The sequence below is a fragment of the Excalfactoria chinensis genome, chromosome 1 (assembly GCF_039878825.1).
Source record: "Excalfactoria chinensis isolate bCotChi1 chromosome 1, bCotChi1.hap2, whole genome shotgun sequence".
NCBI classification, from domain to species: Eukaryota; Metazoa; Chordata; class Aves; order Galliformes; family Phasianidae; genus Excalfactoria; species Excalfactoria chinensis.
In genome coordinates this window covers 20,373,889-20,435,482 of record NC_092825.1, presented here as the reverse complement: position 1 = coordinate 20,435,482, position 61,594 = coordinate 20,373,889, and the positions used below count along the sequence as shown (strand labels likewise).

Sequence of the window (61,594 nt, the reverse complement as noted above, 5' to 3'; positions counted from 1 at the left end):
TTCTGGTAGGAGAAGGCAAATTTTCCTTCATTCTTGAGAAGTCCTGCTCACAACTGAGTCCTGCAAAGTAAACTTAAGGTGTTAACTGTCCCGGTGTCTCTGCTAGTGCAGAATGAGAAATGCAAGCCATATGGGCCAAACCCCTTTCCTTTTAGTAACTATGGGTGGGAAAGAGCTGAGGCAAAGCCAGTATTTCTCACCAGCATTTCTGGAGTCCTTGTGAGCTGAACCTTTAAGGTAGAATTTAAGACAGTTTCATAAGCCACATCCCCAAAGCAAAAGGAGGTCGGAATTTCATCTTAGTCTGTTATCCTTTGAAGAGGCACTGATGTTTTACAATAATTTGTTCTCATTATCCAGGAAAAATCTAGGCTCCAAAGCAGGGGGCTATTACACAAATAGATTCCAAAATCATCTTTTGTGTAACTCTGAAATTCAAGAAATGATGATTAGCCGTACTTTTAAAGTATTTACTCAGTTCTAATAGAAACTGGTAGATCTGACCCTTTATGTGAACAGTTTTCTTCTCCTGATGAAATGCAATGACAATTGAAGGTAAATGAAGGTAAATGAGCCTAGGCAGCTATCCCAGAAAGCGTCTGCTAGGAATAGAATGTCTCCGATCTGACTCTGACCTCCTGACTTGGAATCTCCAGTCTTTACCACGGTCTGATGCAGAGAAAACTTACATCCTTCATACCTGTCCCGCACCCTTTGCAACCCATATAAACAAGTGAACCAACATAGTAACTATTACAGGAAACTTTCCAATTAATGCCTTTTCAAAGCATAACGCAATCATAAATGCTGTGGACAAATTAAGCTAAAAATCTTTAAAAAAAAAAAATAAATCAGTAACAAAATAAAAAGTACATGTAAGATGACAGAAGTAGCAGTCAAAGACTATTAGGGTTGTTCCAAAAGTAATGCCTCCTATTTTATTATGTTGGCCAACATCAGAGACAGATGTTGGTGGTATGGCAGACTGAACCTTCCCACCAATATGCTGTTACATTTTGTTACCATACAACAGATGGCAGCAGAGGAGCATTCAGACAAATGGCATATAAAGCAAAGGTGTATCACTGAACTTCTCCATGTGGAAAAAAAATGGCATCCACTGACAATCTTCCACACTTGCTGAACACTGATGGAGACCAAGAGTGAGGTAGTGGGTGATGCGTTTCAGCAGCGATGACAGCAGATTTTTTATGAGCATGGCATGCAGGCTCTTGTTCATCACTGGTAAAAATGCATAGTCAACACAGTCATCTGTATTAACTATGTTGAAAAATAGTATTTTCTAGCTGAGAGTTTGTTCTATCAAGTAACATTACTGTGCCTTTTGTATCTGTTTTGCTTTCCATGGAAATAAAGAGAAGGCTTTACTTTCAAAGCAATACATGTAACATGAAATACTGCGTGATAATTTCAGTCATGTTAAGATTTAAAAAGTTACTCTACTTTACAACTGAGGTGGCAATATTTGGCTTTCATCTGACAAAAGGTTTCAACTTGATATCCAATAAATTGCTGATTTTAGTTTTTTCAGCAGTGTTCTTTTCATTATACCACATTCTTGAAAACACTCAACTTCTATGCTTTCAAAAGCCATTTTTGGACACCAGCTTGAAGGAAGACATGAGTTTTCATTGTATGTGCAGGTAGCTATTTATTTCATTCCACTGAAAGTTCAAAATCACAAAGGACGGCCACGTCCCAGATAACAGTCAAGTGGACTTCTGCATAGACAAGCCAAAAAACCTGTTTGTGAGCAATTCTCTAGCAGGCTAAAACAGGCTTGGTTGCTAACGTTCAACTGAATGCAGAATCTAGAGCTCTTTAAGCATGAGTTCATAACTCTACATCTAGTTTCATGCCCTTCAAATCAAGGGGACTACAATAAATGGAGCAAGCTGAGCAGCATTCCACAGAGAAGCAAAGGAGGCAGAGAAGCACTCGATGTAGGAGAAGAAAATGTACTTATTCAGCCTGGAGAACAGAAGGCTTAGGGATTTCAGAAGCTTTTTGAAATCTAGAACATGACTATCAAAATTAAGGCAGGTGTGCACAGCAAAAGAGACGGCAGGCTTCACTGAAAGAAAGCAGCTCTCAACTGGATAGGAGTGTAAATTTCTTTTTTTGAGTTGAGGATAGTCAAACACTGGACCAGACTGATACTAGAAGTTGTGCATTCTCCATCTATGAACACTCTGAAGATAGGAATGGATAAAACCCTAAGCAATTCATAGAATCAATAGAATGACTTGGGTTGGAAGGCACCTTAAAGACCATCTGGTACCATCTCTCCTGCCATGGGCAGAGTTACCATCCAACAGCTCAGGCTGCCCAGGTCCCCATCCAACCTGGTCTTGAGCGCATCCAGGGATGGGGTATCCACAGCTTCTCTGGGCAGCTGTGCCAGCATCTCACCACGCCCTGAGTAAAAAGTTTCTTCCTAATACATTATCTAAATCTCTCCTCTTGTAGTTTAGAAATGCTCCCTCTTGCCCTATCACTACCTGCTTATGTAAAAAGTTGATCTCCTTCCTGTCAGTAAGCTCATTTTAAGTACTGGAAGGCTGAAATGAGGTCTAACAGTTCCACATCTTTTTATAAGGGCATGTAGTGATAGCATGATGGGAAATGGCTTTAAACTGGAAGAGGGTAGATTTAGACAGGAAGGAAGAAAGTAATTCTTTACTGTGAGGTGGTGAGACACTGGAACAGGCTGTCCAGTGAGGTTGCGGATGCCCCCTCCCTGGACGCATTCAAGGCCAGGCCAGAGGGGTCCCAGAGGGAGGTGTCTCTGCCTACAGCAGGGGTTTGAAACTAGATGATCTTAAAGAGGCCCCTTCCAACCCAAACCATTCTATGGTTCTATGAATGTACACCATAAAATATTTTCCTCTCTAACTATAATCAAACATAAACGTAACTGTGTAAGTTTAGGGAGGCAATTAACTTTTACTTTAAATAACACAAGCCTCTCAAAAAATAAACAAGTTCTGAACAGTCTGCACTGTGTATTTCCAAATGTTAAGCCTGATTCACAATAACTTCAAGATCTTGGATCCCGTAACTGTATGCTGGCAGTTCCATTATGACCAATCAGATGAGCCACAAAAGGATTGGAAACTTTTTTTACACCAATGTTTCCAAGACATAGTTGCTTTTTTTGGAAGAGAATATCGATTTTGTTTTTCAGTAGGTTATGATATGATAGGTTTTTGATGGGTTTTCTGCCTAATGCTTAAGACCAGAGAAATAAATTTCATGTATTTAGTATTACTTTTATAAGTAAAAGACAACAAAGTTTTAGCTTAATTACTTAATCACTAATATTACCTTGCAAACAAAATATTCCAAGTAACACAGTCATATGTAGCAAAACAGTCATGGCTCATGAATGTAAATAGCTCACTTACAATGATCTACCTTTTAAATAATGAGGTTATAAAGCACGTAAAGCAGTTACATTATTTTATACTCAGAATTTTATTTTGACCTGTATAATACAAATAAGATGTAGGCGAAACAACGTATTTCTTTAAAAGCAGAGGAATTGTATTAATAAATAATTCAGTGAACTTCTTTGACTTCTGCTATCTTAGCTGAAGAGTTATGTTTTCATATCAGTAGGAATATGATAGCTATTAAAAATTAACTTGCATTAGCTTGCTTGTCACTCCTGTGGAAAAGTGATGCCATCACTGGGATCTGAGCAAAGTACTTTTTTGCCCGGATATGCTTATGCTTTATTCCGTGAATAAATGATGCCTCATAAGCCTGAAAGGAAAGAAAATCCAAATCCTATTAAATACAATTAAAATATTCATCAGCAATATACTTGCTGCTTTCTATTTCTGACAACATAAATAGCAACTCTTTACTGAAGTAAACAATATAATGTATTTGTATCTAATAGAGAATGAAATAAAGCATTTTATAGTTCTATACTGCTACCTTATGGTGAAAATCACAAACCACTCCTGGTGAAATATTAATCAGCTGTTAGAAACAGAAAAACTTCTGGCAGTTATTTTTCCATCCGAGGTAAGTTTCATTTATTTCTTCTCAAGGAAGAAAATTTCAAAATGAGAAATGGTTAAATATCAGCACTTGTAATTAATATGTGAAATCTCCTTGGTAAGAATCAGAACGATTATTTACAGGTAACCATGGCAGCAAGCATTTCATTGTGTTTGAGTCAGCATATTTTCCTGATTTCTCACGTTCAGTCTTAGCTCAGAACATGATGTATATAGCCAGAATATTTAGCATAAACATTTTTTTTCAACTATCTCTGTAGTCATAGCTATGAATGACTACTACATAAAGTGCTTAAGAGGCCATTTTCTTTGTTTCGGTGAATGACAAACAGGGATTCAACTTACGGCATTTTAACTTTGCCTCATTTTCTCTTATTTCACAAACATTTTTTTGAAACAAAGCTTTGGCCATTACCACTGAAGAAAAGCAACTCCTCGCTGGCCCATTTCCATTTCTGCATCAAGAGCTAACTGAAAATAACATGCAGCTTTAAGGTAGACTTGTATATCTAATCTGCTGCTCTTCTGGCCTATCTCCCCCCTCCACTGAAACAGGAGACGTGGAGGCCTTTTCCTGTTAACCTTCTACTGCCCACTGTCAGTCATAACTAAGACATCAGAGTAGCTCAAAAGTTTTCATTTCTAACTTAGAATGAAAGCATTCTGAAAAGAACCATTAATTTTCCTATTCCAGAATCTATAATTACAAAGTGCAGACCAGCTTAGTACACATTTAATAACACATGAAATGCAAGACTTGTACTTTTCATCATAGATGAAGCTTGTTTACTTTCATTGTATGTGAGAAATGTAAAAATGCATCAACATCTCATGTAGTTTCAGTTTCATTATTTGGAATAAATCCAGTTACAGAGAAAGTATAAGGACAAATTAGAAAATATTTCTATTTCTTTTGTGTTAAAGTAATGAAATCTTTTTTACTAGAATTTATCACTCATATTAAAATCTCAAATTGAAGCTTTGGACCTAATCAAGTTAATAGCATCTCTGACAGCGACATTCCAGCCTTAAGAAGTTAAAGCAGGAAAGTGCATAAACAGAACATTTGCCTGCCATCATACCAGGAAGACAGATTTATGGATGCAATGGGGTATTATTAGATTCAGACTGCCTCAACAGCCTTGTGGCCTGGAAGTGAGGCAGAGGAGTTAATATAGGAATTTCCATTATTAAACTGATATTGACTTTAAAGGTAATGCTCATGTAAGCATGTGACTGATTGAAAACCCAAGCTGGGCATGCACAGAAAAGATATGGACAGCTGAATTCCCTTTACATTTTGAATTCCCTAATGTATTTTGCTCCCAAAACGAAACATTCATTGGGCGAGTCATTCATTTGCTCTGCCAATTTACTTCTTGGATAATCTCAAAATTTCCAAAATGAATATCATCTGCAGCCCATGCTAGATCAAAGGTACTGTCACAACATTTACAGTTAATCCCTAGTAGGTTTTTCATCTAAGCAGAAATGAGGGAGCATCGCAGGTACAGCACTGTTCTCATTAAGCAGCATTGCTGAGGCTACTAAGCTTCTTGCATTTCAGGTGGGAGAACCAAAGCAAGACAGTTAGGTATGTACTCCGCCAGCTGCCCTCTGGACTATACTCCCTTATCTATTTAATAGCACAAACATAATCATTTAAATAGTCACAGTGAGCCAATTTAAACACAAATGAGCGTAAGGACTTTGGCCAAACATCATTACTCACAGGATTCTACTAAAACAGTAGAGCTAGTGAAAAAAATAAGCCATCAGATATTACCTCCTGAAGGTTATGCAGCTTAAGATGTGCATCTGCTTCATCTTTAGTGAGGAGAATAGTGTTCCACGGAGACCACTCTTGCTGCTTATCCCATCTGACCATAACCAAATCATAGAGGTCACTGCAAGCACTAAGAGCTGACTGACAACCCCATATGTTCTCAATCATGTACTGCAGATGCTGCTGCTGAAATGGAAAACAAGAGTAAGAAAGGTGAAGCGTATTTCACTCTGCAGCAAAAACAGTAACCATTTAAGAGTCCAAATTTTTGAGTAAAATACTTCTACGCATGTCATACAATCACTTGGCTAATGAATATTTAGACTTGCGACTTCCTTTAGCAGGGTGTGGCAATTATTTAACTACTTTCTTACATCATTGTTAAAATGCTACATTCTTGCTTGGATTATTTCTGCCAAAGGCAATTTGCTCTCTTCCTTTGACATCCTAATTGCTTAAACGCTCTTATAAAGCTTCTTAGAACTTGTTTTCTTTCTCACGTGGCATGCTTTAACCTGTTGAGACTTCTTTGGTTGATGATAATAATCCACCCCTGTTATCCCCCATTCAAGTTCAGAATTACTGTTATTGAATAAATAATTTATTATACTACTAAATAATGTAAAGTTTACCTGTAATAAGAATAATCTGTCCTGAAAAATGTGGAAAATCACGACAATGAAAAGTCCTACCTGTGACAGACCTTAAATCATGGTCCACTCTGCTTTCTTGCTCTCACTCATACTAAGAGTTTACTGTGTTCATGATGCTGTTACTCATTTTACCAAATGTGATAACCTAAGACCAGGTAGTTATACTACAACATTAACAAGAGGTAATGGAAGGGCTGTGTGTAAAGGTTATCTGGTACAAAAAGGTCTTTAGGTATACTTTTCATGTTAATTTATATTGATCTTAATTTTTACTAGTCATCTGAAATTACTATGAACTTACAATTTGTTATTTTTAATCACATATAACAAAAACATTAATTAGGAGAGCAGTTGCCATTGAGCTCGGTGAGTTTTTCAGTCACCCTATGTTGATTCTTCTCTGTCTCAGTCACGGAAACATTATTAGAAGATCATTATCTACAGGAGCCTGTATTCAGCAAAATGTAAACAGGTTTTCCTCCAGCAAGACATTTGAAAAAGGCTCATTCCTCTAAGGCTCATTCCTCTAGGGAGAGATCATGACTTACTTAAATTAGTGTTTCCATGTTACTTACTAGATCCCTGACAAAATATGGACCAACACAACGCTTTAGTAAAATGAGGTCTCATGTATTCTCAACCACCTTGCTTCCAAAATCCAGGAACCCACCTAAAGTGTTGCCAGGAAAGATGTATGATAAAACTGGGGCTCAGAACATCCATTATAATAACTATATGTTTACTGGTTCCAAGAACATAAGACTGCTGCTACATCTGGTCTTAAATCTGGTTCTCCTTTATAAGCTTTCATTAATTGGTGTATATTTTCAGTATTTCCTCCTTTTCACAATGTTTTGAATAACATTTTGAATAACTGTATCTTCTTCAAAGAAGTCAGACATTTGTAAGTGAACATATTGCCACATACTGTTTTTTTTTATTATTACTGTTTTTTTTTGCTAAGCTGTAAATTTCAAATAATTGGCTAAAATCTACGTTGAAGTATATAAAACACCATCTAAAACAGGGCCACAACCTGACTCATCATTTTTCCTGGATCACGTTTTGTTTTTTTTCTGCCTGAAAAATAGACAAAAGACTGTTCTGTGTGAAAACTTACCTGGTTATGGGGAAAAGTTTGATTTAAGAGATGACTTCTGCACTTTGTTAAGGTAGATATGCATTTTGCTGTGAAAATTCACAATTGATATCACACGACACTCTGTCCCTCCCCCCCCAAGTAACTTGTTCTGCTCTCACAAGTAACAGAAAAGTCTTTCAACCGCCACCAGCTGGTAAGTTGGGAGCAAGTATCATAGAATACTTAGCAATCGAGACTGAGAAATGAGTGAAGGCAAAGAATGGATAAAGGAGTTCATCGTATCCATTAGTTCAAAGGAGCACTCCCATCAGGATGTTGTTCTTCAAGAAAAATCAAAGCCACGCTTTGTACTATTGATTTTAAGGAGAACAACATTTTAACTACGATGTTAAAAATTCCTCTGAAAGAAGAAAAGGCAACCTCAGGATTTGACACAATTGATGAACTAATTCATTTTGATACTAAAAGGCAGGTCTTTAGCTGCAGTGAACTGAATTTAGTAGAGCTTCCATAACACACCAACTGCTTTTTTGCCTTAGTAGCACTCCTGGTGTTCAGCCCAAGTATGGTTAGAATCAGCATGCAAGATACCTGAAGAAAAATTGTTTGTCACAAAAATCTTACATCTATCCACAGACAACACAATCAGAGCCTATTTTGGTACTGAGCTAGGCAATGAATCAAGTCAGAGCTGCTGCGAGACTTCTGGTTCTGACAGTCACTTCTGGATGAACAGCTGTTTTCTGAGTAGAAGTAGAGGACAGACAGTTGTTGGGAGGTGAATAAAAAAGAAAATAGCTCAGAAAAAAAAAGAAACGATTCAAGTAAATGTCAGAGAAAAAAAAAAAAGGAAATTAGTAGCTGAATATACAAATCTCGGCTGTTTAGATATCTATAGCTTGAAACAGAAGAACTTCTAATTCATTTGGCTAAAAGTGACAGGGTCAAACAACAGTCATTGTTCTTTTAGAGACTAAGCCAGTATCTTTAAGCTGCAGGATGGCCAAGGTAGTACCAGAGAATTTGGATCATATGATTCTGGAACAGGCTGCCCAGGGAGGTTGTGGATGTGTAATCGGGTTATCTAGATTTATCCGTGATAGAGGCTGCTGCCCCTAGAAGGGGAGAAATGAACAAAAACAACGGCAGCAATCTAAGGAAAGAAATTATTTTACTAAATACGAGACACAATATGATACAATATAACTACAACTACTATATCAAACAAGGCAGAGAAAAAAGAAAGAGAGAAAAAGAGTCCCGGAGAACCGGGGGCCTACTGCAATCTCTAGGCGACAGGCTGGAACGTTGCTGATAGAGCGAGACGGCAGGGATGGAGCGCTCCAAAGCGAAAGACAGGGCGAAAAGAGGGACGTTCCAGCCTGGGAGCGAGATTATATGTGTGTCCTCCTCCTCTGGTGATTCATCTCTGGCCGCGTTGTCCCCTGGGATATGTAGTTTCCTCCAAGGGCTGAGTACTCGGGATGCTGCCATTCCACAGATCTGGAGCATGAACCTTCCACACTTCCGCATACCCTCTGTTACACTTCCACATACCCTCTGTACACTTCCACATACCCTTTGTTACACTTCCACATACCCTCTGTTACACTTCCACATACCCTCTGTTACACTTCCACATACCCTCTGTTACACTTCCACATACCCTCTGTTACACTTTCTTATACCACCAAAACAGTTCATACCGCACATGATGTCATGATGTAGAATATTGACAGCACAAAACCATGACATTCCACCCCTTATTCTACATTATTACATCATGGTTACACAGATACATGGAATTACTGACTGCACTCCCCCAGCATCAATTTGCCCTGTGGTACACACTGAACATCCCCATCCTTCTGCATCACCCACCAGGTGCACCCAGGTCCCTGGGCAAAAACAGTTCCACGGACAGGTTTGCCATTTCCAGAGGCTGGAAGGACCCAAACAGCTTTTCCCAACATACTCTTCACATGCACAACAGGGACTTTATCTCCTTCTATGGTGTGTAGGGGACTAGATCGGCTAGGACCATCGCGATTGACAGATCCTCTAGTATTGACCAACCAAGTGGCTTCTGCCAGGTGCTTCTCCCAGTGCTTAAATGTTCCACCACCCATTGCTTTCAACATCGTTTTTAATAACCCATTATATCGTTCAATTTTACCAGAGGCTGGTGCATGGTAGGGAATATGATAAATCCATTCAATGCCGTGCTCTTTAGCCCAAGTATTTATAAGTGAATTTTTGAAATGTGTCCCATTATCAGATTCAATTCTTTCTGGGGTGCCATGCCGCCACAGGACTTGTTTCTCAAGACCCAATATGGTGTTTCGAGCGGTGGCATGGGGTACTGGATATGTTTCAAGCCACCCAGTGGTTGCCTCTACCATGGTAAGCACATAGCATTTACCACTGCGAGATCGTGGCAAGGTGATATAATCAACCTGCCACGCCTCCCCATATTTATACTTCTGCCATCGCCCTTCCTCCCAGAGAGGTTTCATCCTCTTGGCTTGTTTGATTATAGCACACGTTTCACAATCATGAATAATTTGCGCAATAGTGTCCATAGTTAAGTCCACCCCTCGGTCTCTGGCCCACTTATATGTTGCGTCTCTTCCTTGATGGCCCGAGGTCTCATGGGCCCATCGAGCTAGAAATAGTTCGCCCTTATTCTGCCAGTCCAAGTCAATTTGAGCCACCTCAATTCTGGCTGCTTGATCTACTTGGTGGTTATTTTGTTGTTCCTCTGTTGCTCGACTCTTGGGCACGTGGGCATCTACATGACGCACCTTTAGGGCCATATTCTTTGTTCGGGCAGCGATGTCCTTCCATAGTTCAGCGGCCCAAACAGGTTTACCCTTCCGCTGCCAGTTGTTTCGTTCCCATTGCTGCAGCCATCCCCATAAGGCATTGGCCACCATCCATGAGTCAGTATAGAGGTAAAGCACTGGCCATCTCTCCCGCTCAGCAATGTCTAGGGCCAGCTGGACAGCCTTTACCTCTGCGAATTGGCTCGATTCTCCTCTTCCTTCTGTGGCCTCTGCAACTTGTCGTGTAGGGCTCCACACAGCAGCCTTCCATCTGCGATGTTTCCCAACAAGGCGGCACGATCCATCAGTGAACAGGGCAAAATTCTTTTCGTTTTCCGGAAGTTCATTGTATGGTGGGGCCTCTTTGGCGCGTGACACCTCTTCTGCTGGTGATGTTCCAAACCTTTTACCTTCAGGCCAGTCCATGATCACCTCTAAAATTCCTGGACGATTGAGGTTCCCCATTCTTGCTCGATGTGTAATCAAGGTAATCCACTTGCTCCAGGTGACATCGGTAGCATGATGGGTGGAAGGAACCTCCCCTTTGAACATCCAGTTCAGCACTGGCAGTCGAGGTGCCAGGAGGAGTTGTGTTTCAGTTCCAACTACTTCGGAAGCAGCCCGAACCCCCTCATATGCGGCTAAGATCTCCTTCTCAGTTGGAGTGTAGCACTCTTCAGACCCCTTATATGCTCGACTCCAAAATCCCAGGGGTCGGCCTCGGGTCTCTCCTGAGGCTCTTTGCCACAAACTCCAAGTGGGACCTTTCTCTCCAGCAGCAGTGTAGAGGATGTTCTTTACATCCTGTCCCGTCCGTACTGGCCCCAAGGCCACGGCACGGGCTATCTCTTGTTTTATCTGCTCAAAAGCCTGCTGCTGCTCAGGGCCCCATGTGAAATTGTTCTTTTTCCGCGTTACGTGATAAAGGGGGCTTACAATGAGGCTGTAGTTTGGAACGTGCATCCTCCAAAAGCCCACCACACCCAGGAAAGACTGTGTCTCTTTCTTGTTAGTTGGTGGAGACATGGCAGTGATTTTGTCGATCACATCTGCTGGGATGTGACGACGTCCATCCTGCCACTTGATACCTAGGAACTGAATTTCCTGGGCAGGCCCTTTTACTTTGCTTCGCTTAATAGCAAAGCCGGCTTGTAGAAGAATGTGAATTATTTGCTTTCCTTTTGTAAAAACTTCCTCTGCTGTATTGCCCCACACAATAATGTCATCAATATACTGCAGGTGTTCGGGAGCACCACCTTGTTCCAGCACAGTTTGGACCAGTCCATGGCAAATGGTTGGACTGTGTTTCCACCCCTGGGGCAAACGGTTCCAAGTATACTGAATACCCCTCCAGGTGAAGGCAAACTGTGGCCTACATTCTGCAGCCAAAGGAATGGAGAAGAAGGCATTAGCAATGTCAATGGTGGCATACCATTTGGCTGCTTTTGACTCCAGCTCGTATTGGAGTTCCAACATGTCTGGCACAGCAGCACTCAGTGGAGGTGTTACCTCATTCAGGCCACGGTAGTCTACAGTTAGCCTCCATTCTCCACTGGCTTTACGCACTGGCCATATGGGGCTGTTAAAAGGGGAATGAGTTCTACTGATCACTCCCTGATTCTCCAGCTGACGAATCAAATCGTGAATGGGGAGCAAGGAATCCCTGTTAGTGCGGTACTGCCGTCTATGTACTGTCTTTATAGCAATTGGTACTTGCTGTTCTTTCACTCGTAGCAGCCCCACAACAGACGGGTCCTCTGACAGGCCAGGCAAAACAGACAGCTGCTTAATATTGTCTGTATCTACAGCAGCTATTCCAAAGGCCCATCGATAGCCCTTAGGATCCTTGAAATGCCCCCTTTTGAGGTAATCAATACCCAGTATACATGGAGCCCCTGGACCAGTCACAATAGGATGTTTCTGCCAGTCTTTACCAGTGAGACTTATTTCGGCTTCTAACACAGTCAACTCTTGAGAGCCCCCAGTCACTCCAGAAATATGGATTGGTTCTGTCCCTTCATGACTGGAGGGCATTAGAGTGCACTGTGCGCCAGTATCCACCAGTGCCTTATATTCCTGTGGTTCCGATGTGTCAGGCCATCGAATCCACACAGTCCAATAAATTCTATTATCCCTGTCCCTCCCCTGACTGAGGGTAGGGCCCCTCTATTGGTTACCTGTGATAACCGGAGCAGCTCTACTGGTGGTTGGTCTATTCTGTAGTTCTCTCACCCGTGCTCGCAGTACAGAAGTAGGCTGGTTATGCCACTTCCTCATGTCCTCTCCACAGTCACGTAGGTAGCGCCACATGGAAACACGTGGTGGAATTGTACTGTTATTCCTTGCTCGAGCTGGGAAGCGTGTGCGTCTAATTGCCGAGACTTCTGATCTTACAGGTGAGGAGTAGTGTTCATCACCTTTAATTAGTTTGATCAGTTCCTTTAATAGACTTCCTTGATCGTTCTGATCTTCATTGGACACTGCTGATACCTGTATGGGTTTGTCACGATTGGTCAATGGAAATAGTTTCTCGTGCATCTCATCCAGCCGGTCTTTTACTTGTGAGATGGCAGAAATAGTGGCGGTGTACAGTGGGGACAACTGATGTTCGAAGTATTGAAGTGTCCTAATCAGTTCACTAACTTCGGGCCTTCTGTTGTGGTCCACATATTCTTTACACGTTGTTGCCAGTGATGACGCGTATTTCTCTGGTGCTGTACTTGTAAGTTTCTGCCATATGTCAGGATCGGTCTTCACATTCTCAGGATCACGTTCGTTTAAATTCGCAGGGTTGTACAACAGTTCCACCATGGCCATTTCCACATACCCTCTGTTACACTTTCTTATACCACCAAAACAGTTCATACCGCACATGATGTCATGATGTAGAATATTGACAGCACAAAACCATGACAGGATGCCCCATCCCTGGAGGTGTTCAAGGCCAGGTTGGATGGGGCCCTGGGCAACCTGATCTAGTAAATGTGGAAGTTTGGTGGCTCTGCTAGGCAGGGGGGTTGGAGCTTCATGATCCTTGTGGTCCCTTCCAACCCAGGTCAGTCTGTGATTCTGTTAGCTGGACATCCATTTCTTTTAATTTATTGCTTGTAACCACTTTCGAAAATACAGGTATACGTAAGGAGCTTAAGTGCTTTATCTTAATAGTATCACAGTATTGTGCGAGTTGGAAGGGACCTTAGAGATCATCGAGTCCAACTCCCGCGATTCGAGCCTTTTGTGTAGCGAAGTGGCACTTGTACCCCCTGCGCCACAGGGGGAATTCGAACCGCGGGCCTCCGGTGTTGCAAGCAGCAATTCTACCACTGCGCCACCAGGGCACATGTTCAGTACTGAACATCACATACCACAGGAAGATTTCATAGCTTTTAGCTCATTTCTCTTCCTGTCAGCTACATCCACAAAATAAAAATGATGATCAAAGCTGCCAGTTTCCATTATTAACAATTCTCGTTCAGACGTTACCTGAACTAAGAAAACAATTCTAGCATCATCCTGATAATCAGCTTCAGACTTTCTGAGATTTTCTAGAATAAGTCTGTACTTTAGAAATGATTCTCGTCGCCGAGCCTCATTATCAAGCTTGCAACACAAGTGACATCTGCCAATGGTGCGGGAATTAGCAGGAATAGGAAACTCAGTGGCTGGTAAGTAATTTTCACAACTGCGACAGAAGTGAACGTTTTTATAAAGCTTCAAGGGATCTGGTGGAACCTAAAAGATAAAATTAAAGAAAGAAGTTATTTTCTCACAACTTATCTTACTGTTACTTGTGTGTCACCCAGATTCTGGTAGGAACAGATTTTACAAATGTTTATGAAAATAATATTTAAAAGCCAGTAATTTATTTCAAAATACTCAATATGATTTTAAGCAGAAGACTTAAAAGAGGTGTCTACCACTATTTTTACTTTGTATCTGTTCCTGCTTTCCAGGAAGTAAATATTCTTCCTTTCTGGACTCATGGGGTACTGCCCTTCCTACAGTGGAAGAAAAAAAAACGCTTTCAAATCTTTCTATGGGTTCCCCACATGCTATTACCATTTACTGTTAACATTTTTAGGATGTGTACGGCCATTTCAAATGCTCACATTTCTCAGTTCATAGCTGGAGATCTTGGCTCGCTCTCCACTACCTGACAAACTGTTAAAAACATGTCTGTGCTTCCTAAATGACCGTATAAGTTTATTTGTGTGATATTTGTACACATTTTTACTTCTTGAGGAACACCCACAGCAATTCTACAGCAAAAGCTTATAGGAAGTAAAAGAGAATTCATGGATTTCAACTCCCCTTCTCTATCTTTAGTTTCAGAGCCATTAAGTCAGACTGCAGTCTAGAAATACTACCTTAAGTATCTTTGCAACTTCAGGGTTGAACTTCGGAATTTTAATAAACTGAAGAAATAGTGTACAAATTCTTTTCCTCAATCCTTCTAAGTTGCATTCTTTTACTTCTCTTGACATAAGATCAACTTCCCTGTCAATCAGTTGTACTATTTCCTCTGTTAATTTACATTCATGTTCCTGATGGAAAACACAAAATTAAAAAGGAAAAGAAAACACAACAATAAAGAAGCAAACAAAATAGCTCTTAATGAAGATATGAAAGCAAATTATGGCTTCTATGTAATTCATCAGTCACAGCTCTGTATGTTCACAATAAAAGAACCCTTAGTGTCTTAAGAAAATAACCTCCAAGCACACTAATGTCAAAAGTTCAGGAAAGAAACAAGAATACATACAGATTTTGCTTTAATGAGCCTGTATATATACTGAAGCTGGGAAGAACTATAAATCTGGAGGCACTAAAAAATTCTCAACATCTAAAATGAGGTTGAAAACTGTTCTGCTCCTCCAAAAGCCCCAAGAAGCGTCTCCGTAGGAAGCCTCCCTTGGCTCTGTGATAGGAAATGTACATACACTGGTAGAAAGGAAAGGGGAAAAGGAAGAAAAAATAGCCACACAAAATGCCTAAGAGACTTAGAACCATGCTTGAAATTAGTCCTTTCAGCGCTTCAGATACTTAGAGATACTCCAAAGATAGAAACGTAGGTGATTTAGGTCAGTGTTTCTTCCCCTGAAACATGAGTGCTAATCTGTAGAAATTCTAGGATTTGTTTACTACACAATACTGAATTGTATTGAGATGAACAGAAGTTCATAAATTAGCAATGCGCCCACTGTCATATTGACTTTAAATCAAATTCTGCCATGACCAAAAACCAAGAGCAGGACATTTGTTTCATTCAGTAAGAACCATGAAACAGCATTCTATTCTACCTCATTGTCAACGCTGTCATCTCAAAAGTACTTGAAAACTTAACTTGGTATTCTTTTTGTACATGAATATGAAAAAAAAGGAGAGAGAGATTAAAAGAAAGGCAGACAAGTTTTATTCCACTGGGAACACTGGCAGCAAGTAGCAGGGACACGGAGTGGAAGAGAAAAGAATATCAGTATTTGCCAGCCAGAGGAAGTGGCAACAAACCTACAGTGATGGCAAGATTCTAAACAGATATGTCAAGCAATTGAGAAAAACAGAAGTACAGTAATAGCCAGTAACATCTATGTCATGACTTTCACCAGGTTGTTAAGCTAAACTTTGTACTAAATTTGTATTATGTGTTAATACACACACACAAAAAAGACTAAAGCCATGGGGTTAAAATCTTAATGCATCTTGAAGAGAAATGTGTACATCACAAAGTGCAACATGAATTTTAAGTACACATGGAATACAAATCATTCTCGCATGCCAGTTGATAGACTAGACTTTCTCTTGCTGCCAGCTGATCTCCCTGGCACCTATTTGCTAGAAGAAGCATTGCTTATGTATCAACATAATTAAATCAGAGAATCATAAATGACTGCTGTCTTTTCAAAGTTCAGCTTAAATCCAAACGTAATTAGAAAAATAAAAACATACCTTCACTGTACCTCTGATCAGTAACAGCAGATCTCTTCTCTCATCGTTTGGGATGTCATTCATGCTCACACTGCGGTAGATTTCAAGTAGTTCTCTGGCACGGAGTGTGTATTGTGTGTCCATTTCAGTGATTTTTCCATCAAATGCTTTCCACCTCTTAGGCTGTGCACACTACAGAAACAATTTGTACGACTGAGCTATTATAAACTGATCACCAGCTGAACAAGTGTACAGTTGCATGAAGTTTCACCAGAACAAACTGGGACATGACTTTAATGATTGACAAGCATCAAACTCTAATTCTATTGCTGATACTTCTACAGTTCCTTTTCCACTAGAGCAAGCATTCAATTGCACACTTTGTTTAAAATCACAGTCATTAAATTTTGGAGTAAATTAATAGTAAATAATATTCTCCTACAAGGATATGCTCTACTTCTCTAAAACAAATTTACTGATGGTGGTGTTAGAATACATTTGCTCTGTATTTCATCTTGCAGTCATAAATCCCTCTACAGTATCAGTAAGATCAATGGGACTGTTGACTGTGTAAAGATCACAAATTTAAGCCCTCAAAGTCTGCTGCAGTACAGAACACCTCCAGGGAACTGCTCTATTTATGCTAGCTACACAGACATCTGTAGAAGGCATAGACTTTGGTAAACTAAACGACAAGAAGACTTTACAGATTATTGGATACTTGAGCTGGCTCCCTGCTTGCTAACTTAACCACATAACATATGCCTACTACTTCAGTTTCTCTTTGCATATATTTACCTTCTAAAGACAGTGAGAACTTATATGATATTGGTTGCACTACTTTGAAAAGTCCAAACACTGTTGTCTTTCTGCAGGTCTGGCTCTGAGGGCTAATTACCCATGGAGGTAGATATCTAAATCCAACAGAAATACAGCATCCTGAACCCTCTCCCATCCCTGCCCAACTCCACTCCCCGTCCTTAATCATACAGTGGGACAGTTATTTTGAACTTCATTCTCTGTGTTAATTAATCACTCTCACTGTATTTGAAACTTGAGTATTCACAAACATCCGTGAACTTCACTTAGTAATTTCAGTGGAAGTTAGCTTCAAAACACAACATGAAGCCTTCAGATACTTGAGCAGTTTAGTGGAGAACACCCCAGAAACTCTGTGATTGTTACTATGATCAAATATATAGGCCTTCTACGGTGATGTCATAAAAACAGCAAGAAAGACAGAGCATATGTGAACACAGTCTATATAGGGCTTTCCTCTGTTTAAAGTAAATTATCACATTATTAAAAATAGGTAAGCAGAAGAAAAACAAAGCAATTGAAAATGGAGTCCAATACTGAATAACATTTGACTATGTTATTGATGGGGATGGAACTATAATTAAACTGCTGTTTATCAACAGTAACAATCCAGAGCAGAAACTGATTACAAAACACAAGAGCAGAACAGGAACTACTGAAAATAAAACTCTTAGCTCCTTCATTAAATCTTTGAACTTATGCAGAATTAGAAAGAAGTCATTTTCTGTCTTAAAAAAGGAGTACTCCACCATATCTCCATTCCTTTCCTACGCTAACACTGCACATTACCAGAAATGCTTACAAAAAGAAAAAGAAAGGAAACAAGCAAACAACCAGCAGTGTAGGAGAAGTATCATGCTGCAGCTTTATCGCACAGCAGATAAGCAACAATCTGTTTTCCACGGGGTACTTGAATTCATTACCTTCATTTGGTCCTCCTAATGAAACCACTCTTTCTAAGACAGAAGGGCCATTTGCTTACACTATGAGCACAATGAGTCAATGAGCACAACTTTGCCTAGGAAAGGGTTATTAAAGCTGGGCTCCTCTCATCAGTCTACGCAGCCCACATATGAGCCAGCAGCCTCACTATTCCACGCTGAATACAACCTGCAATGCTGGCCAACTATCTTATGATCACATTTACATTATTCAGCTCAAGACATGATACCTGTAAATTCTGTCATTTCTTCCTCACTACTTCATCAGAACTGAGCATTACGTAAAATAAATTTAAACAAAGAAGAAAGTCAACAACTTTCTATTGAAAACAAACCAACAGAAGCCTCATCATTACAAACAGTATTTCCAGGGTTTCAGAAGAACTCCAAGTTAATAAATATATTTACTTTAAACTGTTCCAAGCTTCTTTTTCTGAGATGACAGAAGAACGTCAAATAGTAGAAGCAAATATTTAACAACGAAATGATTTATAGTTTTGGTATCATTTCCAAATATTTAGTTTCCTGGCATTTTTCACTCCTAAAGGCAGTAATAGAGAATTCAATCACATCACAGCAATAAACCTCGTAACAGTTCCACCAATATTTCAGATAAGCAATTTATATTCATGATGAAGAAAGATGATCTATTTTACCAAATCAGTTTTTCTGAACCTGTTCCCGTGCATCAATAATAAAAACAATGAACTTTCCTTTGTACAAAAGAGTCACTTTGAGAACTAAGCAGCCCCAGTTAAAAACAAAAAACAAACAACTTCAGTATTTTAAACCTCTTGCTGTTGCAGTGTATTTTTTCACAGTTATTTCACAACTCTGAATGCAGACAACAAAAATCTTTCTTAAGAGATGGACTGCTGAGACATTGCTTTAACTTGAAAGGACTTCTCATTGTATTTTACATCGAAGAGCCATTGAATCTAATGTCACTAAACTGTCTTTATGGGAATGAACTGAATGAATTCTTTGTCTTTGTTTTTAATAAGCTTTATTCTCAAGATAATACAAAATTAAACTCTCATGTAAAATTTGTTGTTCAACTAAGAGCAGTCAATTAATCACTGAGATCAATACAATTCAATTAAAGCTCTTCTGGGTTTCTATCCTGTACATGATCACTGAACAAATACTTCCTTTAAAGTCAGAAATTATGACCTAGGAACAAAGGCCTATGCTGAATGCAGAAATGAACAATAAATCTAGATTCCACAGGATAACTTTTTTGAGGGAAGATAAAAGAAAATAGAATTAATTCTCTGAGGTTTAAGATTAATTTCATAAATAATAAATACATGCTTAACATTTGTGTTTAACTGCAATAGCAAACATTTCACTCTAGAAAGCAATGAACAAAGACAGCCGAGGGAAGGTCACCTAGTCATTACTTTCATTTAGAGAAACAGAATGATTTTGGAAAGAGAAGCTTATAGGCAGATTTCTAAAGATCACAGTTTCATGCTTGAATTACTACAGCATTCTAATTCACAGAATACAAAATACAGAATCATTTGCAATGTTGTTATGTTTCATAACCTCAAATTAGCCTTTCTGAATTCTGTCAGAATGATCTTAACAGGGCCATCAGAATTCCATCCTCGATGTGGGATGGTTAAAGGATAAAAAATTCATCCACTCGGTGCTAACTGTTTATATTATAGACACAAGTAGTTGTGTCTGTGGTAAATCTCAGTCTTAATGTTGCACTGCTTGACTTCTGATAATCAGACACAGAGCTACAAAAGTTACTTCTGGCAAGCAGTTTGCAGATGCCTTTTCTGTTCCTGTACTTTGGAACTTTCTTTATGTTCAGTCTAAAATTATTTCACTGACCTTATCCAGAAAGTGCAGTACTGCTTTTTGTTGATTGTCCTTGTCTGCATTTAGCTTGTGTCTCCCAATGGAAGCAATCAGCTCTGTCTCTTCTTCTAGGAGTCCACAAAGTGCTGCCTTTCTTTCAGCTCCACTAAGAGTTCTGTTAATCCGTTCCGTCTCCTCCTGCCTCCAACCTACAGATACAAATATTCCGGGTAGTTTTTTAGAAGATGCTTTCCAGTGAGATTCCTACTTTTGTGTTCAAGAAATAACATAATTATTTTCCTATCATAATAACAAGTTTTTGTATTAGCAAATCAATTATTATGCACAATACACATAAAAAACAGCACAGGAAATAATGCCAAGTATAAAGATGTTCTGAGAGTGCAAGTGTACATCGACTCCACACTGCCAGGAATTACTGCAAACTCAGAAATGGTTTAAGAGAAAAATCAGTGAGAATTCAGCTTCTCTGGAAGTGTGTGGTACAGTGATTGCTTTATGATTTTGCACCTAAAAATAACATTAGGAATCTCAAACTACTCCAAGCAATCTGAACACTTAGGATCTTTTTAACCAAACATTGGTCAAAGCTGTGAGAAAAGACACCATAAAGATCTCAACAGATTAAGAACAGAATCTTACTGTGGTCCTACTACTACTGTTTCTCCCTGCAGAAATGAGTGAAGTCCAAACAAGCCTGACTGATAATCAAGTTTAGTGCTTCAGGACTTAACAGTGAATACTGAGTGGTATCATCTTCTGCTACCAAAGGCAGACGGATGCACATTTGTAATTAGACAGTCATCATTTTACTCACCCTTTCCTCTTTGGCAGCAGAATCCTTCCAGTGGAAGGAAGTGATATACAAACATGCTGATGATAGCAGCGAGTAAATCAGGAGATGCTATAAAAACATCTGGCCTTCTGACTCAGGGGCAAATCACCCAACCACAGGTGGTACCTGCTGCACTTTGAAGTATAAGCCAAAAGACCTAAGGAATAACATGCAGAATTGTCTCTTGTAGCTTATTTTGCAGTACCCATTTCTTGAATATAACTGACATCCAGCCTGTATGCCCTTACAGAAATCCCTCAGTAAAATCACCATTTACGTAATATTGCTTTCCTTTGCATCCATCATAATAATTCCAGCCTATTTTGAAGAGTATGCTCCATTTCAAGGACATCCAAAGATTTTTGCAGGGAGTTCTGTGAGATCCAAAACTTCCACATCCCTTAATAATATCTCAAAGTTATTGTTTCAGAATATTTATGCAAAAGAAAAACAGTGTAAAGAAAACAATCCAATATGTGATGAACACCTGCTGGAAAAAAATAAAAAAGCCCATAACATCCTGTATCAGGTAAGATTAAAGGCAGGAGGAAGGACGGGAGGAAAGTTTCTTTTCTGCCTGTGGCTTCCTTATCTACAATGCCTTATGTTTTATATTTTAAAATATTGGATTCATTCCCTTAAGGCTTTGCAAGCTTTGGTATTAATGTGACAGCTGTCTGACAAGTTCTGAGTATCCAAAGATATATTTTTAAATAAAGCCATTTCAGCAAATAAAAGCTCCACGCAGAATTAATTTACATGAGGCTTTATGTGCCTGAAGGGGGCAGCAACTTCAAAGGTAGAGTTAATAAATACAATAAGCAACTTTGTACTTGCAGAAATGAAGGGCCTGTCAAACAGTTACCAGTACTCATCTACTAATTTGCCACATACATTTTATCAAGTCAGACATTCCTCTTAGATGACCTATTTTACCTATTTTACTCATATTTTTTATTCCAGTGTTTATAAAGCAAATTAAGTAGTTCATACTTGTTAAATAAATAAGGAATGCATCTGTATACTGACACACAGAATATTTAGATACATCTCATTTGCACCATACAGCCAACAGGCAAGTTTTTGTACCAAAAGGAATTGCTTCTCCTGGCTGACTCTGTAATAGTATCCCCATGTTGTGATCAGCAGCAATAACCTTCACAGATCTGTAGAGGACAATAACCTCATTCTATTACTGTCACAATGATTTAGCTTGCGTAGACTGTTGACACTGTCAGAATGTAAAAGTAGTTTCAGATGCAGGTAGGAAAAAAAAAGACTTCCTAGAACCACTAAGCTCTATTATAATAAAGAGCGTGACTGCAAGTCTCCAGAGAAGCAACAAGTCAACAATGGTAAACAAAGACCAGACAATATGATTGATAGTAGACAGTTATCTCCAGCAAAATGTTAAAAAGACATTTCAAATATCAGTGTTTAGTTTACTCTTTTATAGCTCTTGAAGAGGCAAATGCTTCTCAGATTTCCTCAATATGCAAAGTTGGACTTTTTTTATTGTTTCTGAATCCAACTATACAAAATTAGGCAAAAGAGCTGTATGTAACCACACATCTTAAATCTAAGAATATCAGGAAAAAAACCAGCGTGCTTATTCAAAACAACAAACCCCAGGATGATATAATTCCCCAAGTTTAAAAGCTTAAGATCGGAAGCAACTTTTACATTTGTCACGAAGAACAGTAATGTTTATGTCGTTTGTACATTTAGACAGAGCAGTTTGTTCAATGCCACACAATGTATGACAGGACTGAAAGATAAGTGGATAACTTGGGATTTCTTGAATCATGAGCTTAGGCTCTATGAATAACACATGCTGCCAAATTTATGCTCAGTTTACCATAGGAAAAATAGCTAGGATGGTTTAAGGTGGGTCTGGTAGCTTTGCAGTGAATCAGGAAATCCATTCCGTCAGTTCTGCTATAGGGACAGTAATGCAAAAACTGCCAAGGAGCTAAACCATAAGCAAGTACTTAAGCTCAGATAAAATGAGCTGTCCAAAGTGACAATGCAAGTATTTTGCTTAAAAGTGGTCGTTTTAAAAGAACTGTAGCAATGTTGGGGGTTTTTATAGGCCATCGCGTTGTTTTCCACTGTTTCATTTTTCCAAAAGGGCATATGTTAATTTTTTGTTACAGTTAGAAGATCATTCTTGTGCAAGATTTTAAGCCAATTATTTGCAGCATTCACCTTATTTTGCCAGGGAAGTTTACAACTGCTTGTTTGCAGACACCATCCCCTCTGCTAGGAGAAACATTTCATGATGCCCTTTAGGAGCTTACAAAAAATGTTCTTAAGATTTAATTTTCTTTTATTTTTCATTTAAGATTTTAAAAATATTTTAAGATATTTGTCAATTTTCGATTGCAGTTACAGCAGTTCTATGAACAAAATACATTAGAGAGGAGAAACAGCAGCAGAAAAGGGCATGGATGAAATGAAGAACCTCATTTCCCTTTCATAAAATTCTGGGTAAAATTTAATCCATTATGAAAATTAAATGGCAGATGATGGATTTTAATTGCAATTTCTTCAAGACATTATTTTCAGTGACTTCAATGCATCAGAACTAACTCGGTCTTTTGATCCTTAAAAGAAAACAATAGATGAATCTTGTTCTTCTCGTTGAACTATATCAGGTCATCTTGTTCCTCTAGCTGATCTTACATCATTACAGATGAATGGGAAAACAAACAAAAATGCCTCCCAAATAACACAACTACTAGCATTGTTTTATGGGCTAATTTGTTGTTGGTGGTTTTTTTTTTTGTTTTTTTTTTTCCTAAAAAAAGCTTCTAGAAATGTATAAAAGGCAAGAAAATCTTTTAAAATGAAATAAATTCCACTGCATAGAAGAAGGAAAAGGAGATGGAAAAGGAGATGATCCGAAAGGAAAAGAAACCTGCCAAAACCAGAAAACTCCTCAACTATGCTTTTTTTTATTGCTGACTTAAGAGTGCCCCCTTAAGAAAAACTTACATTCTAAAGCGTGGTAAAGCAGGTCGAAATCTTCTTTGGTTTTAGGGTTCAGTTTTCTCTCCTGCTCCATTCTCAGTTTGTCTTCCTTCTCTTTTTTCTTCCTTAACTCTTCCTGTGCTTCCCATGCCAGCCTTAATCTCTTTTTTTCCTTCAGATTTTCTACTATTTTCCTAGCATACCAACGACGGAAATTTTTCTGTAAGACTATTACCTACATATGATAAAAATGTCACAGAACCATCAATTTAAAACCAAACAGCACAGCATTTTGTTCTTAACCGTTATTTTTTTAGCGTTTTAACTACATCTTCTAAGATCTGTCTTAGACTAATTTAAATGCTTTACAAACAGTTACACACTATTAGCCTAAACACTAGCCTGCTTACTCTTTTAGTAGGGATACTAGGGAGCTAGCCTAGATATAACACAGTAGGAAGGACAATACACAGGCCTGAAGTTCTTCTGCCAGCTGAGTTAGCACCTGCACCAAACGCACTTGAGCCAGGTTAATTTAATGCCATTTTGAGTTTATTAAGCATAATTCAGTGCAGAAGGCCGCCAAACACAAAACCATGCTCACAGAGCTTAACAGCCTCTAGAGATATCTTAACCTAACACTTCCCTTGGATATGTCTCCAGTTAGTATTTCAATATAGAGCTACACTATGCTGTGCAAATCCACCAAACTGAATCAACAGCAAGCTGATGTCTCCACTGTGCTCTATTCCTTGACACGGATACACTCTAAAATAAAATCATTTAAAAGTGTTATATATCAACAATACAAAAATATTTCTGTGTTTTTCACGTACTGTGAAAAAAATACATACAGAAAACTAACCAATATGCAGGGTATTAAAACCTAAAGGCCAGTTTTAATTATAAGAAGCTGCTGTGAAGAGAGAAAGTATTTTTGAATATGTTTTCAAAGTGTTTGCTTTTGAAGTGAAAACCAAAGAAAATCATTCTGCAGTAACATTTATAGCAGCATCGCAGGTTACCTACAGATACGTTAAAGATTTCAGTGAGTAGCACTAATGATCACAGTAAAACTCACTCATAGTCCTGAGGAAACAGCTTCAGTTTCCATTTCTACAAGATGCTTGTTGCTGTCAGCTGGTGCTGACCAAATAAGAATTCCTTACAGAGAGTTTTAACAAGATTTAAAAGGCATCTTGTCAGCCACATTAATACAATGATCCCACTTAAATACTTAGGAAAACCAACTTTTTATCCAGTTAGTAAGACTCAGACTGCTTATTTTAAGCAATTAAATTGGGAATTTGGGCATTTACAAAGCAGCATCCAAGCTAACATGACAACAGGGAGTAAATAAGATAGATGTGCAGTCACTGAATAGATGGTTTGCAAAGAGAAGTTCAGGATGCCTAAAGAGACATCCTCTGTACAATGACTATCCAGCAGCTGTTGTCAGAATCAGCTACAGTGAGCATCTCAGTGCACCAAGAGACTCTGAACCAAAAAACCCAGAAGGCCACAGCATCCATTTAGTCTGTTCTTAAATAAATAAGTAAATACACACAGAAAAAATAAAATAAAATAAAATAAAATAAAATAAAATAAAATAAAATAAAATAAAATAAAATAAAATAAAATAAAATAAAATAAAATAAAATAAAATAAAATAAAACATAAAATCCAGAAGTTGAATGTAAATCACGTAAATCCTAATCCAGTATTCTAGCTATTATGTCATACATGGCATTAAGCATGTATTTCGGGTCCTTCTAAAAGAGATGAAGAGAATGCCAATGGCACAAGTCTATTTTAATACCTAACAGTATATGTAAAAGTTTAACTTAAAAAAGAAGCCAGTAAATTCCCAATGATTAATATTTAAGAAACTGTAAGGCCTCAAATGTTGCTGAAAACACCAATAGTGTAAATGTGCACACTCACATTTATCCTATATCAGAAAAATATGGAAATGTGAACATTTTAAAGTTCACTGTTAAAAATCACACTTTGAACACTCACTAAATATTCAGATAACCTTTTTGCTACTTTTCTTTGCAGACACAGCTGCAAACCTATGAGAACTTACTGCTTCAAGTCTACGCTTGTGGTATTCCTCTGCTGTAAAGTACTTTCCAGGGGTTATTAGTTTGTCAGTCAAGTTTGACACATACACGCCCCTTTTAGTCATCTGGGTTGAAGTTGGATTTGTTGTTTGTTGATATCTATTTCTTTCTAAAGCTGTCTAGAAAAAAAACACACGTCAAATTGTCAGACAATAAGCAGATTGCTTTCTCATTACAAGAAGTAAAGAACAAAAAATTAGCTATTTATAAACCCAAATCACAACACTCATTATATAAATCCATTAAATATATTTAATTGCATACTTACTGTTGACTTATTTTCTTTCTCATTCCTACTTGAAATAATTGTGTCAACATTCTGTTGTTTGGCAAAATAAAATGTATCTTAAAAAGACACTATTGGACCATTACCTGTGTTTCTCTACAAAATAGTGTAGTTCCTTTTTCAGGTCTTTTTTTGGGTACCGTTTGTGACCCTGCATTATGAAATTCCACTCCCGTTACTCTGTTCTTAAATCCACCCAGAAACGGTTTACGAAATGTAGGTCTTTCAATTTTCACAGCTACGTCGTGGAATGAATCGGAACCTGTTAAAATGGAAGTTACAGGATAGAAATATTGTTTCTTTTGATAACAGAGTGATCTTTAAGAGAGATCTAACACAGAACTGTCATCACATAAAAAATTCATTCATATCCAGTTAGAAAAGATACAGTAAATAAATATCTTTATTTGCAAACAGAGTTTTAAACCAAAGTTACCCACATACACAGTGAACACGGAAAACCTTACCAAAGCCTGCTCCAACTTAGACCTAAGCATACAATGGCTGAATCTGTGTGGTTTTATTCCCACACAGCACTTGACTTTGTGGTGTTTATTCAAAGACTACATTCTGAACCAGATTTACTTAGCTTGATGCTCCAGAAATTAATCTGGTTTGATTTAGAGATACAACACGCCATCTGGCTTCAGTACAGTGCATTTCCCAGGAAGGGATGGCCAGCTACTTGAGAATAAGAGCATCTGAATGCAACTCAAGCAAGAGAAGGCAGCCAGCAACTCCATATCCTGAAGGGTCAGCCACTGTGCTTAGATATGGAACTGGATGTGCTCCTTCAGCTCTGAAGGCCTAAAGGAAGCGAGGCACTGAACTGAGAAGGGGAAGCAAGACAGGACACCCAAAAGAGAGAAAAACAAAGTGTAGGAAATGCTGGACTGTTTCAGGGACTGCAAGAGAAAGGCACAGAGGGTGACTGGTAAGTCACAGGAGACCTAGGAGGTAAAATAGTAAGGTGACTGCTGTGATCTAGTCTAAATTGATAGCAAATCCTGTTGTGTTTGAAATATGCATTGCCCATTTTAAAATACCTGTACTGTACAAAAGTCAGATGCATTTCTTGATACAAGGACCACTCGATATAACGTCATATTAATCCGTACATTGCTATCACAATATGATAAAAACAATACATCCATCATTTTGTCATTTAAGAATTTAAAAAGTCACCTCAGAACCTGCAAATGTAAACAGAACAAGAGTGCGGGGAGCACAGGAAGGCATAATGAGACTGAAGAAAAGAAACCCTTTAGAGCAGTAACATCCAACATGTCAACAACTTCTTTACCTGCCCCTGTTGAACTTGCCTCATTCTCTGACAGCGCTGCATTTTGAGATGTTTCTTCTTCCCTTTCTGAACTTCTTAATTCAGGTAAAGTATTTGTAACCGCAACAGGTGATGCATTCACAGGTGACACACAGAATGGGCCCTCTGGCTCCAGCTTACCTTGGTTGCCATCTTCCATCACTTCATGAAGACCGAGTCCTTCTCCGGGCGGCTCCTGCAGAGCTGCCCCTTCCTGCTCCCAGGAGGCCGATAGCTTGCAGCCCTCATCTGCCTGCATGGCGCTGGCAGCGGGGCGAAGCAAGGCCCCACTGGACTGCTCTGTGCTACCGGCCTGCCTGGGCCCTGCAGGAGGCTGCTCTGCTGCCCGTGTTCCTGCTGGAGCGGCTAAGGGCCCGGTGCTGGGTACCGCTCAGCGCCGCCGGGCACTCCCCGCCTCGGTGCGATCTCCGCAGGGCTCTGGCAGGACCTCCCGTCCCGAGCGGCTCTCCATGGCGGCGCTGGCCGCGCCGGCAGCGCGTTGCGGTAGCCATGGCAACGCAGAGCGGGACTGGAGGAGCACTCGCGCATGCGCAGAGGGCGCGATGAGACCAATAACCTCCAGCTTACTAACGTAATAACCTTGGATAGCGTAAAGGGGGTTAATTCCTGCTTGCTAAAATACTAGAGCGCAATTTAGCCAGCAATAAAGCATGCTGAAAAACTGATACAAACCTGAAAAATCCTCTCAGTGATTTCTAGACTTTGGCTTCACTAAGAACCTTTCTAAGACTCAGGATAATTGATTCCTAAATTGAAACATGAGCGAAAGCTAATTCCGGGTTTCGGATAGACAAAAAAAGTGATCCTATTTTGAGAGGTTTGAAAGAACAATTTATAGAGCAGCCAAATCACTGCGGATATAAATAGGAAACACAGCTCTAAAAACGGCCCCTCAAGGCAGCGAGCGAGTCTGTTGTAAGGAGTTATTTCTGCTTTGGAGAAAGGGAGGTGAACTGGAGAGCGGAACTGTTTTTAATGCTGGTTATTAGGTTTCCTCACCAGTGGGCCAGTAAGAGACTTCTGCCCTGCACTGCAATTCATGAGCTCGTGGCAGATAATTCATATGACAAATACAGCTTTAGAAGCAGAGTATGTAACAAGATGAGAGCCCGGCTGCCTCCATTGTGAAGGAAGAAACTGCAATAGCTGTTACTGCATTTTGCCAGTGTTTCCACATCAAGAATTAAAGCCCAAATACTTTGCTTTGGGCTGTCCCCCCCTTTCTTCTAATCACGAGCTCAACGGTTACTACCTAAAAGTGTTTGTCTTCATTTCTCACCTGACATCACTGATGCTCATTCAGGTTTACAATCCTTCGGTATTTCTCACATGGAAACTGTTTGCAAGGCACAGTGAAGTCCTTTTCTATAATGCCACCTAGCGGCTTTAGCTCAGAAGAAACCAGCTTTTACTTCTCACAAGGCTGAAATGGCTGTCAAAATCAACCAGCGAAGGAAGGATCAGCTTTTTGAATTGTCGACAGTTTAAGACTTCTGTGATTATACTAATAACGAGTGGGAAAAATCCCTCTATAAAGCTGCTATAGAAGTAATTACCCAAGTCCACACAAGCAATACATAGCTTATACTGGCTATACCCAGTAGCTTCTCTTCTGCTTGCCCTAAAGCCCTAATACCTTACCTATACGCTTTATATGTAAGATATAATTAGTCACAGGTAATTAGACAGAGGTAAACTGATGGTTCTGAAGCCTGTATACCTATTACAAAGTATGTATGTGGTGTTATGCTCTGGAACTGTCAACCTTTGCCAAGCTACAGATTGTTGTCCCAGGGCTCATCTTTAAACTTGCATCAACTTCATTAATGGTACTGAGAGACTGTGAGCAAAGACAAACTTGCACGTTGTTCCTGGATCTCATTTGCCAAACTTGGATTTCTAAAAGAGTTTTGAGACTGGAGATGCGTGGCTAGGTTTTACTTTCAAACATATAGATGGAAAGAGCACACATTAACAAAAGTCCATTATTTTTTCTTAATAGTAATATTCCACGTCTGAATCAGTAATATACGAATTAACTTCTGAGTTACACGCTTATATACAAAACCAAATTCTACACACACAAAATTAGAGTGACATTAAAGTTTTGTGCCATGTATATCATGCTAAGTATGGTAAGCTACCTGCAAACCAAGAAACCTGTCCCTGCTTCTCAGCACCTCCCTGAGCCAGAATTAGTGCTTATACGGCCAGCGGAGTCAGCTAGTCTGGGACAGTGATTCAGCTGGAAACTAAAAAGCACTATTGTTGGTAAGCCTGATTTGCATTACATCCGATCCCTGTTACTGGTATCTGCACGGTCATACAGACATTGGTACTGGCTTTACAAAGATGGGAAAAATATACAACCATCAGTGGGAGAAAAAGGCAGAATCAAGCTTTTCTACAACTTTGATTTTGATTTCAAATGAAATACCTGTATCTGCTAATACACAAATACAGATTCTAACATTATCAAGCACAAATAAATGCCCCGTCAATCAGCAAATGACAAAAAGAAATGAATCAGTGGTTGTAAAGAAGCTGACTGTTCTTAAAGCCATTACTGCAAGAAACTGGTAGCAATCTTTAGATGGCTGTGTATAGTGGACATCAAGACAAAACATGGTTTTATGAAGTCACTTTTTTAATTTAAAGGTACTGTCAGTAATAGATATATTTGAACTTTTTTTTTACTTTCAAGAGGTTACACTGGTTTCAGTATTATATTGGCCATCTCCACTGGTCAGTAGGAGGTTCTTCAACTAGAGGCTCCCATGGTTTCCACTGTAACATTTTTCTTGCCAGGGAAAGCTCATTTTCCGCCTGTTAATAAAGACCATGAGATAAACAAGTTCTTAAATTCAATACAACTGCCGGAATATTAAACTACCTTGAATTCAGTTCATCATCTCAGTGATGTGCCGCTACCTGCCACGGTCAGGGACAATCTCAAACCTTATCTTTAATTATGGTATGCTTTTCTTTCCCCAAAAAAGTTACTGTGTGACTTTAAGATGTGCCACGTCACCCCCCAACACCTGCAGTCTGTTTACCCACTCATTCCCAATGCCTACTTTATGATAAGCTCAGCCCCAACATTTTCCAGTCTATTTGCATTAAGCTCCCATATCATTCTGCCATCTTCTGTCCTATTTTTTTGTTGAGTCAGACTCTGCAAGGTAAGTATGCATGGTATCTATATTAGGCGTAACACAGGAAATGTGAATTATCGTGTTCATTTTTAATACGGTCATCCCATTCACTATATGATGACTCAGATTCTTGTAATACATATATACGTTTATACACTGTTTGTTTTGCAGCAGAGGAAAAATATGGAAAAAAATGCCCATTTTCTGAACAGCTAAAGAAACACTAAAAATCACTAACTCAACTTATACCCGATCTTAAGTTTCCCTCTTTTACCTGTAGAATGACTTCTTCTATTTGACCACCATTCAGTTTGTCCTGTAGCTTCTGCACATCAGTTTCCTGAGTATTCAAACAAATAGAGATTTAGCTTTACTGAGAAACAGAGAGAATGGACACATCATAAAAACACTAATTTAGGTAGCTCATATTCCAGCTTTCCACAAGTACTGTTTAGTTAGCTGGCCTTTGTCATTCACATTATGAAAAACAGAAAAAAAAACGCCAAAACATCCCTCACAGGTTTCTTATTGGAAACCTGTTGGGTATTGGGTAGGTGGTGCCTGCGTGCACCTGGAGTGGAGTCAGGGAGGTCACAAGTGTCTGACAGGGGCGGTCACCTGTACCACTATATAGGGTTTGTTGCAAGGCATTAAACTTGTACTTTCAGCGTTACGCACTGTGTGTGAGTCCCATCTGTTCCCCGTGCGCTGAGGCATGGTACTTTCACACAGCAGTCTTAACTTGTCGCCGGATCGGGAGGCGACAAAACCAAACATCAACCTCCTCATGAGAAATAAATACTACAGTGGAGTACTACTTAGTGATATCCAAACAGGCAATAATAACCAATCTTCAAAGAAGATTTTGATCTTAAGATCTATAGAGAACGATATGAAACTTCCTAATAGTTACATTAAACCATACACTACTGATACTGGTACTGTACCAAAACCTGCTTTTAAATGTTGAAGACAAAGACTGTATTAACAGAACACGCTGGTAAGAAAACACAGGTTTTGTGCAATCGCGTGAGAAGTACCTACCAGTTTCATCAATCTTACAAAGTACTTACTGTTTGCACCAAATTGTATTGCTGATTTACAATCTGCTCAGTGTATTTCCTATATGCTGCGTCTCTGGGAATGTTCTGTAGGACAGCAAGGATTTTGGAGTACAGTATTCGCAGGCGCTGAAATAATGACAACACATGGTTAAAATGTGCAACCAGAATTACACAATTACTTGTCCCACTATAGCTGACAGCACCCTAAGTTTTGTGTTATAGTTAGTTAGGGTATTCAAATGTAAGATTAACAAAAGGACCAGGCCTGAAACAGAGAATCCTGTTTTAGATTTGTCAGAACCAAGAAGCTACCACTAGCAGATCCCTTAAACAAAACTAAACTGCAAATGTAAGGATATTAAGCATATTTAATGAGTACTGTGTCCAGGTACGGAGCCCTCAGTACAAGAAAGACATGGAGCTGTTGGAAAGGGTCCAGAGGAGAGAGACGAAAATGATCAGGGGACTGGAGCACCTCCCCTATGAAGACAGGCTGAGGGAGCTGGGCTTGTTCAGCCTGGAGAAAAGAAGGCCGAGGGGTGACCTCATGGCAGCATTTCAGTACCTGAAGGGAACCTATATCCAGGAGGGGAGTAAACTCTTCGAAAGGGCTGATAATAGCAGGACAAGGGGAAATGGATTTAAGTTGAAAGAGGGTAGATTTAGGTTGGATGTTAGGAGGAAGTTCTTTACTAGGAGAGTGGTGAGGTCCTGGAACAGGCTGCCCAGGGAGGCTGTGGATGCCCCATCCTTGGAAGTGTTCACGGCCAGGTTGGACGGGGTCCTGGGCAATCTGATCTAGTAAATGTGGAAGTTTGGTGGCCCTGCCAGGCAGGGAGATTGGAACTTCATGATCCTTGAAGTCCCTTCCAACCCAGGTCATTCTGTGATTCTGTGTAATGCAAAGCTGAAACAACAAAAACTGCAGGTCTAATGCTAACTATACTTTTCACAAATCAGGCTGAAAATCTGAAAAACTGCCTGAGAAAGATATAAAGAAGCACATCACCTTCCAGATTATAACTCGTTTTTTGTTTGGCGGTGGTATTTAGCACTTCTTTCTATGCTGGTGCAAAGTTCTGAGTGATAACCAGATCTAAATAAAACTCACATCTGAAACTTCTAATGCTGAATTTAAATGTGGTGATGAAGGCCACACGAGGATCATGAAGAAATTACACTTTTGTCCCATTTGCTGGGTAACTATCTACCCAAAGAGGAACGGACGTCCTATAGGAACAAAATGCAACTTAACTGGAATACTGCAGTGATAAACACAAAGAAGAAAACACAGAAAATGAAAGGGGGAATGGCCCAGAACCTATACTTCTAAACAGAGCACTACTGATTTCCCTGCTCTAGAAACTGAATCACTGGGGGAAAAAACAACAAAATTTATCCACTCCACCTAGAAGGTACCTGATAAAGCTGTAAGCCAGAGTCATTTGCTTATCACAATACTGTTTGCCACAACTGTTGTTTGTGACACTATTCCTAAATATTGGTAGCATTTCTGAAATGGACTTGTTGTATAGTTGGGAATTTCAAAGCAGAGATAAACGAAAGAATTACTCAAGTCCTTTCAAAGCCCACACTTCCTGAATACACAATCAAGATGTGGTAAACACACTTTCGTTACTGGCCCTGGGGGGCAAAAAGCAAGCACCAAATTGCTACACAAAGTCTTGGCTGTGGACTGGAGAACCAGTGAGTTATTGCAGTGCTTACCATCACAAAGTCCTGAGCCTGCTTTGCAACAAATGGTGCCTATTTAGGGTGAAATCAACCTTCTCCCTTGGCACAGACAGAGGTTATTTATTTCAGCACTTTTTGGAAACACAGCACAACAGGGTAGGAAAATGCCTGTATGCTTCTGAACTCTGCAGGTGTCATGAGCCAGCAGTGTGCCCTGGTGATCAAGGCCAATGGGATCTTGGGTTGCAATAAAAAGAGTGCATCCAGAAGGTCAAGGGAGGCGATCCTCCTCCTCTACTCTACCCTGGTGAGGCTTTACCTGGAGTACTGTGTCCAGTTCTGGGCTCCCCAGCACAAAAGACAGAGATCTCCTGGAAAGAGTCCAGCAGAAATAATAGGGGGCCTGGAGCACCTCTCTGATGAGGAAAGGCTGAGTGACCTGGGCCTGCTCAGCCTTGAGAAAAGAAGACCGAGTGGGGATCTGATCAATGTCTAGAAATGTGTGAAGTTCAGGAGGAAAATGGATGACACCACACTCTTTTCAGCAATGCGTGGCGATAGGACAAGGGGGGAATGGCTGCAAACTTAAGCATAGGAAGCTCCACATTAATGTGTGTAAGAACTTCTTCACAGTAAGGGTGACGGAGCACTGGCACAGGCTGCCCAGAGAGACTGTGGAGTTTCCTTCTCTGGAGATGTTCAAGAGCCGCCTGGACACCTACCTGTGTAACCTGGTCCACAGAGCCTGCTTTGGCAGGGAGGTTACATTAGATGATCTCTAAAGGTCCCTTCCAGCCCCTACAATTCTGTGAACTGGATGTTACATTTATGAAGGACTGAATTTAAAGAGTTCTTCACTTTTACTTTAGAGATAAGAGACAAATCAAGCACTGCTTCATATCAGCACTTACGCAAGGAAGGTTTCTGAAATCAACATTTGCAGCAGAAAGTACAAGTGCAGAATAACTTCCAGTGACTGTCAGGAATTTGTTTTCTTCCTCTCTCACGTGGTAACATTTTTACCATCTCTCATTTAGTTGGTTCCACGACACCTACATGCACAAACACTATAAACACAAACACTGACGACACGCACCAGACTGGAAATAAGACACACAACGTACCTCATGGGGGTTTTCAGCCACAGCCAATCCCACGAGCCCAGTGGTCTGCACAAAGCACACAAAACCATTTACCACACCAAAGCCATCACTTCCACACCGGTACCCCCGACCCAGCCGTGCATATGACACGAGCCTCCCTCCCACCCGACGCAATCCGCTCCCACGATCCTGCAGCGCCGTGAGGGCCGCACGACAGGCGGGCGCGAAGCGGGCCGCGCTCAGTGCAGGCCGGCCTCTCGGTGCGGGCCCGCCGCTACACACAAGGGCACGCAGCCCCGTCCGCGGCAGCCCTTCCTCCCAGGATGCTCGCTCGTCCCCTCGCTCCGGTCCCTGTTCTCCCTCAAGAAAGCGGCCAGGGCCCAACTAAAAGCCTCATAAGTGCCCGCTCACCTTCCTCAGCGCCCCCGCCATAGCCGCGCCGCGTCCCGCTGACCCACCGGGCACCGCCGGCACCGCCGCCGACTGGGCCGCCAGGCGCATGCGCCACAGCGCGCGGGCGTCTGAGGTCACCAGTTAGAGGACATGGCGAAGGGCGCTGGACTGCGCATGCGCCATAGTCGCGCTCATCCGAGAGCGGAGCCGCCAGGTCCGAAACCGACGCGCGCGTTGCGGCAGTGCGTGTGGCTGTGCGCATGCGCTGTTGGAACACGGGGCGGCTGCGCGTGTGCGGAGTGGAAAGGCGGGGAGGTGGGAGTGACTTGTGGTCGTGTGTGGTAAAGGGAGAGCGGGCAGCGCAGTGCGTGTGTGCTGTGCAGGGCTGGGGAGCGGCTGGGCTGCATGGAGCAGTAGATGACTGTAGCTGCTGGTAGTGGCCTTTGCACTGTCACGTGTTGGTAGCCTTCACTTCGTGCTTTGTTTCCCCATGTGCTTTGCAGAGATCTTCCAGCACACGAGCTGCAGAGCTGATTTCAGAGTTCTCTTATGAGTCAGACAACTATATGAGGCCTTAAAGCTTCAAGAGCGTGTTCGGCCGCAGCTCTTCATACAATCACGGAATGGCCTGGGTTGAAAAGGATGACAGTGATCATTTTGTTTCAACCCCCTGCTACGTGCAGAGTTGCCAACCACCAGACCAGGCTGCCCAGAGCCACATCCAGCCTGGCCTTGAATGCCTCCAGGGATGGGGCATCCACAACCTCCTTGTGCAACCTGTTCCAATGCGTCACCACTTTCTGAGTGTAAAACTTCATCCTAATCTCTTAACCTAAGCCTCCCTTGTCTCAGTTTAAAACCATTCCCCCTTGTCCTATCACTATCCACCCTTGTAAATAGCCGTTCCCCCTCCTGTATTCTCCTTCAAGTATTGGGAGGCCACGATGGGGAGCCTTCTCTAAGCTAAACAAGCCCAGTTTATGTAATTGTTGTGTGATTCTTTTAGAAATAAAAATGATTTTGTCTACTAAACATGAGATTTTAGTGTAGTGTCTGTCTTTTCAATACGTGTCAACTTCTGTTGTTCTTTCATGGAATGCTTCAGTACCGAGGCCTTGGAGAAGTTTCCAGTATATCAGTACTAGTGCCCTACTTGCATAAAGGAAATGACTCAGGGTGAGCACTCAAAATCTTTATGTTCTTTAAAGATATTGTAAATCTATATGTTTTAAATATTTTTAATATATAACGATATATTCCTGTTCTTAGCCGCTGTTAGCCAGCAGTTGAGCAGGGCCTTGGCACTCTTCATGCCTACTTCTATTGCACTATATCTTGAATGCTCACCACACTGGACTATATCACACTAGCAGAAGTTGCGTTTAATATTATTTATCATCATTAAATTGCCTTCTTGATCTTGCATCCAAAGATGAGGTGCACATCACACATTGGTTAAGTACTCCAGGTGGCTTCTCACAAGAGCAGAGCAGAGATGCAGAATCTCCTCCTTCTTTCTGCTGGTCGCACTTCTCTTGGTCCAGCCCAGGACACAGCTGGCCTTCTGGGCTGCAAGTGCACACTGCTGACTCATGTTGAGTCTTCTATCAACTGACACCCCCAAATCTCTCTCAGAGCTGCTCTTTGCCCAACTGTATGTGCTTGGGATTGCCCCGATCCAGGTGCAGTGCAGGACCTTGCATTTGTGTTCTGTACTATATCTCCTGCTTCTTTGACCAATATCAAGTTATTGAATTTAGACAAGTAAGCACTATAACTGACTATCATCAAATCTATAAAGCTCTGCATCATATCTGCTTCAGACATAGTGATTACTATTTGGCCATAGAATTTGTCAGAATCTACAGATCTTACAAATAGTTAAATGATAAACCTTCCCGAATTCCTTTTAATTTATGTTAATACATTACAGGATGTTAATGGTATCCCTGAAGCCAAGTTGGCAATTACTTTATGTTCTTAATGAGAGTTGTTGAACCAATGAGGGCACAGATAATCTTACTATACCATCCAGACCTCATATTACATTTGATGAGATTTTAGAGAAGTCATGTGTAATACTTTCCTGTGGGTTGAGTCTGCTCGTGTTACAGTTGTACAAGGTCAGACCTTAATTTATCAAGCAACTGCGTATTTAATTTTAGAAATATCACAGGACACATTAGCTTGCAGGTCTCTATTCCTGGCTGTTCAAAATGCAGGCCCCAGACTAACAGTGGCAAGATAATGGGTTGAAAAGGTGAGGCTATACGTTGTGCTCGCCAATTAGACTAACGGTGAAATCGTTTAAAACTGATATTTAATAGACTGAGTCCAAATTTGGACTGCTGTTATTTTATTGCTGCGAATAACCTCTTTGCATGACTAAGGGCCTTCTATTTCTGGAGAGAAAAGCTAGTTTTGTCCGGTTTATTTTAAGGATAAGAAATGAGAGTAACATAAATATATTATTAACTTTAAGCGTTTGAAAATGATAAACACTTATCTGTGTTTAAAAATGATAAGTTCTTGATATGCTTCTTCCAGGGAGAGGCTCAGAACTCATTATTAGCAGGTTGTTCAGGTTTTTTTTTGAGTAAAAATGGCAACTTTAAGACAGCAAAACTTTTTTTGTTTTTTTTTTTTTGGATGCAAAACAATCGCAAGTAATGCCTTTTTTCAGGTAGAAATAGAAAAAATATGTCAGGAGAGTATCAGGTTACTCCAAATGTTATTTAAGTAAAATATTCAATATAAAGCAATTAAATTGCGGAGTAAGCATTCGTAGTTGTTTCTTGTGATCTAGAGTCGGGTTCTGGTAGCTGCCAAATACCAATAGCTGACTGGAAGAAAATTTTGCTGCTGAGCTTTTTAGCCTTTTCACTGCTGCATTGCATAAGAGGGACGCTGCTGCTGCTGCTGCTCAGCACGCCGGCTATGCTGTTATACTCCTGTGTGATCCCAGTGGAACATCCACGCTTCTATTGAAGCTCGTCGCTTTAGCACAGCGTATTACCAGCAGTGATATAGCAAATCAGGCTCTCAAGGCATGTATAGACCTCTAGCTATGCGTCCAGCACTTGTGCTGTGGTGAGCCATTTACATTCTACTTATTCTGCCGTGTCAGTCAGTTGCTACCTTACTAAATTTATCATTTTAAAATACACTATTAATTTTTGTGTGATAATTTGAAAATGGCACACGCAGCAATTGTAAAACACTGCTTACTTAACACCTTCCTGGTTAAGACTGTGTTCAAGCAGAGCTCTGGGTTGCCTGTGGCATTATCAGCTCTTTGGATTACAACAAAGCAGGGGATAGCCAGCAAAATGGGCTATGGGAGTTGTGTGACCAGAAAGGAGCTACACATTTAGATGATGACTAATTTCATCCCCTAGTTGTCCGGAGATAAAGTGGAGGTAGAGAAGCAGTATATATATATATTATTGTTTTCATAATAGAATTTTCTTGCTGTCTTGCATTGGAGTATCCTACAAGCTGTTCTGTGCTTGTAATCCCCCTTGGAATAAGTAAAGTTGGACGGTATCGATCCACTTGCAAGATTAAACCATTTATGAACATTTCTGTACAGTAGAAACAAACTCAACAAGATGTTAGGAAATTAAAATAAACTGATGGAAACACTTAATTTTATTATTAAAAAAAAAAAAATAAAAAACCAAAAACAACAACCTTAAATAGCACACAATCCTAACCAGTGTATTTTTGTGTGTATTTCTAAACAGCATATGAATATAATGTGCCATAAAAAATGACGGATGAAAGTGAAGATGTGGTCGAAGATCTGCTCACTGAGTATGCCATAAAGCTTAGCATTCAAGAATCAAATGCAGCCAAACCACGAATGTCCAGCTTTAGTGACAGGTACTGTAAATTCAGAGGTTATGCCATAATTCTAGTGTTTTGAGATGCTGACATTTAGTGCTTGATATTGTCCTTAAAGCAGTTCTTGGTTTGGCTGTTATGCATTTTGCCAAGTGAAACACTGCCTGAAAGAATAAACAAAATAGAAATCTGTTAGTGAACTTATCTGTATGCACTCCATATTCCCCTGTGCACTCAGGTATGAATGCGTACAAGAAAAATGCAAACCAGAAAACCAAAGGATCCTATGGAAGTGTTCAGCAAGAGTTAGGACGTGACATTAATTAGACTGATTGAATCCTTTGATTCAATGGAGGCTTCACCTAACTGTGTGGGATGATGGAAATGCTCAGTCAATGCTCTGTGCTGGAGGCAAGGCTGAGATCCAGCTCTGCTTTGCTATCAGGAGCAACCCATCTTTTGGAGTTGCAGAAAGGTTAAGGGAGACGAGACTCACTTGACTGAAGTAATACTTCCTGTAGCTTTTAGACCATTCTTGTGAGAAGGGTACACATGAAACAAAAGTGAACTTTGTCTTAGCAGAGAGGTTCTTTGGAAAGAATCCCATAAATGCATATTGTAGGTTAATCTATCTTGGGACTGAAAGGGAGATCATAGAATCATAGAATGGCCTGGGTTGAAAAGGATCACAATGATCATTTAGTTTCAACCCCCCTGCTATGTGCAGGGTCACCAACCACCAGACCAGGCTGCCCAGAGCCACATTCAGCCTGTCCTTGAATGCCTCCAGGGATGGGGCATCCACAACCTCCTTGGGCAACCTGTTCCAGTGTGTCACCACCCAAGATGTAGAGCTGTAAGTCTGGGAGCACTGTCAGCCTTAATTTCCTGTGGGCGCTCATGAGAATTTGACTCTTGGTCATCAGTGTTTGCTGGAATCTTTGTTTTCACTTGGCTGCTCCTTTTTTTTTTTCTTCTTCTTTTTAATCTAATCTAGTTTTTAAGATGCTCCATGCACTAGCAGAAACCAGCATTTAACTTCTATTTTATGGAGGTTTGAATAATACTGTTAAAAATACTGACATTTGTTTTCCAGGGAAAAGGTCATTATTGTCATAATCAAACTTTCATTCATTAACAAACATTAACATTCCGATGCCATCATGTTTTCATTCGCTGCCTAAAGTTTCTGAGTCTGAGGGGATCATTCCTGTGCTGTGTGGCAAATACGCCTTTTTTGTACACAGGAGAATTCTTTACTAAATAAAGAGCTTTGTCAGAGCAGTTCACAGCTCCTCCTGGAAGCTGCCACACCAGGGGAGGGTAGGGGAAGGGACACGAGGGACCTGCACCTCCCTTGAAAGCTTTGGCTACTCTGAAGGTCTGCGTTTCAGGTGTACCTTAAGAGGTCACAAGGCTAGTGGGGACTATACATTATATATTGAAAGGAGAGTTGGCTCAGATAAGAACCTCACGGAAAATACTGAATAAATAATGTAATGTATTTACTACTTGTTTATATTTTCTATTTTCTGTTCTCTTTTGGGTAGTTTTGTGCCACCTAGTGAAGAAAATAGGAAAATTGTAACAGCCATAAAGGAAGGTAAAACTCCTTCAATAAAACTGTCCCTTTGCAAAATGGAGCTTTCCTCATAATATTTTTCCAACTGCATCTCATTTATCTGTTGGGTTTCTTAAGGTCAAATATTTGGGCTCCAAGAGCTTGTGAAATGGAAATACGCTCTGGATGAAGCTGATGAAAGAGGGTGGTTTCCTCTGCACGAGGCTGCAGCTCAGCCAATTCAGCAAATACTGGAAATTATTTTAGATGGTGAGTAAATGAGGATGTCCCATGGGACAGAGGAAGTAGCAAAGAAACACAGAACAAAAAAACAGACATGGGCAGCAATGGGCTAGAACTGATGACTAAAAAAGTATGAAGAAATCCTCCATGAAACATCTTACAGATGTTATTTGCATCTCAGGCAAATGTTGTTCTTGGGATGTTACACTGATTTACACTAGCAAAGTGCTTTGAGTCTTGTTTAATGCTTTGTTCAGAATCCTACAGAATGAACAGAGCTAAAACGAATATTCAGTATTCAGTCTGGAAGTACAAGTTAGATTAAGATAAATGTAATTACAAGCAATTTTCATAAAGACTAAGGACTTAAAGCATGTAAGGACTGCTGGTTTACGTGTGCATTAACAGCACCGCGCTTTAATTTAGTTTTATGTTTCCTCACTTTCTTACTTCTAGCATCTTATAAAACAATGTGGGAATACAAAACATCTGATGGAGAAACACCTCTAACTTTGGCAGCCAAAGCTGGCTTTGTGGGAAATGTCCGAGCGTTGCTGGAAAAAGGTGTATGGCCCAACACCACAAATGACAAAGGCGAGACTCCACTCCTGATTGGTAACTGCCTCCTTTCCTTGCGCTGCAGCCCATCCACTCCACTAAACTGGCATGTCTGCTTCATCAGACTTGAAAGCTAACCCTGACAAGGGGAATTTAGCTCCAAGGCTGTGAATCCTTGTCGCTGTGTGTAATTCTTACTCACTCCAATACTACATGGGGCTGTATGTTCTGGCTGTTGGTAAATGAAGTGAAATGCCCAGCACTATACTGAAATGTACCCAGAGTTCACTTCAGCAATCATTTTACTCTAAGTCATTCCTGAGATGCGTTTAAAGATAATCCTGAGAATGTGACCTACTTTTTGCTGTTGTTTGAGGCATCTTCTCTGCGTCTTCAGATGCTGCAAGGCCATTGGCAAGCTGTCAGTCTTAAGGTTTAAGTCAGGTACAGGAATAAGCCATTACTTTAACTAGAATGTACTTTCTGTGGGAGTCTGGAGGTTACGGAGGATTTTTATATTTTTTGGATGATTTCTTCAAGAGCAGAAAGGCATTTTTGATTTCAAAACCTCCCATCTCATTTCCCTGCCTTCCTGCACTGAAAGCAAGCTTCTACTGCATTTCTAAGTAACGTCTCCATCTAAAGAAAGCTGATTCTGTGGAAGATTTTAAGCTATTGGTAGACTTAAATGAGCATCGGTACACATTGGTAGCGTAGCAATTATCAGTTTCTAGTTGCTGTTGGAAGTCAAATATCTCCATTCTTCTGAAGAGAACAAATCTCTGAACTCAATCCAATTCTCATATCTACAGCAAAGTACCATTATACTGCATAACAAACTGCAATCTTTATTACAGATATCAATATTAAAATATCATGTTCTATGAATTTTTGTTAATTTCCATCAGAAGCAATTGAGATGTTAACATCTTAAGGCTCTGAGGGTTTTCTGAAGTTTTCCTTTGAGGTGTCCTGCTTTCCATTGGTTCAGCTCTTTTCAGTGTTTCAGTGTGATAATTTCTGCTTCCCACTATGTTCAGTAATGCTTCTCCTCAGAGCAAATGTGAGTGAGTAAGAAGACTCTTGCTTCATAAAAACCTTCTTACATGTTTAAAAGGACATCCACTAAAGTTAAATTATCCAACCCTGTGATGCTGACCTTTTTCAGCTGCCTTATCAGTTAGAGAAGAGATCTGCTATTCCAAAGGACAGTTCAGATGTGAGATTAGACTTCTATCTGGATCACTGTTTTATGTGTGAATGACTTGCAGATGTAGTTATCTATGCAAATTTCAAACTTGGAATGTCAAAAGGGCAGAATATGGGATGGCAGATGTCAGTTGTGTTTTGGCTAACAGCAGCCACTGAGTACATGCTAGGATTAGAGTTACCAGATGAATAAATTGCAACTGAGATTTTTGGTGGACATTGTAATGTTTGCATCAATTTTATGTGTAAATACTTTTGTCTAATACTTTATTGTTTTTATTGTTGCTTTTCCTTGTGATTGATCTGATGCTGCTTCTGTCCTCCATATTCCTAACTGATATTTTTTACAGATTAAGATGGTTTAGGCAAAGTACCTGGTAAGGACTGTTTCTTATACACAAAACTATTTATGAGAGGGATTACCTGTGTCTACAAGCTTGAATTTTCTGTGCAGCTCACATCATCATTTATTTACCATTGAATTGGACCCCCAGATTCCCAGGACTGGAAGTCTTTTGAATTTCCTCATATCAGTACAGAAGAAAAAAATTCTCTAAACTTAATAGATATCTTTTAACTTCAAGGCAACATACTTGAAAATATAATTATATTATTTTTTCTTTCCTTCTTCAATATCTTCAAGCTGTAAGAAGCGGCTCTTTTGAAATGGCATCTACTCTGATTAAACACAACTGTAGGATCCACCAGCCATGTGCAAAACGTTGGTCTGCAATGCATGAAGCTGCAAAACAGGGACGCAAAGATATTGTTTCTCTTCTTCTGAAGAATGGTGGAAATGTGAACCTTAAGGATGGATATGGAGTAACACCATTAGGTGTTGCAGCTGAATATGGTCACTGCGATGTGCTGGAGCATCTAATTCATAAAGGTACGTAGTCAGGTAAGAAAGAATTGGGCCTCTGCTCTGGCGTGCATCCTGCCTGGTTGCTGAGGTGTTTTAGAGTGGTAATGGAAAAGGAGAGAAATAGGAGCAACAGATGAGAAGATTCGGTTTCTTGGAAAGAAAGAAAGCATATGTGAGCATTCCTAAACTTCCATAATCCATGTCAGAGGAGTGATAGAGTTGATACTAATCCATTTCCACCAAGGAGGGATCTACAGCTATACATGTCCTACTTTGCAGCCTTCCTTTTGTTCCTGTCTCATTTTCTTCCATCTGTTTCTTTCCTTTCAATAATGTACAGAATTACATTGGTACTAATTATTGCAATTAAGTATGTATTTAAATAGGCCAAAATTTTGAAAATCCTGTTGTAACCCTTAGGGCCAAAGCAGACCACGCTCAAGTGAGTGTTTTCACATGTCTGAACTTGATTGTATACAAGATTTGCTTTTGCCTTTGAAAGCTAAATTTGTCACAAGAAGTGTTTCTTGTTTACATAAAGTTTTAATTTACACACATTTAAAAATACAAAGGAGAGTATTCTGGGCTTGTTTTTATGTTGATCTGCAAATCAATTTGGATGTAATTCTAAACTCTCTATCGTTCTTCAAGGTGGTGATGTCCAGGCCTTAGAAGATGATGGTTCATCAGTACTGTTTGAAGCAGCAGGAGGAGGAAATCCAGACTGCATAGCACTTCTTCTGGAGTATGGAGGAAGTGGCAATGTGCCCAATAAGGCAGGACTGCTTCCCATACATAAGGCAGCTTATGAGGGTCATTACCTGTGAGTAGAAGTTTGAACTACACGTTTTCTTTAAGATATAGAATGGCTCAGGGTCACACTGAAGAACAGTGTTAAACATGAATATGTAGAGACCACCCATATTTCAGAAATGGCTATGTTGCATCAACTTGAATCAACTTCGAAGTGTTATTTTAGCAGAAACAGAAGAAAATGTAAAATATACTGCTTTAGAGCTAAGTGAAAAGCACTGAAACATCTTCAAGACAAGGTCCCATTTGATACTTCCCGAACAGGTGCTTCTGTGTTAGGATTTTCCCGTGTGTGTGGTGGTCATTTTCTTAATGATGAGGAGTGATGCCTTATTTTCTTCACTGTTTTTTAGGGTCCTGAAGTATCTCATTCCAGTCACATCCCAAACTGCAATCCAGAGAAGTGGGATAAGCCCTGTTCACTCAGCTGCAGATGGCCAAAATTCGCAGTGTCTAGAGCTCCTTATTGAAAATGATTTTGATGTCAATACCCTCTTGGATGATCACATTTCAAATAGTTATGATGATGAAAGGAAAACTGCACTCTATTTTGCTGTTTCTAACAACGACATTCTTTGCACTGAAATATTACTGAAAGCTGGTGCAAATCCAAACAAGGATCCTTTAAACTGTCTTCTTGTGGCAGTGAGAGGTGGTAACCATGAAATAGTAAGGCTGCTTCTATCCTATGGAGCAAACGTCAATTGTTACTTTATGATGGTTAATGATACGCATTTTCCCAGTGCCATCCAGTATGCCTTGAATGACGAGGTGATGCTAAGGCTGTTGCTGAATCATGGATATAATGTGGAGTTGTGTTTTGACTGTATGCATCAAGATATCTTTGGAAATTCTTTTGTGTGGTCAACTCCAGAGGAAGAGATTCTCCCAGGGTGGACTTCTTCTGTAATAAAGGATAATCCAGTAAATAACCACCTTCCTTTTCTCTTTCTTCTTTCCATTAGGCAGCTTTAAAAATTCCATATTATTGTACAGAAATAAGCTTAATATACTCACAAAATCCTTTTAAAACAACCTAAAAAAATAAAACATTTTTGACTTTGAGGGAAAGTTATTTATGTAGAGTGCTTTAGTTCGGTGCCTGTGCATTAGAGATTTAGTGAGGAAGACTTAAGAAACTCCAAATCAGGATATTGTTATTTCTGTTCTTATCCAAACCAGTGGAAGGGATGAAGTTCCAAAGAGAAATCACTGTTGAAGGGAAGAGCACTGGAAATTATAGCAACGTTGTAATGGCTGTTTGGCCTTTGAGCCTGTCCGGAGTAATTAAGAGATCACGAAGACTAAGCATGGAAGCAAATATAGAGTAATTTACATGTGGAACCATTATGGCTGTTAAAGCTCATTCCTAATACTGTTTTAATCACCTTTTGTAATTGATTTAAAATGTGTTATTTTTGAATTCCACTGCGCCTATTTTGAAATTATTCTCTGATATCTTTTCTCTTTCAGTTCTGTGACTTTATTGCTGTTCCTTGGTTGAAACACTTAGCAGGAAAAGTTGTTCGTATTTTTATAGATTACATGGATTACGTTCCACTATGCACAAAAATTAAGTTTGTTCTAGAAACACAGAAGGAATGGACAGAGATACGTCAGATATTGGGTAAATATCTAACTTCCAACTAATTGTGTTATGTTTTATTATAGGAGACTTTGATTGCTTTTATCAGGTCATATTAATCCAAAACTTGTGTGTACTAGCTTAAAAGCCAGGTTGTACCTGTCATCCATTTCTCAGATGAGACAGATCTTTACCTGTTGCCACTGGTCATAGTTAACTGGACTGGAACATGGTAGGTGCAAATGAACCCAGTGTGCACCTTACCAGTCTTGTAAGGAATGTCACTGTTGTTTGGGAAGCCTCTTCAGCTAAGCAAGACCATTGAGGTACTTCTCATACTCCACATGAATCCTTGTAACACCAGTCATTGCACAGCTATGAGACACATGTTTTATGAAGGAATATTGCTGATACTTCATCTTCTTTTCCTCCCCTGATCTCTCAAGTCTATTAGTCATTCAAGGATTATCATAAGAGCATGTTTCAGATGCTATTATGTTCAAGATGAGAGGTGTTGACAATGAGTGTACCATCACAGCGTACCATCATTTCCTGATTTACAAGATACACATTTAGAGTTGCCATTTAGTAATTAATACTTCTATGTATGCTTTCTCTTTTGAAGATCTACAACCTAGTTTAGATATTCCACTGCGGGTGGCACTGGAAATAGGTTTTATCCACCTTAGTGAAAACTTCAGGAAGTTGGGAAATATAGGAAAAACACTCTTTACAGGATCTACTTTTATTTGACTGTCGTTTTCAGTTTTTTAATAGAATTTTGTTCAGCATCAGTTATAAAGGAGCAGAACATTTAAATTTTAATCTGGTGTTTAATTTTATCTTGATATTTTATACTGGCATGCAGAGGATGTCTTTAATTTAGTGTTGGTGTCACAGGCACGTCAAAATAATTGGGTTGTCTTAACTATAACAGATATGTTGAAAACTGTTGAAGTGTTCAGGAAAGCTAATTCAAACCAATGTCTTCCAGTGATGTAAAGTCTGATAAGAAGTGTTGGTTTAGATCCAAGCATGGTAAGGTCTGGTCCTGGTGCCTTTTTCATAGAGCAGAAATGGAAGTGCCAGGTCATTTGCACAGCTGGCTTCAACCTGTGGATTTTTTTGAATATACACATAGAGAAAGGAGAGATCATTTATCAGTTACCATTGATTATGTTAAATAACATCCAGTTTTGGTGATGTGGTACAGTATGCATATTTCTAAAAAGGAGGAATATAGTGTTAGTAGAGATCCAAAAGAAGTTTGATTACTATCAACAACGTGTAACATCACATATTCAGAAGTGGCAAAATTTTGCCCCACGGTGGATTTTAATATTAATTTTATTAGGACAGTCACTCATTGCTGACGGCATTGGTTTTTTCCACTATTTCTCTCTTTTTAGATAATCCTCGCCCATTGAAACATCTGTGTCGCCTGAAGATACGTAAACTCATGGGGTTGTGGAGGCTCCAGAAACTGTCATCCATGAAGAAGTTTCCACTTCCTCCAGCTCTCAAGAACTACATCCTATATAAAGAATATGATCTGTATGGGAAAGAGATACATTTAGAATAGTTTTTAATAAGAGCTGTGCACGATTTGTAATTTCTTTACTGTTTTTTACTATCTGAAGATTTGATTGGCGATTCTATGTTTTATATACGTTCACAACATTCTGCTATTTATTGTAATTAGTTCTTTTATGGGAACAAATTTTTCTTCAAACCTAGTATGTTTTAACACAAGATTGTACTGTCCACATCTAGGCTAAAATCACAATAAGGACACTATAATAATTACACAGAAAAGAATCACACTAAATGGGAATGTAGTTGTATAAAAGACAAAAGAATTTTCCTGATAGTCTTCCCAGTGAGGATGATAAATGCACGCTCCTCTCAGCTGGTGGCATGAGTTTATATAGAAAAGAGAAGAAATGAATAATTTAACTCGGCAAGGAAAATTAAACCTCTAAATGCAGTTCTCTGACATGTAATTGGCAAGAAATACAGCACATTTTGTATCTGGAAAATCATTATTCTATTATAAAATTCTCCAAACACTTTGAAGAGTCTTTTTAGCTATTTTTACCAATGAGTGTTCCCAGGTACATCTACTTGTCAGTACAGTGTGTCAGCATAGAAAGTTTTAATGCCTGGCAAAGATCGGGGGACTTCAGGCTCTTCTAAAGAAAGAGTAGATTTTGACCGACAAACCAAGCAGGAAATCAAGTAGCTTTTGCTTGAGAGTTGAGAAATAGTACAATGTCATAATTTAATCATGATTCCTACAGACTTCTGTCAGATCATTTCTCAACCAGACTAAACAAGGCCCTTAGTCACATACTATGATATACTAGGCAGCATGTTTCTGTGCTTGCCCAGAATAAAGCACATCTGATTAAATGTCCTTTATATTATTCCATTAGAAGTGGATTGCACTTATCCTTTTGCTACACACACAGATGCAAAATCAGATGAATCATCCTCCTGCCCAGATCCTTAGGCTGACTTCCCATGTTATCCAGAGCTGTGTGTGATTGGCGTATATAACTGAACACCTCAGTCAGCATTGTGAATTCCACTTCCAAAAGCAGGTGTACCAGTCATATGTGGGTCTGTCCTTTCTCACAACATATTTACGGGATAAAATGGAAGAAGTGAAGACTAGTGGTCAAGGACATGAAGAGTGTTTGAAAAGAAGGCTTAGTTGTTGCTTCTGCTCTCACTAGGGCTAATATTCGTCTGACTTTCCGAGACACATCCTCTGTTGCTTTGCCAGACATTTTTACTAGGATAAAGAGAAAGAATTTGGTGATTTGTACAAAATCTCTAGGTGCCTGGCAGACACACTAGGCCACTGCCAGCAGAATGTCCCAGGTGATCGATGGCTCCACACATGGCCTGAGGCCGAGTGCGTGATGAAACCAACATGGCTGTCCACAGGCAAGGCTCCCCCAGGCCAACTCATCCTGGGCACACCAATCTGTGTGTATGTGTGCTGCATAACCTATAAGCTGGTTTCTCCGCATGGGGATTTCTAAACAGAAATATGGGCTTAATAAGCCTTTAATGGTGGTAGCTTCAGTGAATCCAGTGGCCACAACACGCAGATCTGAATAGTCACATATTTGATACTGTATACTGCAACCAGTGAAGGAAACAAGATCAAATGGGCTTTAGTCAGGAGGCTTAAAACCCTTTCTGTGGCTAGAGCCAAATTCCATCAGTAATTTTAGTTCATAGACCAAGGTTTATATTTAGGGCTCTATGCACTCCTCGGGCAATAGTTACATCGCCTCTGGCATCAAAGCATCCAGCTCTAGGGCAAAGTATTGCCTGAAATGTTTAAATATCATGGACTGCTCCCTAAAATGCCTTCAGGTAAGGTAAAAGGCCTTAGTGTGCTTATACTTTTAACACTGTATCTGGGCCATTTTTGTTATTTGTCATCCTGTTGAAACAATATCATGGCATAATCCCATGTTAAAGTTTTTCTTTTCCTCAACACTGAACTGCTTACTTACCAAAGACTTCCTCCTCCCTTCAGACCTTAAAGGAGATATAACATTATAGTAAAGAGTCTGGAATGCCTCCAAGACCCCTGTGGTCTGAATGGAGAAGTGAGGGGCAAAACTGTGTTTAAATGGAATGTGAGAAGAGATATATGGAAAGGAAACTATTTATTTTGTGCCATGCTTTTGGCAAAGTTAGGAACTGAGGACAAGCCTCCTGATTCCCATGTTTTAGAGCCAGAGCACTGAGTAAATTTGGGGGCTTGAATATGTGCTAATGAGAACAGGAAATGTATGAAGATTAGGCAGCAGCCCCAGCTGCTAAGACAAGAGATTGCTAAGAAAAATCCACTCCTTTTTCTCTCTATTTGGATACTGACTGAACCTTTGGAATGCTGGGTTTTCATTTTCTCTGCTATTCGGGTGTGTCCCACCGGATGTTCCATCGCAATCCAATTCCATAGCATATCTACCCGATGGGCGACATTGGCTAGATGTAATTAAATGCCCTGGCTTTGATTCAGGCATGCTTTGGGGTAGGGACTCCAATCAGTTTGGGGGCAATGCTTGAAAGCAGTGATATCATTTGGTCTCTGTTTCTCATAAAATCTGACAGAAACAGCTGCACCATGCTGATCAGCTCCCTGAGGAGCCAGGCATTCAACTATGGTTACATCAGCCTTTGCAGTACCAGAGAGGTGGACTTTGTAGCTATGTTTTCATAGCTTGCTATAGATCCAAACCACATCCATGAGTTCTAGGACCAGCTATTCCCTTTAGAGTCCATAATATTGCTTGTGCCTTCCACAAAATTTCCATGCACTGGCTGCTGTCTAATCTTGGAAGCTGTCAGGGCAGATCCTTGCTCTGGATATCGTGTGGAAGACAGTTTTACTGTTTCTCTACAGGTGTCAGTGTTCTGGCTTGGGCTCTTCATGCCTGAGCTGCCTTTTCTCATATTGTTTCTGATAGTATGTGAGCCATGCATGGAGGAACTGTCACAATGTAGTGCTCTTTCGTGTCTACTTTTGGGTAGGTAAAAGGATTTTCCTAAACTTTATTTGAGGAAGAAAAAAGCTTCTAAAATAGTGAACCATTTAGCTATGGTTTGCACAGGGGAAAAGTAGCGTAAACTCCTGAGCACTTGTCTATGTAGTAGAACAGGTCTCATCTCTTTAGGCTTCCCTAGAAATCCCTTTAATATGAGCCTTGTCATTAGTCTCTTTACCTCTGTCTTCTTTGTAGCCAGCTTCACCTCTCTGCTGTACTCGGCCACAACTCTAGTCTTCCTGTTGAGGCAGTCCATTTAAAGCCTTCTTCCCGCCTTCACAGAATCACAGAATCACAGAATTTTTCAGGTTGGAAAAGACCTAGAAGATCATCTAGTCCAACCATTACCAATACTTCCCAGCTAAACCATATTCTTCAACGCAACATCCAAATGTTTCTTGAACACTCCCATGGTCAGTGACTCTACCACCTCCCTGGGCAGTGCATTCCAATGCCTGACTACCCTTTCTGAGAAGAAATACTTCCTAATGTCCAGCCTGAACCTCCCCTGTCGCAGCTTGAAACCATTCCCTCTAGTTCTATCACTGTCTACACGAGAGAAGAGGCCAACCCCCAGCTCACCACAACCTCCCTTCAGGAAGTTATGGAGAGCTATAAGGTCTCCCCTGAGCCTCCTCTTCTCCAGGCTGAACAATCCCAGTTCCCTCAGCCGCTCCTCATAAGGCCTGTGCTCCAGACCCCTCACCAGCTTCGTAGCCCTCCTCTGAACATGCTCCAGGGCCTCAATGTCTTTCTTGCAGTGAGGGGCCCAAAACTGAACACAGTACTCAAGGTGTGGCCGCACCAATGCCGAGTACAGGGGGACAATTACCTCCCTGTTCCTGCTAGTAACACTGTTTTTGATGCAAGCCAGGATGCCGTTGGCCTTCTTGGCCACCTGGGCACACTGTTACACATACAAGCCTTAGCTCTGATAGATCTTTGCTCAAGAAGTTGATATTAAGAAAAGTAATACCAGTCAAAGTGAATTTCAGCCTTAATGGCTCTATTATGTCTTGTTCTCTGACTGACCTTTCCACTGGAAATCATTTGTTTAGGATGCAGGAACTAAAACTGGAACAGTGACATCCAATATTTAATTTCATTTTCAAAGTTCACATTTTCAGTAGAAATCCTACAGTTAATCAGGTCTTAATGCGAAGCCATTGACTTCTCAGTGATGCTCTACATATTGTGTGCATGGTAGATACAGTGCCCAGAACTCCTATCAACACTGATATGGCCTATTTGAAAATAGATGTAAATAAAGAGAATAAAATAGAGAATTTACTTCCTATTGTTGCTTGTATTTCATTCCTTATTATTTGCATCATTTGTTTATATTGCTAACACACTGTTAAAAATGCTCCGACATAAAAATAAGGAAATGCTAATTATAGAAGTACATGTTGCTCCTTGAGTGTAAAGACATAGAGGTATTTGGTTTGTTTTTTAATCTGAAAGGCAAATGGTAGGTTTGGCTAAGCTGCACAGGAGTGCTGGGCCTTTGGCATTCAATAAAGGACTAAATCCATGCACTTTCTACACTTACTTAAAACATAATAGTGCATGCTTTCATCCGGACGTACGACTTAGGCTATATTTACAAATGCTGTTGACAGATGTTATATATTTTATCATGCTTTCAGGGGAAGACTAATCTGAGTACAGCTGCCTAAATAGTGACCCATGGAAACCAAAAAGTGCCTTATCTGTGTTCAAGAGTACCTCTGCTCCATTCTCTGCAATACAGCGACCTCTACTTCCTGCCCCAAACCATTGAGCAATATTGCCCTGTAATTCTACACAGCCTGAATGTCTGTACATCAGTAGTGAGTGAAATGATTTCTATATATAGCTCTTAAATCTGTTGGCAATGTTTGCAAAGCACACCAAGATTCTTTGGAAAGATAGGAGCAGCTTTATGAAAGCAAGAGCATTAGGATCATCGCTGTGTACAAAGCAATTGATCTTTTTGGGGTGGCTGAAACTGGCACTGGGGAAATGGACACTCATTAGAGATGTGGAGAGGAGCTTACATTGAGCAAAACCATAGCAAGAATAGTTTGTGCTGACAGAGATAAGAAGGCTCATAAGAAGGCCCTTTTCCCTTTTTTTAATAGGCTGGGGAGCTTGTTAGTCTGGAAATGCTTTTATTTTTACCCAGATGAATTTTTTTCCCTGATGCTTCCCAGCAGTCAGGTTCACCTCATGAGTCCCCTTCCAAGATGCATCCTTGCATGTTTCCCTCCACCAGTACTACCAGAACCCCTTCATTTATTTTCTATGGCATGTATCTCTATGACTGTTCTGTCTTCTGGATAAGCACAAGGCAACCCAACACTCCTGCCATCAAAACGCATTAGATTAGGGGTTACCCTGTGGCTTGGTGGTATGTGATGCTCTCCAGACTTCTGGTTGCCATCCCAGCAGCTGATACTCCCACCTGCTGTTTTCAAAACGAATCTGAGCAGCAAGGCCATCCACGTGCACACATTTTTGAGTGAAAGCTGATCATTGTTTGTGATGGGACCGAGTTGTTAAGCTACAATCAGGACCTGGAATCTGCCCTCCTATTGGCCTTAGGGTGTGCTGCCAGGGGTCAGCAGGAAAAATCTGTCATTGAATTAGGTTGTGGAGCCAGACTCCTGAGCAAATGCTGCTTTTGGTTCAGTCGTCTTTGAACTCATCCCACATTTATTCTTTTCCCCAGCAGAGCTAAAGGGTAAGGTCTTTTTCTCTCTGCAGACTCCCTGTTTACAACAACACCAGTAGAGATGATGGACAGCAGAATAATCTGGCATAGAGAAAATCAGCTGAAAAACTGTTCTTTCAAATACCTTCAAGTGCATGCTTTATGCCGTTTGCAATGCTGATAAATGTAGGTGATGACACATCCTTTTCAAGAACAGTATGGTGTGCACGCTTTTCAAGGCAACACTGGTCTCTCAATAGAAAGAGCTACAGCTTGTCCCATCAGTCTGCCAGTCTGGCAGACCTGCTTGGATGCCAGGTGGTTGACCCTTTGTCTTTTCTGACCATTTGACTCTGCATTCCACCTGGGCCTGCAGATGCAGTATATGGAAATTGAGATAGATAACTCTATATATGTATGTATATAGAGGAAGGAGAAAGGAGTGTGAGGCAGGAGAGGGGATGAGCAGAGGGAAGGAGAGGCCAGGGAAAGGAGGCATGGAAGGCCACAGCAGTGAGGAGGTTTGAGAATGGAGCTTGGGGCCTTCAGGAGGGCTGTGCACCAGGGTAGGCATTAGGTAAGGAATAGGAGTGCAAAAGAGGTGGGGAAAGGCAAGAATGCACAATGGGAGGGAGCAGGAAAGCCCAGACGTGCTGTGGCTGCATTGTTTTTAACATGCTCTATGGCAATTGGACCCATTCCTGCAGCGTGGGCTGGCGTTTTGATACAAGCCAACGCATCTGTCTGACAGGCTGTCCTCATGAGCTGTGACTGAAATAGCCAGTGTCCTGGGGACAGGCCACGTCCCACCCCTGAGGACAAGGTTGTACAACACTGTGCTTTCCTATCTTTTGCCCTGTGCTCACCAGACTAAAAGTGAAGTTTAAGCTGTGGATTTTGCTTGGTTGAGGATGCATACTGCCTGTCTGATGCTTCTCACTTCCTTTCAACAGCTGGGTCTACAAATTATGGAAACTTGTGAAAAGCAGAACATTTCCAAAGCCACTGCTTGAAATACAAAGATCACTAAAAAAGTAATTCTTCCTATATATTTTTTTTTTTTTTCCACAGAAACTACAACAGCTACAGAGAGCACAGTAACAATATTTGACAGCAAACTCTCAGCTACAAAACTGTTTTTCAACACAGTCACCACCGGTAGCCATGCTTTTACTCCAGCAATGAGCAGAAGCCTGCATGCTGCTCTAGTAAAAATCTGCACCAGTAGAGCTGGCCCACTGTTTCACAGCTGCTGTGGTGGCATCATCACTAGAAAAATGTTGTCCACAGAGTCCATTTTCCATCGTTCTGAGAAGATGGATGCCAGGAGGTGCCAAACCTAGACTATAAGGTAGGTGTGGTAGGACAGTCCAGCCAAGATTGGCAATGTGCTCCACAGTCTTTGGACTAAATTGGTATGGGGCCTGTCTTGTGTTGCAAGAGAAAGGTTTTCTTCTCTGGGCTGACTCTAGAAGTTTGTGCTGCAATGTAGCAGTCAGAGTTGATGGCTTCCTGGTATTCCAGGAAATCCAAAAGGATTTTCCTTTTCATATCCCAAAAGACAGTGCATATCACTTTACCCACTGAGGGCTGTGTCTTGAACATTCTTTTTCTTCATTGGGGAATTCACATATCACCACTCCATGGGCTGCTGTTTTGATTCTGGCTTGTAGTGATGATACCACATTTCATCCAGGAACATGTCACCTTCAGATCCATAATGGTTCAGTAGACCCTGGCAAATTTGGTATTCTTTCTGTTCCTATGTGGACATTTGTGAGACCTACCTGGCACAAGCTTTGCAATATTCCAACCCTGCCACCTCCATTTCCAACAGCATTGAAGCCAATATTCAGCTCTGTACACAGTTCCAGGTTGTAATCCACTGACTGCTTGGATCAAGACACTCTTCACTTCAAGTGTGACAGCTGTGCATAGCCATCCAGACCATGGCTTGTCTTTCATGTCACCCTTGCCACTACTGAAATGCACCACCCACAACCTCACTGTGCTCACATCCCATGTTTGGTCTCTATAAATGTTCAACAAGTGTCAAACTATTTTCAATTACATTTACATTAAATACTGGCTTTGCCAACTAAAAATAATTAGAAAAATCAACAAAACAAAACAAAAAAACTTTTATAATTTCATCATGTTAACATTTATCATTATCATTCCTTCCTTGTACCAAAACCGACTCTGTATTTTCTTTCTCCCTTTCTGTCCCAGAGCACTGGTTTGCAGATATTGCTGGGCTGGGTATTTCGAAAAACCTTACTTGCTCTGTGTTCATAAAGAGATAAACAACAGTGGGAAGTTTAAGCTCTATGCTCATAAAGAGATAAACAGCAGTGGGAAGTTTAAGCTTTCATTCTGTGGTTCTGTATATTGGAAGATACCTCTTTCTAAAAATAATGTCAGAATAATGCAGTAGAAGATGTGATAATGTGCATATAAGTATCTATTCATTGCTCCCATGTATTTATGTTTGTGTGTGAGAACATTTTCATGTACCTACATTGGAAAAATGTACACATAGGTATACATACACACACACATAAATGCGGATATGAATGTGAAGGTGTTCTCCAGCTGCCATCTGTCACCTATAGCGAGCCACAGCTGTTGACCAAAATGCCCACTAGAGGCCTTCATTTGCTAGAGTATGTCCAGTCTACTGAAGGCAGAGACACGAGATGCCAGCTGCCCCAAACCTCAGTGACATATCACAGCACGCAGCCCTCTCCATTAACAACATCTGGCAACAGCTGAAAAGCAATGACTTGATTCCCCCGTCACTGGAGCAAGGCGAATTGACTGGCACTCCAGTGAGCGATGGATGCATGGTTTATGAGGCATGGGCTTCCCATCTTCTCCAGCCGCCACTCCACTGCTGCAGCCTCCTGCCGATGCCTTGCTTTGAAGGCAGTTCCACGGCAAGGCCATGGGGCCCCACTGGGCCCCAGTGAGCTGGTTCCACTGTCAGCCCTGCAGCAGCCTGGGATTATGTGGATTTTCACGGCTCTTCCCTCCTGTTGTTAGAGGCAAGGCTGGTGCGAGGCTGTCAGTATTTTCCCCACCCCCCTAAAGCCCGCTGCTCTAAATAAGGCAATGGTCACTGTGTCAGTAATCCCCTCTTCCAAGGACCTGCAAACACCAGTGGAGGGACATTCTTTCTGTTCAGATGTCTGGCTGACGTCTGATGCTTAAAACGGAGCATGCTTTCATCCCCCCGCGCATTGTCGCAGGCTCCTGGTGGTTACTCTTAAAAGGGTGCCTCAGCTACACAGGGAAACAGTTGCTGACCAAACAGGACACGGTGTGCTCGATCCAGCCCTTGTGAATGCCTGATCCTTCCAGTTCCGTACCAGCCTGACCCATCGGGACCATGTCTACCTTTGGCTACAGAAGAGAGCTTAGCAAATATGAGGACATTGACGAGGATGAGCTCCTCGCTTCTCTCACAGAAGAGGAGCTGAAGGAGCTGGAGAGAGAACTGGAAGACATCGAGCCCGACCGCAACCTCCCTGTAGGACAACGGCAAAAGAGTCTGACAGAGAAAACACCCACCGGGACTTTCAGCAGGGAAGCGCTGATGGCCTACTGGGAGCGGGAGACCAAAAAGCTCTTGGAAAAAGAGAGGCTGGGCGCGTGTGAGAAGGTAAGGCACCAGGCGTTCTGCTCCCTGTAACTATTAGGGCTTGCTCCTCCCTGGTGAGATCTTTCTGTCTCTTGCAGCATTTGTAAGGCTCTTGCCAGCAATATTTTTATGTCTGCTAAAGCACTGTGTATTAGCGTGGAGAGTTCTTGTTACCTCTCTGAAAATACATTAGAATCTTAGCTGAGAGAAGAACTTCCTGTAAAAAAGAATGGGTAGTAACTTAAAAAATGGCAGGAACAAAATTTTAGGCCATAGGCTGAAAATTATTGACAACAAAAATCATTAGACTGCATTTAACTCTTTCTTTTGTCTAAATCAATACATACATACATACATATATATATATATACATACATATACATATTGACTTCTGGAAGGCATATGAAAATGAGGATTTTAAATACAATGCATGTCAGAAGTTGAGAAAGTGGCCGAGAGGCTCCACTCTCACTGGAAGGAAGCGGCATTGCAGCCATCAGGATTGTCATGCCTTGGTGCTGCTGAGCATCCTTGGCTCCAGGGTCTGCTGGCAGCGGTGGTCGAAGGGTGGCTGTAAGGTATTCAGAAGTTGGCCTGGAGCAGTGAATGCGTCAGACACCTGTGTTCCCCAAAGAACAACTCACTGCTTGTCAGGCAATTTGTTCCCCAAATAAAGACTGTCATAATAAATGCTGATGAGCTACAAAGCAACAGTACAGCGAGGATTTGGTCTTAGCAGGTGATGAGCACTCTCAGCCTGAGTTATTGTTCATATTGGCAGCCTCCGAGCCCTTGCAAAAACAGACTGCGAGCCCAGGCTCATTCAAAAAGCAGTTTTTGTCTTCATAAAGGGTCTGTAATTTCAACCAAAGCGAGGACTTGGGGATGCGAGTAAGTTTTTTATTCATAATCACTGCTCCATTCCAAGTCCTGACTTACAAGGACTTGCTTTCCTATGTTTAAATAATTAAAAATAAATAAATAAATTAAAAAATAAAAGGAAAGCAAAACTACTTTCAGCTTCAGACAACCTTGATTCAGGAGTTCAGTTAATTTGCAAGGAAATAATTACAGTCAGTGCATTAGATAAAACACTTCCTTAGAGAAAAATCACTTGGACTTAACTTAGCTCACAGTAATAATAGTCACGATTGCTTTAAATGTTTATTTAAATTGTTCTTTCCTGCTAGTGAATGGTGCTGTAGTGACTTTGCAGACAAGCACACAGAGCACTAGCTGTCATCAGACCGTTAGTATCAGCTTGCAGACGTGGGCTTCACTCCCTGTTTGTCAAGTCCCAGGGAGGGAATGGCAGGATTAATGTTTTATTTCAGCTGAGCCTGGAATCCAAAACCCAGATGGTTCCAAAAACTTTCTGTATGGATCTTGTTCTGTGTCATATAAAGCTTTTTCATGTCTGTATAGCATTAACAGCATGCACTGGCTAAACCTTATAGTGCTCTCAGAAAAGCCTTTATATTTTCAGAGATGTGGATGTCTAAATGTGTTCATAAACAGGGAAATGCTCACATGCTTATGTAGAAGGCATGAATGCTCAGTCTACTAAAGGCAATAAGAAACACCTTCAGAGTCTCTTGAAAGCAACCTTCTTGGCCTCAACTGTCTGAAAGTTAGACACCTTACTTAAGATATCTATTTGTGCCCTTTCTATAGTTAGTGGTGAGACATCAGCCCCTTCAGAAGGCAAAATCCTGTAGATAGCCATGCAGGGGGAATGCCTTGCCTTCCAGAGGAATTCCTCTCTCTGTACTAACTATCTCAGGCCTAACTTTTCATCGAGCTGCTACTGAGCAGTAGGATGAAGCCCTGCAGGCTGCCAGCAGCAGTCCTTTACCAAAATGCTGCCACAGTACGAGGGCATGACTCCAGAGATCAGCAAAGAAAACAACTCAATTTCAAAATTATTCTTCAGATTGCTAAGAAATACAGCACCTCACAATGAATGTTGTGGAAAAATAAACACCATTACTCCTAGAAACACCATTCCAAAAATTCAAGCACTTTTTAATCATTAATCTGGTGTCATCAAAATATACCAGCAGTCTTTTCAGAGGCGCAAGCTTGTGCTCATATGTAGCTGTATTGAAGGCTGTAATCGTATGTGTCTGGGTATATATAAGCATACCATAAGAGAGGCTTCCTGGATAACTGTTGTTTTCAGCTTTTAAAAGGCTTCATACATGTGCAGTAGCTGCAGATACAAATCTCAGTTCATAATAAACCCAGCCCTGTTTCCATATGCAGTGCAGAACCTTCTTAGCGTCTGCAGGGCAATGGGGCTGGGACCCTGCAAGCCCTCCCAGCACTGTGCTCTCAGGGACAGCAGGTTGGAACAATTTGATGTCATGTTTCATTTGAGTCAAATGTATCTGGACATTAACAAGTACCGTATGTTTTGCATGAGCCCCAACGCAGAAATCTGCTTAAGACTGCGAAACAACACCGTGCAATCTGTCATTACCCTTATTTTAATCTTTCCGTGTTTTTAGAACCAGATAATTAAGCAAACTTAAAGCTGCCCATGTTTTCTAAAATTAAGCTACCAGATCAGCAATAACTGTGTTTTCTGGAAACACGAAACCCAGTCACTGTGAAATAAAGAGGGTTACACAGTTGTTTGTCCAGTAGACTACAAAGCACATAAGCGATCTTTCTGGGCAGGAGGTTGAGGGGTGGTTGTAGCTCGAGGGCTCAGTCAGGGCCTATACAACATGGCCGCGCTTCTGGAGCTCTCCATGAGGAGAGAGGGGCTTTCCTGGGGCACAGGCCATGCTCGTCCTGCTGTGAGGTACTGTCCTATGCAGCCAAAACTGCTGAGTGCCTCTGAAAGAACTTTGAGACATGGATCCCAAACTGACATTTTGGTGCCCACAAAACACGCTGAAATAACCTTGGAGTTTAGAAAAGAAAGGATTGCTTGAGCAATGAGTTATAACGTGTTGAAGTGTTGGAGCTGACCTGACAGCTGTTCGGGAACAGTGTCTTACCTCTTGGCAAACCTGCAGTGATCTGTGGTTTATTGGGATGATTACTTGTTAGCTGTGGGGATGAGTATGACTCTTTTCTTCACAAATAGCTGTGAAGTGCATATTGAACCTTTAGTATATCCAGAGTATTTTCTGTGTAACTCCTGCAATTCTATATTAGTTTTGCACTTCAATACACATGTTGGCACATGCAGACACTACTTGTATTCTAAATCATGGTGTTCTTTAGCTTTGTGGGTGTGCTAGTAAATGAAAGGGAGACTGAGCATTGATACAGCTGCCTAATGTTTGTGAATCAGGGAATTTGTTGCTCACAGATCACATTCATTCTGAAATTACAGTCTTGCGTTTCCGCTGGCAAGGGTGGTTCCATAACAGCCCCTTGTAGACATGCCAAATCATAGACAGCATGAAGTTCATCCATATCACAATATCTTGTATCAAGTTTTCTCTTGGGAATAATCGTTGACATCAGGAAATCTAAGCCAATTTACACTAAGCATATGTATTTTAAAGAAAATTAAAGAAATAATGATAACAGCCTGTTAGGTGCTGAAATAGTTTTTCTGATCACTTAACTGGCTTAGTTTGTGAGGCTTTATTTTTAGCTTTCAGCATTAACTTACACGGTTTCAAGATAATCATTTTTGAAAGAAAAAAAGAAAAAAAAGGCAGTATTAAATTACTGCAATCATTTTAACACTCGCACCTACATTCCTGTTCAGGATTCAGAGCAAGAAGAAGACAATTCAGAAGACATTCAAGAAGAGTGTTTCACAGAAAGCAATAGTGAAGTGTCTGAGGAGGCGTATACTGAAGAGGATGATGAAGAGGAAGAAGAGGAGGAGGAGGAAGAGGAAGATGAAGATGACAGTGATAATGAGGATGAGGAAACGCAAAATTCTGCAGCTAGTGAAAGACCAGTGAATTGTGAGGATGGCAGGAGTTCTGGCCACGTTAGACACAAGAAGTGCAGCAGTGCGAAGAACAGTGACAACTTGTTCAATGGCCATGATGGGAAAGACACTGAAAATCTGAGCTTTAAAAACAGCGCCATCCACCCATGTGGAAATCCAACAGTTATTGAGGATGCTCTGGAAAAAGTTCGGAGCAATGACCCTGAGACCACAGAGGTTAATCTAAATAACATTGAAAATATTACTTCGCAGATGCTTATACAATTTTCTCAAGCCCTGAGGGACAACACCGTAGTTAAGTCATTCAGCTTGGCTAACACACACGCTGATGACAACGTCGCAATAGCCATTGCTGGTATGTTAAAAGTAAATCAGCATATCACTAGTCTGAATATTGAGTCGAATTTTATCACAGGCAAAGGAGTGCTGGCCATCATGAGAGCTTTGCAGCATAACAAGGTTCTAACAGAGTTACGGTTCCACAACCAAAGGCATATCATGGGCAGCCAAGTGGAAATGGACATAGTTAAACTGTTAAAAGAGAACACCACTCTGGTCAAGCTGGGGTACCACTTTGACCTTGCTGGCCCAAGAATGAGCATGACAAGCATCTTGACAAGAAATATGGATAAACAAAGGCAAAAGCGCATGCAGGAGCAACGGCAACAAGAGTATGGTTGTAATGGAGCTATCAACCCAAAGACCAAAACCTTGCAGAAAGGCACTCCTCGTTCCTCACCATACACGTCACCTAAGAGCTCACCTTGGTCCTCTCCAAAGCTCCCTAGGAAATCAGCACCAGCAAAAAGTCAACCTCCAGCACCTGCACCCCCTCCTCCCCCTCCACCTCCACCTCCCCCTCCTCCTCCTCCTCCTGTCATCCCAGACAAGAAAGCACCAACCAGGAACATAGCTGAGGTTATCAAACAGCAAGAAAGTTCAAAAAGAGCCTTACAGAATGGACAGAAAAAGAAAAAAGGCAAAAAAAGCAAAAGGCACGAGAACAGTATATTGAAAGAAATTAAAGATTCTCTGAAATCCGTCCCAGACAGAAAATCAGAAGAAGGTTCACGGCCCTCCACCCGACCCTCCACCCCACAAAGGTCCCTCCATGACAACCTTATGGAAGCCATTCGAGCAAGCAGCATAAAACAGCTTCGGCGGGTAAG

The 61,594-nt window shown here is 40.6% G+C and overlaps 4 protein-coding genes across 7 annotated transcripts in view; 2 read left to right on the top strand and 2 right to left on the bottom strand.

Annotated features, from left to right (window-relative positions):
* Positions 1–2,366: 2,366 nt before the first annotated feature.
* On the bottom strand, positions 2,367–27,983 carry IQUB (IQ motif and ubiquitin domain containing). Of its 4 annotated transcripts, none has more exons than XM_072343772.1 (10): positions 27,622–27,983; positions 26,246–26,421; positions 25,837–25,992; positions 23,772–23,982; positions 19,952–20,127; positions 16,365–16,535; positions 14,786–14,962; positions 13,902–14,150; positions 5,839–6,024; positions 2,367–3,789 (listed from the first exon to the last, which is right to left on the bottom strand). In XM_072343772.1, the coding sequence occupies exons 1-10, from the start codon at positions 27,737–27,739 to the stop codon at positions 3,664–3,666; spliced, it is 1,746 nt and encodes a 581-aa protein (XP_072199873.1). In that variant the 5' UTR covers positions 27,740–27,983; the 3' UTR covers positions 2,367–3,663. The 4 variants fall into 4 exon arrangements, with proteins under 4 accessions (XP_072199873.1, XP_072199879.1, XP_072199897.1 ...); XM_072343778.1 differs by having other exon boundaries at positions 3,496–3,789; positions 5,839–6,021; positions 27,622–27,976; XM_072343796.1 differs by lacking the exon at positions 14,786–14,962 and having other exon boundaries at positions 3,496–3,789; positions 27,622–27,976.
* A 330-nt stretch (positions 27,984–28,313) lies between these two features.
* On the bottom strand, positions 28,314–35,116 carry NDUFA5 (NADH:ubiquinone oxidoreductase subunit A5). Its single transcript, XM_072343584.1, has 5 exons — positions 34,930–35,116; positions 34,540–34,584; positions 31,730–31,846; positions 30,931–30,996; positions 28,314–30,327 (listed from the first exon to the last, which is right to left on the bottom strand). The coding sequence occupies exons 1-5, from the start codon at positions 35,017–35,019 to the stop codon at positions 30,226–30,228; spliced, it is 420 nt and encodes a 139-aa protein (XP_072199685.1). The 5' UTR covers positions 35,020–35,116; the 3' UTR covers positions 28,314–30,225.
* Positions 35,117–38,683: 3,567 nt separating this feature from the next.
* Positions 38,684–47,173, top strand: ASB15 (ankyrin repeat and SOCS box containing 15). The gene is made up of 9 exons (XM_072357144.1): positions 38,684–38,796; positions 40,308–40,360; positions 40,457–40,588; positions 41,018–41,176; positions 42,972–43,217; positions 43,845–44,016; positions 44,360–44,930; positions 45,480–45,633; positions 47,001–47,173. The coding sequence occupies exons 1-9, from the start codon at positions 38,684–38,686 to the stop codon at positions 47,171–47,173; spliced, it is 1,773 nt and encodes a 590-aa protein (XP_072213245.1).
* Positions 47,174–56,248: 9,075 nt separating this feature from the next.
* The window catches only part of LMOD2 (leiomodin 2), a 5,704-nt gene continuing 358 nt past the window's right edge, over positions 56,249–61,594 (top strand). Inside the window, exons 1-2 of the mRNA XM_072357228.1 lie at positions 56,249–56,521; positions 60,243–61,589. Of these exons, the coding sequence (XP_072213329.1) occupies positions 56,249–56,521; positions 60,243–61,589 (1,620 nt within the window). The remainder of the gene's footprint in view (positions 56,522–60,242; positions 61,590–61,594) is intronic.

Bases quoted from the DNA above. Each gene is read 5' to 3' on its own strand.
- IQUB (XM_072343772.1), bottom strand. From the start codon at position 27,739: ATGCAGGCAGATGAGGGCTGCAAGCTATCGGCCTCCTGGGAGCAGGAA. The intron at 16,536-19,951 runs GTCAGTGAAATA...TTGTTTCTGTAG, and splicing joins TACTGCACTTTCTGGATAAG to TGTGCACAGCCTAAGAGGTG. The intron at 14,151-14,785 runs GTAGTATTTCTA...TTTATCTTTTAG, and splicing joins AAGTTGCAAAGATACTTAAG to GTTCCACCAGATCCCTTGAA.
- NDUFA5 (XM_072343584.1), bottom strand. From the start codon at position 35,019: ATGCGCCTGGCGGCCCAGTCGGCGGCGGTGCCGGCGGTGCCCGGTGGG. The intron at 34,585-34,929 runs GTGAGCGGGCAC...TGCTTTGTGCAG, and splicing joins TGGCGGGGGCGCTGAGGAAG to ACCACTGGGCTCGTGGGATT. The intron at 30,997-31,729 runs GTAAGTACTTTG...TTGAATACTCAG, and splicing joins AATACAATTTGGTGCAAACA to GAAACTGATGTGCAGAAGCT.
- ASB15 (XM_072357144.1), top strand. From the start codon at position 38,684: ATGACGGATGAAAGTGAAGATGTGGTCGAAGATCTGCTCACTGAGTAT. The intron at 38,797-40,307 runs GTACTGTAAATT...TCTTTTGGGTAG, and splicing joins ATGTCCAGCTTTAGTGACAG to TTTTGTGCCACCTAGTGAAG. The intron at 45,634-47,000 runs GTAAATATCTAA...CTCTCTTTTTAG, and splicing joins AGAGATACGTCAGATATTGG to ATAATCCTCGCCCATTGAAA.